General features: G+C 46.2%; 1 protein-coding gene across 2 annotated transcripts; it reads right to left on the bottom strand.

Moving 5' to 3' along the window:
* Window positions 1–33,081: 33,081 nt before the first annotated feature.
* Window positions 33,082–52,092, bottom strand: Tent5c (terminal nucleotidyltransferase 5C). 2 transcript variants are annotated; one of them, XM_026407301.2, is made up of 2 exons: window positions 52,039–52,092; window positions 33,082–34,379 (listed from the first exon to the last, which is right to left on the bottom strand). In XM_026407301.2, the coding sequence occupies exon 2, from the start codon at window positions 34,349–34,351 to the stop codon at window positions 33,176–33,178; it is 1,176 nt and encodes a 391-aa protein (XP_026263086.1). In that variant the 5' UTR covers window positions 34,352–34,379; window positions 52,039–52,092; the 3' UTR covers window positions 33,082–33,175. The 2 variants fall into 2 exon arrangements, with proteins under 2 accessions (XP_026263086.1, XP_026263085.1); XM_026407300.2 differs by lacking the exon at window positions 52,039–52,092 and adding an exon at window positions 51,289–51,368.
* Window positions 52,093–72,089: the final 19,997 nt, after the last annotated feature.

Below are 72,089 nucleotides of genomic sequence, written 5' to 3'. Positions count from 1 at the left end.
AAGATTGGTTTGGACACTCTTTAAAGCCCTTTCTCCTGGCCCAGTATTATAACAAACATCCATCCCCGCTCCTGGGATTTGATGGCAATGAACAGAAAGAATAAAGGAAGAGAAGAAAAAAAAAATCCCTGGGTTTTCAATCTAGGTGTGCTCGTCAAAAACTGGGTGACCTTGGACCAGTCTCTTCACCTCTCTGGGCCTCCTTTATCTTGTTTGTTAAATGAAAGTTTGGTTGAGATGACATCTCAGATCCTTATTGTCCCCAAACTCTGCCTCACATGAATTTGAGAAAGTCCTGCCCCACCTAGCTCAGTACTTTCTCCTCTAGTGTGTCCTTTAGGGGTACTCCCCACTTCTTACTGTCTCTCACTACTTCACCTAGGGAACATGTAGTGCCTGATGACACCAAGCTAACCAAAATCAGACCAATTTTATCTGTGGGGCAAAACACACACACACACACACACACACACACACACACACACACACACACCCTTTTACTGCATCTCAAGAGCTGTAGCCCAAAATATGTTTAAGTTTTCCTTAAGAAGAAGTACTATGTATCCCCTTTACACATTCTGTTTTCCATTCAACAAAAAATTATCTTAAAAAAACAAGTATCCAAAATATAGAAGAGAGCATGTAAGAAGATGTAAAATATAGAACAGTGCTGTTCCTAACAGAGAAACTGGAGGTAAAATAACTTCAAAAAAGGGGAAAGAATTTGGCCAACTGCTGCTCACGGTGGGTGATGTTTGTTATATAGTCATTATAAACAATGGTTATAAATACTATGAACTATTTAAAGATCCATATGCCATAATTAATTTAGGAAATAATATTCCATATGTATAAGCCTATTACAACTAGGTTAACAAAAAGCCATATCATGTAAAACATAAAATATTAATAAAGTCTGGGGATTGTAGCAATGTCGTTTTCCCAGTTTTAATAGTGTTCAATAATGAGGTAACAGGTCCCTATTAGGGGGGAAATGGATGAAGGGTACAAGGGGTTATCTCATTTCTGTTTCTGCAATTTCCTGTCAATTTATAATTACTCTTTTAAAGCATTTTAAAGTCCCTTGAAAACTTAAATGGGCTATATTATGCATTAGAAATATGAGTCAAGGGTAATGCTAGAAAAAACATACAGTAATTTCCCCTTTTCCCCAAAGGATGCTTTCTAAGACCCAAGCGAATGCCTAAAACCATGGATAGTACCAACCGCACATACATACTCTCTTTTTTTCCTACACATGCATATCTACGATAAATTAGGCACAGTAAAATGATTAATGACAATAACTAATAATAAAATAGAATAATTATAATAATATTATATAGTAAAAGCTATTTAAAATTCACGTTTTTTTTTCTTTTTACTATTTTCAAACCATGATTGATAGCAGGTAACTGACATTAAAAAGTAAAACCACAGATAAGTGGGGGAACGTGTACTTTGGGTGGAGGAACTGTGCTCTAGGACCAGAAGCATGTTCTGCGACTAAGTTCAAAACAAAAATAGACTTTCCTTAACAAAGAATAAAACCAAGGCTGATAGCACCAAATAGGATGTGTGAGTAATTTAACTGATTCCCGTAACAAAACTCACCACCCTTTAAAGGAAGACAAGAAAATCCATGCTGCCTACAAAGTCTAGCACACAATCAAAAATTACTAGACATGTAAAGAGACAGAACCCTCATCATCAAGAGGACAAGCGGTAAGCAGTCCCCAAAGGAAACTGTTAAAGAGTGAAGAAGGCATTGGTTGTATATTTTAAAAGGACCAATCAGGTTTCCAGTGCCCTAAGGACCACTCAGATAGGATGCACCCAGCAAGAGACGCCCAATCTCCTAATGACTCTACAGGAAATGATAGGGATCTCAGCTACAGTGTTCAGTGACTTATACTAAAATTACAAAATGCAGAACGGAAAAACCCCCTGGAGAGCTTTCTACCTACCCTTCTCGTTGCATGTGAGAGAAGTAAGACGCACAAAAGGTAAGTGAATTTTTTTTAAGATTCCACTGCCATTTGGAAGGCGCATTGGGATTAGAAGCCTCATAACTTTCCTATATCACATGGCCTCCCTGTGACTACCTTGTGCTAAAAGAGACTCTCTCAGATGATGCTTAAATATGCATTCTTATAGGGGAAATCCCTAGCCAAGGTATCACTTCGTCTTTCTTCTCCCACAAACAATGGAGAGGTTTCCAGTAAGCCATCAGATAGGAACAGAAGAGTGACAAACGTCACCATAAGCCAGACACTTGATGCCCACTCATGGGAGTGGTTCAGATTCAAGGCTTCTGACATTGGATATCTAGAAATGAGTTGCTTTAAATTCACATTCCAGTTTGTTCGGTTGTTACCCAGAAGCAACGATGAAGTCATGACCGTAGCTTTGATCCACAGTAGTGTCCAGTTAGTATCAACAGAAGGAAAAGAAAATATGTTCCATGCCCTCATTTGAACTTGCAAATGAGGTTCTTGGCAACACACAGAGGCAAGTGGAGCATCTCAGTGGTTGGATCACGTCCGCTTCCTGATCCTGGGAACAACCACAAGGTATCATCAGTGGTTCTGCAGGTCATTCCCCTCCCCAAATACATCCACCAGTGCCCTCTACCCACCCCTGGGCATTCCTTGTCCAGTTTTTCTCAGGAAGAACTTTCCAAGCAGTGGACATGTTGGTCAGTGAATGGGGTCTCTCCTGTAGAAGGAAGCTCCTCCTTCCTAGTCCCTAGAGCTTGATTTGAGCCTGGGATGTACATCAAAGGGTTCAGTCCAGCTGGGTTTTGCACCCCTTCTTTGGGGAGTCTACTGCTGGCTGGGACTTGGTGATGGTTCTCAGTGTGGACTGCCAAGGGGATTGGAGAAGCCCAGGTGGGGAATTGGGTGTGATGGAATCCTCCTACTGGTCACAGAGGGAAAGAGGCTACTCTTTACTAAGCATCTCCCACATGCCAGGTAGTTATTTCGAGTTTTATGTACATCATCTCATTTCATCCTAACCACATTCCTACAGTGAGTATCATCGTAGCCGCCGTTTTTACTAACAAGGAAACTGATATCCCAGGGATTAAGTCCCAGAGTCATGCAGCCTGTCACTCATGTCCAGGAGACATGAATCACTTTGACTTCAAAAGTATGAAGTATAAAGGAGAGACATGCACCTGGGGAAGATTCTGGATCCAGAAACTCATAACTGAGTGTACTGATCATAAATATTTGAATATTGGGGTCAAGGCTGAGAAAACAAAAACATACTCATGAGAAATAGAAGCTCACACTTGCATATTTTTAAAAGCTGCATGTTGTGGTAAGATGCAAATTTTTACAGCAGGTGATAAGAAAGAAGAACCAAAGCCTGGGGTGCATGGGGGTGGTTGTACATGTACACGTCATCATCCCCGAAAGCATGTGAAGTAGTGGTTCCTTACACATAGGTATGAATGTGCATGAACAAACTAGGCCAGTTTATCTCAACAGGTAAGCATTTTATTTATGTCATTGTTCAATGCACAGAAAAATAAAAACCAAAAAAATTTTCCTGTTTTTATTTACCAGATCGTCTCTGAAGATCTTTACGTTATTTTGGGACTTGCAATCTTAACTTCCGTGTTTTCAAAACATTTAGTTAGCCAGTTGAGGTGAGCTCTTAAGAACCAATCAGAAAGACACACACATCATGACTCACCCGAGTGAGCAGCAACTAAGTTCTTCCTAATCGGGTTCTCGGAACATCCTTATCTAAGTACTGCATGTGTTGGAGCTGGGAGACCAGACCTGCCCAGTGGGCCCTGGTAGGAGTGACGGAGGCCTGGAGGAACAACCTGGTAGATTTGGAGCCAGAGAACATTCTGCATTCTTGCTCTACTTCTTCTGGAACTTCCAGCACAAAGTGGGACCCAGGGCCACCCGGCTTATTTTTAACAAGGGCATTGCACCCTCCTCCAGTGTGCACAGGCTTTCCAGAACTTACCAGTTCAATTGAAGCTGTAATCATCCCCAGAGTTAACCCAGGAGGCCTGTAGCACAGCCATGGGAGGGGCCACCTGTCACTGAAGCCATGAGTTCTGTGACGAGCTGAGCAAGATTTACTCAGCCACCGGAAAAGCACACTCTGGTCTGTCGCAGAATGTCTCCGACTCCTCAGAGCAGGGGCATCTTCACTGCCCTCTACCTCAGCAGAGAAAGGGCTTCATGTGGGTCCCCAGATCCACCACCCACCGTGCATCCCCGGCCCCCAGCCCACACTCATCCCACGGGAGACGCTTCACAGAGAGCTGCTGAGTGCACGGAGGCAGCTGCCCCCTCCTCCTCACTCTGCCCAACAATAAGGTGTCCTGGGATAACTCAAAAATCAGTTTCTCCTTTTCACCTGCAAAGCCATCCTGGGACATCTGGGATCCTCTCCACACCCACGGGAAGGGACATTCTAGGTGGATTAAACTTCCTTCCACAGATGTTTTCTGGGAACCCATATCGCACACAGGGGTCCCGGGACCAGAGTGACAGGACCAAGCTGCAGAGAGTGCCCTGGCCAGGTGCTCCTTAGTAACTGACCACAGCCTGTCTCCGACAGGGTCAGAGGTGGCCCGAGAACTCTGTCTAGGCAGAGTCCTGGCAGTCCCTGCCAGCCAGAATTGGCACTCAGAACGAAACCGATTTGCCGTCCTGGTGGAGGGTACAGGCACAGGCGGGGCTTCTGTACCGCGTTCAGCAAACAAGGTATGAACAAAAAGCTCCCAAGCTCTGAAAACCATGCCTGGGAATAAAACAAACACCTGCAAAGGCCACGGAGCCCTTCCTCCCTCCCTCGCCCTGCAGGCCGCCTGTCCTGCTGATGTCCTGAGCAGGATGTCCTTCAGCCCAGGAAACTGGGAAACCACACTCAGCCATCCCCACAGAACCACAATCAACAGGGAGGCTCCCGTGCAGCTCTGCCTCCTGCCAGTCCTCCCTGCTCTGCTCAGCAAGCCTGAGCTCCCTGCCATTCTGGAGTGGAGCCCTGCCCGGGCTCCTTCCTCTCATAGTGTCACACTGTGCCTACCCCCAGTGCCTACCCTCGAAGTCTTCGTTCTAGAAATAAGCTTGTTTCAGTGACCCGGTAGAGTGGCCTCTTGGCCTTCCTGAAAGCTGCCGGATAGAGTTTGTTTGGAAACTCCCCTTCATGTTGCTCCAGGAACTCCTTTTAGCCCTTCTTCTCCCCAGTGGAGCTCAGCTTCCCCCAGAGAATGTGTCTGTGCTGGGAACCCAGAGCCTCTGGCAGTGTCTTCAATCTCTGGAGTGTGTATTTCAAGGTTCAGGGGCAATGTGAAGAGCCAACAGCTCTTGGGACCTTTGCCAAGAGCATCTTTCCAGGAGATGCTGCCCACAGGCAGGGAGCCAGGAGCAGGGTGTGAGGAGGACACAGGCCACGCCCTCTCTCCACTTGGCCTGCACTGCCACCGTGGCCCCCTGACGTTATTATCTTTGTGATCCTCCAGAGGCATGCATGAAGCCCTTGGTCATTGCAGGCCTGGGGCCAGGCCAGGGGCATGGCTTCCATTCAGGTAACTAGGACAGTCCTGCTGGGGAAATGGCTGTCCACACCAAGTGCCTAAGTGACAACGCCAGCACTCCCAAGACAATGCAGGTTCTGGGAAGCATGTTAAAAAAATGAAATTGATATTAGTGTTTGAAGCAGGTTTAACTGACTCATGTAGTTGGTGGTTTCTCATGTCGCTTTAAGAAACTCATGTTAAATGTATTGGGCCCAAGCAGCTGGGACTTAACTAGGTAAGATTTTTCAATCTTTTTAAAGGAAAAAAAAAAAGTAAATCATTTTATGTTTTAAAGATTACTTTGTAAGTGTTGAGCTTTAAGCATCACCTTAAAAATAACATTCTGTCCACTACAGTCAGTGACCTGTATTTTTTGGAATATTCTGAGAGGCTCAGCTCAGGAATTTGAAGATTTTTCCAATGGGGATTTTTTTTTTTCATGATTTTGTCCACACCTATGTCAATTCACCAACTGATGCAAAATACCAGCTATACCCTCCCCTTCTCCCAGGATGGAGACTGGGCCATCTGGATCATGGAACGGATCGATAGCCAGATCCCTCTACTGATGAGAAAATTAGACATTTGCATTGTCTAAAAGAATCATATGTCCTTTCCCTGCCTGCCCCCCCCCCACTAAAAAAAAAGGTCAATTTAGCAGTGTTCATATTCTCTGCAAGTGGCATTTAAAAACCTGTCACTTGAGCCTCCTTTCCTAGCACTGATCACTTCCTGCCTTGCCCCTGCCCTCATTTCCACCTGGTGGTGTCCTGCTTTACATTTCTAGCTATCACTCACCACACTGGCAACCCACAGTGTCACTTAGCTTTGCACAGATGGGGACTTGTCTGCCTGTCTCACCAACACTCAGTGCAGTGCCTATCACATAGAAGGTATGCAAAAATGTTCCAGGAATGCATGAACGAATGATCAGGCAATCCTTGAGGACTCTGCTCTCTCCTCTCGATTTTTAGGCATGAGTTCAATGCCCAGGCACATCAGGGCTCTTCTCAGACACATGCTGTCCTCTGCCAGGCACATATTTTCTCCCATAAAGAGCAGAAGCAAATGAAACTGCTCAAATAGGCAGCTCCTGGTATAGGACTGGGCAAACCTCCATCCATTAAAGTTTTTTTGTGCCACGTTCAAGCATTTACCTATTGTCTGTGGCTGACACTACAACACATGACCAGGGAAGAAGTGACTAGTTGCCACAGAGATCATCTGGCCTGCAAAGCCTGAAAGATGAAGTACCTAAAGCTTTTCAAAAAAAAAAAAAATGTGCTGAGGCTGCCTTTAGAATCTCAATGCAATTGGGGGCAGAAGAGGACTCAGGGACGAACAGATGTGGAGACAGAAGGAGCAGGTGGTGAGAGAGGGGCCTGTGATACTGGGCATCAGGGGAGGTGGCACTCCAGCGGGGACAGTGTGGCGGTGGCACTGTTAGGAAGCAATCTGTGATAGACACCTCCACGTGTGCTGAGGACGTTGTGAGTTTGGCAGGAGATAGACAGACCTGGGATGAATTTCATATCCCTGGTTTGCTGGCTGCATGCAGAAGAGCTGATATCTTTGTAGCCCTGAGCTTCAGCTTTGGCTTTAAAAGAAACACTATGTATACCACAAGGTTTCCAATGAAATAAGCCATGGAAAGTGAGTCTCTAAGAGCTTTCCTGTGTGGTATGTGAGAGCCAGAGCTCCCACATCTCCAGGAAACTTCTCATGTGTCCAAGTTCAAGGCCTGTCCTCTACCTCTTGCATATTCTGGGGCAGCTGTGGGCCCATTTCCCCATCTCTGGAAGAAGGATACCCATTCCCAGCCAAGGATTAAGTGGCATATATATAGGAAGAGCACTCAGGATAGCTCCTGGCACCATGAGTTTCCCTTTGCTCTTACTACTCAATCGTCAGGCACAGACCCCAATCATGGCAGGGGCTCGGTCACTGTGATTTCCTCCCATACATCTTCTCTACGTGGTCAGGAGAATCCGTGAGCCCACATGCTTGTCCTGCTACCAACTGGCTGTGATTTGGGGGCAGGGCTCGTGACTTCTCTTAGATTGCTGACATGTTGCTTGTTAAAATGAAGGAGTTGATTTAGATTCAGTGATTCCAAACTCTGTGAGTGATTAAAAAAAGAAGAAGAAGAAAAAAAAACTCTCCAGAGCCTAAGACCTCAGCTTCCGCAGCCCCTTCCCCAAGGATTCTGGCTCCGGGAACTGGAATAAGGTTCAGGTTGGCATTTATCATTTAAAAGCCACCTTGGATGATTCTTGCTCTTCTTATGTCTCTTAGAACTGCACAAATCCTACAGGCGCCAGTCCCAGAACCTATGGCAAGTGTGTGTGTGTGTGTGTGTGTGTGTGTGTGTGTGTGTGTGTGAGAAGAGGCCTGTCTCTGAGCTGATGTAACTGTCAATCAATCAGCCATTCCATTTCAGAAAGATGTGAAACTGTCAGTGGGCCACTGCAAGATCATTTAGAAGCCCAGACAGCCGTTGTGCAGGGTGACCTGCTTGCCTTTCTTTTATGATCCACCTTTCCTTTTCTTCAGAAAGCCCTGTACCTCCTAAAAGAGTGCAGAACAGGCCTGCAGCTGGAGTACCCGCTTGGCCATTCTCAAAGGCTGCACTTTGCTGAATCTCTGGACGACTCTCCATGTTTCCAGGCTTTGTTATTAGAAAGGCATACACAAATGTCCAGAGAGGTACGCAAGCATACAGTCAAGGCCTTGGAGTGTCCATCCCCATCTTCCTGGGCCCAGGAGGCTCGGAGGGTGGAGCTCAAAGGGACAGGGGCTACCCACCAGAGGCAAGATGCCAGTGGAGGTGGAGAGACAAGAAGACTTTAGAATCAGAAGACTTCTGGGAAGCGTGAGTCGGATCCCCAGGCCTTCCGTTACAGACCGCAGGCCTTGGGGCACGTCACTTCACAAGCCCAAGCCTCCGTTTTGTCATCTACAAATATCTACCCAGAGGTTCCACACAGCCCTTCTGAGAATTCAATGAGATCATGGTGAGCCTGTTCTGTAAACAGCAAAACTGCCTCAGTGTCACCTACGTCACCAGTTTCTAGTTCTTTTGAAAGCTGCACCTGCATGCCACCAAGTTTCTAGTGACTAAACCTAGTTCTTCTCAAACCCTTTTCTCAGACTGTGAAGATGCAAATACTGAAACATCTGGAGAGTCTTAAAAGTTATTCATTCTCCCTTCCTGCCTATTTTCAACCTTGTTAGCAAAGACACTGAAATCCCCAGGGCCCAAGTGCACAGCCTTGGGGTTCGTTGGGACCAGAAAGGCCCAGAGCATAAGAGTGAAGAATGCCCAGACAGTCAGGAGTAACAGAGATGGGACGGACACTCCAGGAGCGTTGACCGTGTGCTCATGTACCTCTGTGTTCTCTCTATGTTTGCCTTTGTCACTGCAAACTTGCACTCTGCATACAAACACATTTTCTGGGTTTACATGGGCACCTACAGAACTTATTCTCCAGAAGTCAACACTGATGATAAACTTGTTGATCCCTTGAATTGAAGCCCAAGCACTAAAAAATGCAAAGCTGTGGTTTCCATTCCGCCTGTTCCCAGCTCCTGACTCTTAGGCCACAAGCAAGGGCTGCAGGTCCTGTGGGCATCTGGGGAAGAGCCTGTGAGCCAGCCTCATGGTGGTGAACACTCTAAACTTCTGCATGTTTCCCAGGCTCCTCTCCCTCCCCCTCTGCTTCCCCAGGTTTTCCTGCATGCACCCTTCAGTAAATCCTTAGATTAAATCTGGATGGACATTAGAGGTAAAGGGCCAAAAGATTTTCAGAGCTAAAAGAGATCATAGAGATGCATAGTCTTCCCTCCCTGTGGCAGAGAACCCAGTAAAGCCAAGCTCTGATTCCCGACTGTCAGAATCGGTGAGATAATAAACACATATAGTTTAAAAGTGCTAAATTTGGGTTCAGGGTATGGCTCAGTGGTAGAGCACTTGCCTAACATGCACAAGGCCCTGGATGCAAAATCCCAACAGCACAAATATTAATTAACTAATTAATTAATTAAGGTGCTAAATTCGTGCTAATTTAGTACGTGGCCACAGGAAATGAAGACACCCACTCCTGTTGGGCAAAGGGAGGTGAGTTCTTTTTTTTGGGGGGGGGGAGGTGAGCTCTTTCTGCTGTGAGCTCACCTGTGTGGCAGAGGTGCACCAAACTGAGCTCAAGTCTCCTGTGCCAGTCCTCCTCATGGGTCTCTCCTGAACATCTTCTCCACATTGGCTTTTCTGTCATTCCCTGTACCAATATTATCTCTGCTGAGAATATCCGCTCCCTTTCTTGAGCTGTGACACCTCACTGAAATGACACCACATTCATGAAGCCATCAGAGACTTGACCCCTCCACTGGGATTTCATGGCTCACTGTGATCCCCTCCAACTTGCACCGATTGGTGCCCCCTCTCATCTTGAGCATCATTTTATACCCAGGACCTCTTAAGTCATAAGGATGCAATAAATGCGTGTTGAATGTATGCATCCTTCAGCCTAACGCACCTCCTTCCTCCCGGGAACACCACAGCCAGTCCGGGAGCTGTGTGGAAGACAAATCTCACTAGGACCGTGGGCACTTTAAGAGTTGGTATGATGTCTCTCCCTAAGCAGAGAGAACTATCTTCAAAGGAGAGCTGGACTGGGTGAATAAAAAGCCCTTTTGTTGTGCTCAGAGCCAGAATGGTTTTAGATATGCAAGATAACCTGCCCCAGGACAAAGGAGGGAGGGGGAGGAAGCAGAACAGAGTAGAGATGGAGGTGGTGGGAGCTGGGGACCACAGAAGTGACACAGGCCACCAGAAATCCCCAGCAGAAGGGAGGTCAAGGACCAAGAGGATCTAATGTTCAATTTGAAGTTGTTGGCATTGTTGCTGGGGCTGCCAGATTTAGAGAGAGAGAGAGAGAGAGAGAGAATGAAAATAACTATTCATTGTTTATTTGAAACTCCAATTTAACTGAGTATCCTGGATATTACCTGGAAACCCTGATTGCTGTGACATAAACCGACTCTCCTATAAATTTCCAGTCAAGTCTATAATGAATGTCATCCCTTCTACAAGTTGAGGTGTTTTGTGGAATTATGGAGAGGGCTGAAATGGGGCTGTGGGCTCACAGGGCACAGAACAGGTACCGCACAAGGGGTTCAAAGTGATCCCTATGTGAATAAATTCCACAGAATCAGGAGTTTAAATGCAGGGATATAACCACACATGGGAAAATGTTAGGAAGGGCTTGGAACTTTCCAAAAGCAGAGCGCGAGGGCTGGAAGCAACCTCATCTAGGCAATCTTTTTTTTTATTTATTTTTTTTTTTATTGGTCGTTCATAACATTACATAGTTCTTAATACATCATATTACACGGTTTGATTCAAGTGGATTATGAACTCCCGCTTTTACCCCGCATACAAATTGCTGTATCACATCAGTTACCCTTCCATTGATTGACATATTGCCTTTCTAGTGTCTGACAGACAGCAGAATACATCATCTAGGCAATCTTATCAAGAAGTCCTGGGAGAGCGGGCCAGCAGGTACTTGGGCTCTATTTAGAGTAGAACTCTGAATCCACTCTAGAGGGAAGACCGAAGGCGTTCTCCTCCCACCCTTCCCCCGCCTGGACTAGCGGAGTTTGGGGTGAAGGTCCCCCACAGGCTGAGGGAGGTGCAGAGGGGTGGTGGGGCACTAAGCATGTCTTCCTGGGGGAGAGGCCGGGTTTCTCACCAGACCCATCGGAAAGCCTGAGAGCGTATTGGGGGAGGCTCCTTGGCCCTCGGATATCAGCCAGGTCTCTGTGGGCAGCTCTGGCTGGGCTGCCCTCGCAGGGCACAGCTGGGCCTGGCTGGCTGCCATTGGAACAGGGATTGTTGGCTCCCAGAGCAGCTCCCCTCACCCCCCAACACTGCTGGCTTCGAGGCCTGGCAGTTTCTGTGGGGCCAAGTCCTTCTGGAAGCCAGCCTGTGTGGCCCCCATACTGGCCCCACCGCCTATGGGTGGCATGTGACTAGCCACCCTGGTACAGGGTCCCAGCAAAGTACCGAGGATACCCTCTGGGAAGCCACGAGCCCCCGCCCAGGGCCCTTCAAGGCCCAGTGTGCATGGGGAGAGAGACGGAGTCCCTCTCCACCTTTGTGCTAGGCAGGGTCCACACCTGGGCCAGATAAAGGAGTCTGGGACCAGCTGCCACCATGATAGCGTGGATTCCCGTACGGAGTCACTGGCTGACCGGGCGGAGGTGCCTGTTCTAGACTCTGGGAGTCTCTGGCTGGAGACCTCTGGCCTCTCCTCAGACCTGCTGACTTCTAGGGCTGCTGACGTGAGGGTCCTTCAGTGTGCAGGCGGCCTGTTCCCTGCCAGGGTGAGCTGGGTACAGCCAGGACCTGTCCTCCGACTGCCCAGAGCCAGGCTCAGCAAGCCAAGGCCAGGGAACAGAACAGACAGGCCAGGGCTCGCTTAGGCTGCCCCTTGGCCTGGGAGCCAGGGTGGAGGCTGGACAGCCAGCACCAGCCCTGCCACTTAGCCCTCAGAGCCACAAACTCCCCTCTAGGGAAATTCTCCCACTGTGTGCCTCAGAGGCTAAATTCAAAGTCACGGACAAGATGGATTATGTCACCAAAGGCAACCGTCCCTCCGGGCCTCACTGCGGCACTGCATTTCTGAGAATAGCTAAGACCATTCACTGAGTTGTGACTCCATCCCAGACCTTGTGCTAAACACTTTATGTTCGTATCTGAGCCAACCCCAGTCCAGCAGATCTAGGTTTTACGGAGCGTTTTCCCATTTCCCCCATTTTATTGGCGTGTCAGTTAACACCTGGCGAGGTCAGGTAGCCACCATGTCACCCCGTCAACACAGATGAACCAGGTCTGACTGCCTGCTCAACCCACCAGAGGATCAACAGCAATCCCACGGCTGCATGCTCAGAAGAAGCCACCTCGAGGTTGTCATCCATGCACCCCCGTGTCCTCCCTGCACCCCCACTCCTTCCCTTGCTAGCCTTTCCAGTTCTCTGCTCTTCCCTGTCCTTATCCATCTCCCCAAACTTCCTTTTCCAGGGCTCTGGGCCTCCCACGTAGAATAAGTGCTTCTGACACCGGCTCTCCCGTGAGCACACACAAGGAACCCGACTTGGAGGAACCTCAAGTCAGTTCTCAAACTCCCAGGACCTTCTCTCTGTGGGTGGCGTTCCTGGCCACAGTCCAGTATTTGGTGATCCTAGTGATATCTCTGCAATGCCAAAAATAGATAGCATTTTGCTGTGTGATCTGTATGCCTTGAACAAATTCTTCATCTCCTCTCTGTTTCCTCATCTATAAAACAGTGATAATACTTGTTCCTACCTCACGTGTAAAGCACTTAAGACAATGCCAAACCCATGCGTGTGAGCTTTTCTTTAAAGATTTTTTAACCTTTATTTTATTTTATTTTATGTATTATATGTGGTGCTGAGGATCGAACCCAGTGCCTCGCACATGCTAGGCAAGCACTCTGCCACTGAGCCACAATCCCAGCACCCCACCCCCCATGGGAGGGTTTAGTCATTGTAGCACTAACATTTTATTACTCTCACAACGGCAGAAAAGTATGCAATGGGTTTTAGCAAGAATTCCATCATGGGCTAGGGTTGTGGCTCAGTGGTGGAGTGCTTGCCTAGCATGTGCAATGCCCTGGGTTCAATCCTCAGCACCACATAAAAATAAATAAATAAAATATAGGTACTGTGTCCAACTACAACTAAAAAAATAAATTTAAAAAAAAAGAATTCAGGCTGGAGATGTGGCTCAAGCGGTAGCATGCTTGCCTGGCATGCGTGCGGCCCAGGTTCGATCCTCAGCACCACATACAAATAAAGATGTTGTGTCTGCCGAGAACTAGAAAATAAATATTAAAAAAAAAAATTCTCTCTCTCTCCTCTTTCTCTCTCTCTCTCTCTCTCTCTCTCTCTCTCTCTCTCTCTCTCCTCTCACTCTCTCTTTAAAAAAAAAAAAAAAAAAAGAATTCCATCATGAAAGTAAATGGGGTGCAAAGGGCTGGTCTTTGGTTACTTGAGAAACAAGCCGGCCCAGCAACACCACCCCTGAGAGGCAGCACAGCACCAGAAGGTAGTGGAGATAAGAGGCAATGTGTCCTCCTATGAGCTGGACTTTTTTAAACTGCCCAATTAGATGCACTCTTTAGCAATACTTCTGCTTCCAGGGCTTCAGAGAGATCGAATCGCAAACAGATGAAGCATTTTAATAAGAAAAACAGCATTGACATTATGGTCACTTTTCCGATGGTTATATCCCTTCCTACTCCATATCCTCTGGTTCCACTTTATAAAGACAGAGAGACTGGCCTCTGGCCATCTGGGAAATCAAACCCATCCTCCACTGAAGATTCACTGGGTCCCACCAACGGAAGGCCCCCAGGTGGGGGCGGGTGGCCCAATGACAGAGCGATTCCCAAGAGACCATGCCTCGGCGTCCTGGCTGGAGAGTTTCCAGGCTTCCTTCCGAGAAGGAAGGAGGAAGAGGAGAGGTGGCTGTGTTTCAGAGAGCTGGGTATCTGAGGAGGCCAGGGCCTCTGGAGAGTGCAGGGTGGAGCACCCAGGGAGAAGAGCGCTCCAAAGAGGGGGCCCCCGGAGCTTTGCAGGGGGCCTTCTGCAGAGGACTAACCCAAGCCAATATGTAGGGTGGAGGGAAAACGAAACAAAAATAACAACATCTTAAAAGTTTTGAGAAAACAAATCCGTGTGCTGCACAGAGAAGGAGTTGTTCCCATTCACCCTGGCCAGAACTACAACCCTACCATTCATGGGGCGTCAAGTAGAGAACTCAAAAGGATCTTGCCTCAATAGTGGGGAGAGGAAACACTGTTCTGGTCACATCCAATAAAACATAAAAGTCCCAAAGGATCACACTGTTTGCATGTAACTATATCCTAAACCAAGCTCAAGAATATTGATAGAAATATAAAGCATCTAGCATACAGTGAGGTCAGATTTACACAAGGTGGAATTGAATCAAAAAATCATCGGGTATATAGAGAAAGGGCGGGGAGACACATCTCACAATAAGGAGAAAACAGATCAACTTCAACAGATCTAGAACTGACTCAGAGGATAGAACTAGTAAAAAAGGATGTTAAAAGTGTTGTAGCCAAGCACGGTGGCATGACACCTGTCATGCCAGCGGCTTGGGAGGCTGAGATAGGAGGATGGCGAGTTCAAAGCCAGCCTCAGCAAAAGCAAGGCACTAAGCAACTCAGTGAGACCCTGACTGTAATAAAATACAAAACAGGGCTGGTGATGTAGCTCAGTGGTCAAGTGCCCCTGAGTTCAAAGTCCAGTACCCCTCCCCAAAATGTTGTTATACTGTTAGAATGGCTAAAATCCCAAACACTGCCAATACCTAATGGCGGTGAGATGTAGAGCCGGTGCTCTCGTTTACGGCAGGTGGGAATGCAAGAGGGCACAGCCACATTAGGAGACAGTGTGCAGTTTCTTATGCTTCTAAACATATTCTTACCACACGATCTAGCAATCTCACCCCTGGATTTACCCAAATGTGTAAAAGGCTTGTGACCACACACAGACTTCCATATGGATGTTTACGGTAGTTTTGTTCATGATCATTAAAACTTGGAAGCAACGAAGGTGACCTTCAGTAGGTGAGCGGACCAACTGTGATAATCCAGGCAGTGGAATATTATTCAGCGCTAAAAAGAAAGGAGCTGTCAAGTCACAGAAAGGCCTGGAGGAATCTTCAATGCACATTAGTAAGAGGAAGAAGCCAGTTTGAAAAGGCCATAGACTGCCTTTACCTTCATCCCAAGAAAATAACAGAAAAGAATAAAAAAGGGGAAATAGCCATCATAACAGTAAGAATGGAAGAAGAAAGGTCAGCTGGTGAGAGTGAGCCACACTTTGGGAAGTGGAAGAGCAGTGAAGTAAGGGGTGACTGACTTAGCAGACAGGAGAAGACTGAAATCGAAGCCAGGAAGGGGAACTAGAAGCAAGAAGAACCTGGGGACCTCCGACAAGTCTAGGACTCAGAAGTACCAGGCATCTCTGAAAGTCAGAATGTCGGGGAGAGGGGAAACCAGAGGATTTGGAAAAAGTCCTCCTAAAGAGCAGCTACCCCCGAGCCCCTTCCCAAGCCTGCACTGTCTGCCCACTGCTTGTGCCCACCCAAGTGGCAGACGGGAGTTTTGTGCTCTGCAGAGCTGAGCTGGAAATGGTCTGGATCCAAAGATACCGACAGCAGCCAAGGGGAAGGTTGGCATTTTTCATTCTAAAAGTGAGATTAAATGAAAGTCCCTCCCTACACTTTACTGTGAGGCAGTCACAGGCCTCCAGCTCTGCATGTGGCTGAAAGATTGGAAACACTGATGGGCCAAGAGAAAATACCTACCTACGTCCACACCTGGGGGTCTTCTCAGGAGGCACAGCCGAGGACAGAGAAGGCTGGACCACGGTGAGCCTCAGGTACTGACCGAAGCGTGTGATTAATGTTTAAGGGACTCCTTCCAGGGTAAACTCAGACAAAGATCCCCTGCCTTCTGAAGAAAGCGTTTAAAAGGACAAAAGCGGTAAAATACAGAAACAGAGAAGAGACGTTTGAAAAAGAGAGAAGACAGGAGCGTAAGAAAATGCCAGCAAGACTTGACAAATCATATTTTTAGAGCGACGGTGGATGGTATTGCCATCTGTGAAATAGGAATGGGAAACTAAAACAGAGAGTATTAGAAAGAATTTTTGAAAATTAAAAAAATGGGTCCCCAAAGTGAAAAATTGACCTGAAAGTTTAGCAGGTATTACGTTCATAAAATTATTTTAAAAAAAGACATTGAAATGAAAGAGAGAGAGAGAGAGAGAGAGAGAGAGATCTTCAAGGATGAGTCAAAGTCCAACATCTGAACAATCAAAATTCAGAAAGAAAAAAAGGAGGAAAACATTTTTAAAGAAATAATAAAACAAAAAATCCCATAACTGAAGGATCTGATTTTCAGATTAAAACCAGACGTGGAGTGCCTGACCCAGTGAACACAGACAGACAAATGGACCCTGTGTGAGCAGACACAGACTTACACACACACACACACACACACACACACACACACACACACACTCACAGACCACGGCACATTATAATGGCATCAAGAACACTGAAAGTAAAAAGAAGACCTCTAAGTCCTTTTCTAAGTGTAGGAGATGGGAAGAGAGGTGACACAGAAAGGGCAGAGTCAGTGTGGCTTTCCAGCAATTCTGGAAGCTAAAAGCAATGGAGAAATCCCTGGACAATCCAAAGGAAATAACTTCCAGCCTAGAATTCTTTGCCCAGCCAGATTCAAGCCGATGGGAGGGTGGAATCCAGATATTTCAGGCATGCATGGAGGTTGACAGGGCGCGTACTCTAGCCTCCTCCGAATCTAGGCTGATTGAAGGGTGGGGAGGTGGATGATATTCACCTGGGAGCTAACCTGACAAGATCACCTGCCTACGGCTGCTACCCAGGAGACAGGACATAAACTGTACCCAACCAAGTATTGCCCCCTCAGGGGAATTTGGTTGCCATAATTTGGAGATGCTACAACCAGGTAATCCCCAAGGGCCAGGATGATAAATGTTCTATAATTCGTGGGATAGTTTCTCAACAAGAAGGCATCATCCCCATAATCCCCAAAGCCCATCCTTGAGAGATAAGCCCGATGGGCTTATGAAGCTTGTAGTAGGGCTGAGAAGGCACAGGGTGCTTTGGGAGTAGGGTGGGTGAGGTGCGGAAGAAATGAAAGAATATTCCAGGTAATAAAACACATTGACTGATAAGTAAACCGATAAATCCCATGCATCCACAAATTTGAAGAACAAATTATCTTCAGTGATGCACACATTTTTAAAGGGCTCTATAATTGCTCTGTGCCCAAGTTCAGGTCCACTTGCTCTTGCTCCCAGAACGTTGCCTGCACCACTACTGTGGCCTCCTCCCCTCAGGTCTCCCTGCTTCTAGGCTCACCTCTGTCCCTTCTTCCAACACATGACCCAGCAAATGTTCCAAAACCTAACCCTGAGTGTGTCACCCCAATGCTCAAAAGCTTTCAATGGACTCCCATCACCTCCCCGTTCTCTGGAGTTGCACAAATCAGACTCATCCTGCCAGGTGAAGCTCCAAGGCCCTGCTTTTGAGGATTTTCCCAGTCATCCCCTTCCAGTGAGACCCTAATAGCATAGTCCTCCACTACTGTACTCGCCCACAGCACGACCCTAATCTATTTTTGCATTGTACTTCCCAGCACTCCATGGGCTCTTCTCATCCCTCTCTGACTCTCCAGTGCCCACCACATGGGAAGCACCCCCCATGTCATTCTGAATAGCATTAGCCCATATCTCCCTCAGGAGCAGGCTGACCTCAGATTCACTCCTGTCACCGACATGAGCAGAGGTCCCACATCCTTTCAAGCATCCTCTGGTATAACTGAGTCCTTCACAGTTTTTCTGGGTCACAAAGACCACTGTGGCATTAGGCTGGGCAGGGTGCTGTGGGAAAGGTCCCTACCAATGAGCTAATCCAACACCTACAATCTTCAGATAAGGAAACTGAGGCCTAACGGAAGCCAGCACCTTGTCTGAAAGACCACACAGGCCAGAATAGGACGCTGTCTCAGCTCACTTTCTGTTGCTATAAGATAATACCCGAGACTGGTAATTTATAATCAATAGGCGTTCATTTGGCTGATGGTTCTGGAGAATGGAAAATCCAAGAGTATGGCACTGGCATCTGGTGAGAGCTTTGTGCTGCATCATCCTGTGGTAGAAGGCAGAAGAATGAGAGGGTGTGAGGGCAAGAGCACAAGAGGAAGCTGAACTGACTTTCACAACAAATCCACTCTCGCCATAGCAAACCCACCCTGAGATGATGTCATTGGTCCATTCATGAGGGCAGCCCTTTTGACCTAATCTACTCTTATCATACCCTACCTCCCCATACTGTGGCACTGAGCATTAAGTTTCCAGCACATGAACCTCAGGGGATGCATTCTGACCACAGCAGACATGGTCTGGTGTCTAGGTCAGGGCCCACCAGCTCACATAATGCCAGAGGGGACCCCTCAGAAAGTGAGGGCTTCACCACCTGCTATGACTTCCATCTGGTTTGAGTGTGTCTCCCAGAGATCCATGTGTTGGAAGCTTGGTTCCCAGTGTGGCAGTATTAAGAGGTAGTGGGATATTATTCTGGGATGTAGATCAGTGGTAGAGCACTTGCCTCACATGCATGAAGCCTTGGATTCAATCTCAGCACTGCAAAGTGGGTGGAGATAGCAGGACTCTTAATGGGTGGAGCCTACTGGGAGTAGGCTAGGTCATTGGGGCATTGCTGGTGGAAGAGATTGACACAGCTCTCGTGAGACCCAGTTGGGCTCTGATTTTCTGTCTTGCAATGCGCTCCATTGAGATGCTGTCAATCATGGCACCAGAGCTGAACCAATGCTTCCAGCACCCTACCCTGTGAGCTAAATAAGTCTACAACTGTGAGCTAAATAAGTCTCTTTTATCTAAATACAGCCTCCAGGTAGTTCATTACAATAACAACAACAACAACAATAACAACAACAAAAACATGCAAAGATACCACCCTACCTTCTCACCACCCTGCAAGCTGAGGTGGGGTGTGGGCTGTAAGGAGTAGGGGGTAGGCTTGAGGAAGGTGGTTTGAGGATGCTGGTGGAGGATCCTGAGCCCTGTCCCACAGGCAGGGAGGAGCTCTTGAAGGTTTCTGGGAGCAGGATGACTTGACTGGAACAGGGCTTCAGACTGAGGAGAAATATGAACCACAGGTCACTAGGGACACACGAGGAAAGGCCACTCCTGGCACCATAGGTGATCTGTCCTTGGCTCAAGAATGTCATGGCTAGCAGTGTTCAGAGAAGAGGCAGAGTGTCTCTTACCAGAACAGTGAGGTGTTTACAGGAAGTCTCTCAGCAAATGGAAAAACTGAAAGGGAAGGTTCTGGATAAAGAGCACCAGGGGATCTGCCCCTGATTCTGCAATCTGAACCAGGAGGGTTGAGAGATCCAGGAGGTGGTCTTGGGTCCCACCAGTGCAGGCTACCTGCGATCCAGCCCCTAGGAGCTAATAACACACCGCCCACACCCAGCAGAGATAGAGCCCCCAAGGACCCGGTTACAAGAGCATCAGGAGCCAGTACTCTCCACCGTACTCTGTGATTCCTGTTCCCTCTAGATCTCCAGCTTTTATTCTTGACGGTGTAATCACATACCTTGTTAAAGCATCCAGCTTGGCTCAGCTGGTTCTGGGAAGCCAAGGCTGCTTGGAAGTGCTCACGCTGGGGCCGTCTGCAAGGAAGACCAGCTTCCTGGGGGCCGTGAAGTCACAGGGCCACTCAAAGGAGGGCTCCAGAGGGTTCTAGAAGGAAGAGCTGCTTGGTCACATCCCCTTCCTGCTGTAAATTCACCTTCCAGAGTGATATCTTCCAGACTGGGGATTTCATTCAGGGAAGTGAAAAATCTCTTGCCGCTACCCCCACCCCCAACCTAGCAGACGTCAATGGTTGGACCCAGTTTTGTTCCACAAACTGTGAATTCTGTTAATTTTATTACCATTTAGCCACAATGATTTTTTTTTTCAAAATCTGAAATAAAAATGTAATATGATGATGATTGTCAAATAAAAACATAAAACCCAAACTCTCTTTCCATGCCTTATGTGTAGATAAGGTTTTTTTGTGGGGGAGGTGGGGGCAAATTTTGACAATTTTTGTCTTTTCATGCCCTTATGTAATAGTATAAAAATTTCTGACAAATTTATCATTTGTCTTTCTCATTGACTCTGTATGGGTTATCTTTTAAAAATTCAAAATAAGTCAAAGTGTTGACATCTGGCTTATTAGGGTGAGATTTCTGGTTGCCTTTTTTCCTTGTTAAGATCTATGAAGAGCTAAGCACAGTGGCACACACCTGTGACCCCAGAAACTCAGGAAGCTGAGGCAGGAGGATCACAAACTCAAGGCCATCTTCAACCATCTCAGTGAGACCCTCAGCCATTAAGTGTGACTCGGTCTCAAAACAAAAAAATAAAAGGGCAGGAGATGCGGCTCAGTGTTAAAATGCCCCCTGGATTCAATCTCCAGTACAAAAAGAAGGAGGAGGAAAGAAAATTTGTGACATGTTCCAGTGGTTTTTGTCACCTGAATGTTTTGTTTTCTAAGACTGGGCACCTTGTTTCTAAGCTCTGTGTTCTGGCTGTCCCTGATTCTGTTATGCCCCCTTCTTAGTCCTTATGGACATAGAGTCCAACCTCCAGAGCTTGTGAGAATCATCAGCACATCATTCCCTGGCGCTAGAGCAGACCTACTGAATCAGAATCTGGAGGTGGTACCATGGGAATGTGAATTTCTACTAGCACCCCAAGTCGTTTTAATCACTTTCTGAGTACCAAAAGGAAGACTGCTACTGTGCTGAAGAATCACCTTGTTTGAACACACACAATCACATCGTAGGTATCATTAACTAAGTATCTACTTAGACTAAGGTCTTTACTAACTTCATCTCCTTTAATCCTTACACCAACCACAGCAAGGAAGCATTATAGGCAAGGGAACCGAAAAGTCACATGCCAAAGGTCACCGAGTTAGAAAATGGCGATGCAAAGTCCATCCAACTCACCTTGCGCTTCTCACTTCTCTTACTGCCTGTTCCTTTTTAAACGAATAAAAGAATCCCAGGAGGAAGCAGGCACTTGGGCTCACTTTGTCTCCTTCCCCAGAGAGCAGGCATATCCCTTCCAGAGACGCCTGGCATTTTCTAGACACCTGTCTTCATGGCTCGTACCTTTTTTACTTTATCCTGGAGAGGGGAGGCACTCTCCTATGGTCCACCTTCATCTTGTCTGCTGTGAACCCCGAGGACCTATAGAGTCACGCGGATTTTTGTTACAGCCCATCTTACTCCCTTTTAGGGATGAGTCTGAATTGATAGCCTTCATGTTTGGAACCTCCAGCCCTCTGGCCGTCCTGTCTCCAATGCTTTGACAAACCCAGTGGTTGCTGCAGAAGCCCAGGCTGAGCTCCCGGGGCGGCGGGGAGGCCTGAATGGGTCAGGGCAGACAGTGCAGAAGGTGCAGCCTAAGGGCCAGTTGGCTGCAGCTTTCAAATAGTCCCAGGGAGCTCTGAGAGAGGTGTAAAGGTGGCTGGAGCCTGAGGACCAGTACCCAGATGCCAGAACCAAGGGTTTGCCTCAGCCTTGGGGGGAGCACCCTGGAGGCCTATGCGTTGGAAGAATATATTTGACTCAGCCATGAGAGGGGCAAATTGAACGTTCCAAGCAATTGTCTGGGGGTTTTGTTTGTTTTTGTTTATTTATTTATTTGTTTGTTTGTTTATTTATTTATTATTTATTTGAGCATCCCTACAGAGCAGAGCCTGCCTGCCTAGCACTTGTAATATTTGGAGATTCTATAAGAAACGGAGGAAGACAAACCATACTTGCTGACAGCTCAGAAGAGACTGTGACCCTGACGGGGAGAGAGACTTCCCAGCTCGGTGAGAAGTCAGACCAACAGGCACTGATGCCTACTGCGATGTGCCACCCTAAATCAGTCAGGGTCACTCCAGGTGAACTGGGTGGGCAGGAAATAATCACACTGAGACAGAAAATACCTTTTTCTTAGGGTTCTTCAGCGCGGCTCCTCTGCTCCAGCTCCCACAAGGGAGACAAGGGAGGCAGATAAAAAAGAGAGGAGCACGGCCTGAGACCCTTTTTACGGAGGGGAAGACACTCAAGAAAGTTCCACCCTATGAGGCCAGAGGTCAGGTTTCAGGGGGTTGAGTCTAGCTTCGGATGTTGTGCGGTCAGCAGATGGATTGACATCTTGGAAGGCCACACCCACCTCTGGTGGCTGATTGGGATCAAAACACAGAGCTAGCAAAAAGGACACACCCGTGCACGGCCCAGACAGAGAAGCAACGTCAGTCCAGTCCACTCACGTACTCGTGCTCATAGTTCACACACACAGCCCATGGCTGGCCCGCGTCACATGGCCACATAGATGGAAACTCAGAGTCACAGGGACAGCAGAGCCTGATGGCAGGTGCAACCGGCAACCACGTCCCACCTGGAGGAGGTCCCAAAGGGGTGATAGGACTGGCAGTCTGTGCTCCACCTTGTTGAGGGACATGTTGGGGGAGGTGCAAAATGCCGGAGGAGTGTTTCGGGCCAAGTCTTTCCTTGGCCTATTTGCATCTAGCCTGCGAGAATAGATTTTTAAATGATTGGGGAAATTTTATAAAATCATATTTCCTGATACATAAAAGTTACTGAAATGTGAATTTTAGCATCCATAGATAAAGTTTTATTGGAACATAGGTGTGTCCACTTTTTTGCATACTATCCATGACCACTTTTATGATACAACTGGTGATGGCTGTGATAGAAACCACACAGCCCCCAAAGCCTAAAATATCTGCTATTTGGCCATATATATATATAAAAGATTGCTGACCCTTGCCTAGAAAAATCCTCATATGTCCCCAGTAGGTTACTTTTCTAATTGGTTTCCATGGTGATGGGGTCAGAGAGACTTGCTGGTTCCATGTGACCAAGCAGCATCTCTCCTCTGCCCTTTGCCACAGCTGAATCCACTGAAGTCACTACGTGTCCCCAGGGTGGGAGAGGCCCTTGTCCCACAAGAAAACACAATCATGTGGGGGGAATGTGAGTCTGTCCTCATCTTGGGGAACAGGTCCTGGTTGGGGACATCGGGGACTGGCTCTGGGGCTCTGAGGGTAGAGGAATATCTGAAACAGCAGCTTTGGAGAGAGGACACACCCCTGCCATGCAAAGTCCTCTTTGTTTATCGTCACCATTATTAGAAATGTGCACATCCCAGCAAAACCAGCAGGTCACACATTTACAAAAGCGCCTGCCACACTGGAGCAGGAGGGTTCTGGGCCTTTTCAACGTGTAGCTTCTAATTCCTGGTACAGAGAAGTGGTTCAGTGAAAGCACAAAATGACTTCATTGTGTCGCGAGTTCACCGCGGTCCTCCAGAACAGTATCTCTCATTCTCTGCTTACAACCAGCCCAGGGGTGGGGAAAGTAGGCCCGAAGTTCTCAGGAACTGCGTGAGTTGGAAATACCTTGGGAGAGAGGCTAATTGGCTGTGGAGTGAGAATTATGATGATATTGCAACCCACGGGCCAATGGGCAATGGGGCAGTCTGCCAAGACAGCACTGGCCAGCACCCCAGCTCCCAAGCCAGCAGCTGGGCCCGGTTCATGCCATCTTGGCTCTGGGTGTGAAAGAGGCCAGGCAGCTGTGTGGGCTGTAGCATGTTGCTCAACCTCTCTGAGCGGTGGCTCCTCATTGATAGACTCTCCTTTTACTCCCCTATGCATTGCACTTAACAGTGCAATGCATAGGGGAGTAAAAGGAGAGTCTATCAACCTTCCATAGAGGGGCTGTCCTGACCATCATAGAGGATGCTCTTAAGTGATCTTCATCAGTCTCGATAAATTTTAAATAAATTTTAGCTAGTGTTTTTACTTCCTGGTAGATCCAGGAACTTCATGACACATGTAACTTGGGGCTTTTGAAAACCACTTAGGAATCAAACTCCTCAAGAACAAGGTCAACTCCTAGAAGGCAGACAATATCAAGTCACAACAGATATGTTTGTGACCATCGGACACGGGTCCTGGTTTTCTATATAAAAACACTTTGTTTTTCCAGTTCTTTGTAACTCCAAAGTCAGTTTTAGCAGAGTCTGCCTAGGACCAAAGAGGTCCTCCGATGAGCTTGGAGCAGCCCGTGGGATCACAGGTCGGGAGGGACCTGCTGGGTTTGGACCTCAGTTTCCAAAGGCCCTGCTGGTCCCACTGTCCCACAGTCCCACTGCCTCCCTCAGAAGGGATCTTGTGCACTTTCCTGGGCACCAGCCGTCACTCAGCGAAGACGCTGCAAGCATGCCCCAGGGCAGCAGCGAGTCCCATGCAGAACAGGACCAGGATGGGGGCTGTGCCCGATTCAGCAGCCTCCAAAATTCAAAAGGCAAAGGCAAAGAATCGTCTTCCTTTCAGGGATCTCTACAATAGGGCGGATATTAATAAGCCTGCTGAAAAGGGTGCTGTCAGGGCTGCAGAGAGAAGGGTCTCTCCTCCTGTCCACGCTCAGCTCATGTGACGTTCGAAGAAACTGGCCTGCCTGTTGGGGGCAGGGGAGGAAAGGCCCAGGGACAACAGGTACACGGAAGAAGCACTGCAGAACGCCTGGCCTGGGGACCTGAAATCCCAGGGGTGGCTCCTGGCAGCTATTCGTAGCCCCAAGGCTGCTCTGCCCAGCCTGGGCTGACCTGGGCCAATGTAAAGATTCTTTTCACCAAAGTCTTTACCTCACTGGAGTGTTTATTTAAGGATAAGATAACCCAACTTTCACTATTTTTAGTGCATGAAAATCCACAGGTGCTTGACCCCAGCGACTGCTTGGGGGTTTTGCTATTAGTTTTCGAAGTCCCCCTCCCTTCTCGGTTTCATTGTTCCAGAGCCTTGCAGGTGAGCTGGTTTCCTGACTTTTGCAAAAGCACTCCCCCATCTCCTCCCCAACCCACAGGTAGTTTAAATAACCCTATATTCTATAGCTTCCTGGTTCAAGTAGGGGGAGGAGGTTGTTTCAATGGTAACTTAAAACTTCATGTCAAACACAACAGGCACCCCGTTTTAACTTAGTTGACTTACAGTTTGGGGTTTTTTGTTTTTAATGAATCAATTTAATCATTTGCTATGGCTTTCTCTTCATTTTTGGCTCCTGTTGGAAGGTAAGACATTTCTCCCTTGTGCCTCTTCTGCATGTGCAGGATATAAAATATAGCATGGAGACACACAGCAAGCTGTGCGGGGACTCAGAGCCCGAGCCCTGGAGTCAAGCTCCAGAGCTGGGGGCTGGCCTCTGACGTTTTGGTTTCTTCATCTCGCAATTGTGGGGAAATTTAAAACTAAGACTGAGCATAGGACATGGCACTTGGTGACTACTCTCCCCCCATCCCAGCCCACCCCCCCCCCAAAAAAAAACATGTGAGCACCCGCAGCAGGTCCCTATGATTCACAAAGGGAAGGTTGTCTGAGAAAAGTTGCTGGCCTGTCCAAGGAATTCCTTCCCTGCCTAAGTGGAATCGGATCTATTACCAGGCAACTCAACACCTCTCAGGCCCTCAAGAGGGGCCTGGCATAACAATAAACATTTGCATGCAATGTAGGGTTTACAGACGGCCTTCAGGGTTGTAAGAGTGCCCAGGCTTTGTGCACAGGTGGGACCTCTTACGAGATGTGCAACCTTGGACGACTCAGAAGCGTTCTGAGCTTCTGGCTCCTTATCTGTCCTGTGGGAATATGGATACCTATCGAAGGTTTCTGAGGTCCACTAGCCAATGTGATTGTAATGGTGTGCTCAGTGAACCCTAAAGCGCTACTCACATACAACAAATTCCCTCTCTCATGGCTTCAGTTTCCAACAGAGCTTTTAAACAAAGATTCACCCATTATCCATGTTAAAGGGATGAATTAAAATTGTCTAGAAATAATCATGCCAAAGTCGATAGGGTGCTGCTGATCTCCATCTCTTTCTTCAACACACACTAAGATCAGATACCTCTTCCCCAGGTGAGCATCTTAAAAAACTCAGATAACCCTGGCTTCTCATGCCTTTCCCCTAAAGTCCCTATTGAGAAACTTCCTATACTAAAAGACAGCGTAGGAACTGATCTGCTTTGGGGAAAATGCCCATGAACTGAGATACGTGTGATCTGGTTTAGGCTAGAACAGGTGGGCTGGGTTGCTGTGAGCTGGGTCAGGGATGGCAGGAAACCAAGCCTCCAACACGGCCCATCCTCCCTGGATTTTTGGCAGCACTTAGAGAAATCTGTTGAAGGATGCCAGTCAAGAGGCCAAGAGGCATGCGGCTCCTCTGCCAGGGCAGCACATTTTTCTAGATAGCATTGACCCTAGAAGAGCAACACAGCTTGTAGCACAGGAGGAAACATGGAGCCAGGACTTAAGACACCAGCACTATGGGCCCATCTCTGCTGTTGTCACTTGGGGCAAGAAGTCACTTGATTTCACCAATCCCTGCTCAGCTTTTAGGGAGGGAAGGAGGTGGACACTTCATCACGGGGCCATCGGGCTCCCTTTTTACATCTCATTCTGGGCACGACCCTCAACTTGTCTCTGGCTCTGTCATAGGTGCATTCAGAGCTGAAGTCACTTACCAGGTGAGTCAGCAGAGCGTTGCCCTAGTACTGGTACCTAGTACTGCTTCAGTCTGAGGTTGTCTGGGAAACTCCTATGTTACCATCCCACCTAAGGGGTGCCTTGGGCAGTGAAAGAGGAAAAAAAAAATCCTGCGCATTCAGAAATGCACTTCTGAGATCCTAGTTATTTGGTGGAAATGGGCAGTGCTCAGGAATTCACACGTGCAGGTGACCAACGAAAAGGTCCACTAAACACCAGAAAGACAAGTGTGTGGTGGGGATCGAGTGGTAGAGAGTCAGGAAATACAGCGGAGGGTGAAACCTGCAGCTGTTAAGTAATGAGGAGGAGGCCCACATCTTGTGATCAATAGCCTTACAATGTCCTGGACACAACTACTCATTCCAGGGAACTATGCACCATCACTTCCCACGCAAGCTGTTCTGCGTGTAAATATTGGTCTGGACAATACCTGGCTTGGAAAAGTTTTCTGGTGCCAGAAGCAGGCATTGCAACACATCCAGGTAAATATCCAGGATTCAGCCTCCTGGTTGTGAGTGACCTAAGACCAAGTCCTCCAGGGGCAAAAACACCAAGTTCAGGTGGTGAACTAAAGCACCCAATCTCAGCCAGTCGTGTGGGAGACAGGCAGAGGAGAATGAGACGTACAGGTATTCACAGCGTAGGTCAGGAACCGATGCAACCCGATGAAGGACACTAACAGAAACTGCAAGAAGGGGGGAAGGGAGAAGGGCCCAGGCCAAACCAGAGAAGATAATGGTGACACTTGGCTGAGCTTTTAGAAACCTGCTGTGTGGTGGGATGCACAGGAAGAACTGTGTGCTCTGACAGCAGGAGGCGGCCAGCTCCGTAGAGCAGATTTAAAAAGATAGGAAGGTAGACAGGCGGTGGCAGAGGCCTGCACACATCGTGTGGCGGAGTCTGACATGGGCTCCTGCAGTGAGGTCTCCGGCAAGTTTTAATATGTGGGGGGTTGGGGGGACACCTGTTTTAGAAAGATCCCTTGGAAGAGTCCAGAAAAATAGACAAGTGACCAGATTCATCAAGGCCAAGCAGGAGATAAAGGTAACCAAGAGGGTGGATCAAGGACCATTTTAGAAGGTGTACTCAAGACCAATGATGGATAACAGGCAAACATCGATGGGAAAATGGCTCTTCAATGGATCCCCGTTTCTGTGATCATGGAGGGAGGAAAGAGACAGTCGGGAGCAGTTCTAGTCTAGCCAATGCAAGTAGACGGCTAGAACAGAGGTAGTCATTTTCAGAGTTCCTGGAGAGGGGCAAGCCAGAGGTCAAGGCTTCCCAGGACAAAGGGTTACCGAGGAAACACACCGAAAAAGTGATCTGGAAGGACCCCACCCTTCCGGGACTTCGGAGCATGTTCATCCTTGAGGGTGAAGGGTATAACAGCGAAAGACACTTTTCTTGGTGAACCCCACAGGAGTTAGGAAATTCAGCACAGGAGGCCACAAAAGGCACAGGGCAGGTGGGTCTCTGACAGGTGGGTCTCGGACAGATAGGTGCTGGAGATGGGGTCAAAGGCATCCAGGTGGTGGTTCACCACCAAGGTCTGCAGGATCTCCTCATATGCTTCAAACATTTACCAGCTGCTCAAATATCACTTGTTCACATTTATGTGAAGAAGCTCATGATAGTAGCTGCCTCTGGCTGGGGCTATTTGGTTCTCTTGTTGAAATGGGCTTGGAGCCAAGAGCCCAAGATCAAACCAGATCCCAGGGAAGGCAGATTTCAAGCCCACTAGCTAATAGGTTGAGGTCCACAACAAAGCTCAGTTTAAGTTAAAGGGGTCCTTGGAAAAGGGATTTATGGCCTCCAATGTAACCACACATGCCTCCTCCCTCTGAGAGCAGCATCCATAACGGTGATAACTGCCCGTTTCTTTGTGTGCCCTGAAACCTAAAATAAGTTTACCATTGAGGAGAAACAAAGCAGTAAGCATCACTGACAAGGTTGTTGGTTTTTTTTAAATATATCTTTATTTCTCAAACTCAAAGCTTTATTTCATCAAGTTCTAACACATTTGCATTGACAAGTGATCTCAATCTGCATCAAGAAGGTGAGAGATCATGACCAAAGAGGAAAACGACACAGCCTAGGCACAGCTAAGAAAAACTTCAAGGCTGTGCAAATATATAACAAAAGGGCTCAACTTAGTCAGCTGGACATCTTACTTTTAATCCATTAATTTTGATATATTTTTATGCTGCTTTAGGAAAATTAAATTCTCATCCACAAAATAAATAAAAAAGAAAAAGAAAACAACAGATCAGATAGCTAGAGTTGGAGTTTTTTAAAATGGCCACAGATTCAGGTTATTTAACTACTTCCTCTTTAGTAGATGGTCATCTTACCTTCTTATGTGTGTGCGCGCGCGCGCGTGCACACACACACACACACACACACACACAAAGAATTTGTACCAACTCTCAATAATAGCCCAGGCAAAACTCCAAGCATTTTCTTTAGCTTACACTTAAACTATATATATATATATATATTTTTTTTTAAAAGTGATAGGTAAACAAGATGTAGGCACCTGAACTCACAAAAAGGGCCCTTTCTTTCCTTAGAGATCTCCACAAATAATCCCCAAAAGTTGCCAGGTATTTTTCAAATTCCTCTCTTCAACACCCCTCTTTTGGTCCTCTGAATTCAATTGATTGAAATAAGAATATGTTCCAAAGTCAGCTGTGAAGTTCTATTCTTTGCCAGGTTAAGGATCTGAATCTAACCTTGGAAAATGGAAATTCCTTCAACTCACAGAATCCATCCAAAGAGTTTTCCCTAGTGCAGAGCCCCAGTCTGATGCCAGCAAGTAATGGCCGTGGTGAGCATCAGGGTCTCTTCTCAGATTAGATCACTATACTTTAAGCCACACTCCAGAAGAGGATGTTGGAGCTAAGAACACAGTAGCATTCTAAAACCAGGCACCAGGACCAGAAAGTTCACTAGTGAGAAGTTATTCCTAAAGTTAGGAAGTTGCTTGCGAGTGGTACCATTTCCCGAAGCTAAGCAGTGCTGGTTGAAAGCCTGACCTACCGTGAAGGTCAGGGGCTAGGAGCAGAGGTGAGGCTGAAGGACAAGCAGGGCCAGGCCTTTAGCAATCTGATTATGAACATGTCTCCACAAAACACAGGTTCACACCTAGCTTGCTGCGACTCCAATCCCCAATGTGAATCAAACTGCGGGGGGGCTGGGGACTGAGTGCCAAACCAGCGTGTACCATGTATCAGGAACCCAGCATCATCTTTCCTCCCCAACTCGCCCACCTGCCAGCCCCCAGGTGTGGCCATGCCACATCCCACATGCAGCCACCAGGCACTCTGATTTGAAGCTGGTAGTAGTGATAAAAGAGTTTTGTTTCAGCATTGAAATTACCGAGTGGGAAATAGTGTCTCGTTGCCAAGGTAAAGTTCAAGAGTGAGACTGAAACTCGAGACCAGGGAGCTAGTGAGTGCCCTTCAGCTGTCCCCAGGGGAAAAGGTACATTTTCACCCTGCTCCACTTTACTTCAAGGAGGAGCTGAGAGAACGGGCATCAGAAAGCAGTTCAGGGTTCTGAGGCAAATGAAAGACTGCCTGGATTTAGATTAGAGCTTGCTCTTGAACTCTAGTGCCCCCTGCCACTGCTAAGTTTCATGTGACTCAACACACACACACACACACACACACACACACACACACAGGAACCACTGGACTCAGTACTAAGTTCAGGGTATCCGGTGCTTGTGCGAGCAGTATGAAAAGCAGATGGAATTTCCAGACATCTGAAAGTCAAGGTTACCTGGCTGGCAAAAGGCTCAGAGAGCAGAGGGAGACACCGGCTAGTCCAGGGGTTGTGCTTTAAAAGTACAGCTGGGATCCATGAAGCGTTTTACCCTGATGGTTCTACAACATGTCTCTGTTCTCAAACTACAAAAATACAACTGGACTGACTAAAAAAAAGAGTCAGGTGAAAAGACCAGCAAGACCCGGCCATACAATGTCAATGAAGGGCTGGGCGGGGGTGATTTCTCTCGACTCCTGTGCCTGTCTTTGTCCTCAAGGAAGGACTGTTACAGATTGGAAAATATGTAGACAAGCAGAAAAAAAACTCCAAGGACAAACTGGAAATTTAATTAATGGATGCAGATCCTGTCTTCCTCCGGGGCCTCGCTGGTTCCCGACCCTCCTAAGCCGAAGCAATACTGATTTCTCTTAGCCAAGTGCTTATGTTGGTGGTGGCTTCATCACACTCCAAAAGCTTTGGTTAAACAAGTGTGTCATGTTTTGTGCAAATAGGTTGTCATCTGACCACAATGGCAGCGTTTTAAGGTCACGAATGAGCGGGTAGTTTTCAAAGTCAGGATCACTGCCCACCTCTTAACACTGAAGCACCCCAGGTCCTCGGTCCCCCTCCTAGAGCTCGACTCGAAGCCAGTGAATTCAAATGTGACTAAGGTTCCCAGGAAAACAGAAGCTGGTTCCACTAAGAAGTGGCTTCTTTTCACCTGATGTAGCACAACATGGGTCCCAGCTAAGCCTGGGGTTTCAGTCCTGTCAATCTTGTCTTCCTTAAGAGAACCAAAAGCTCACATTCCAGAAGAAACCTGAAGACACCTCTTTAGAAAAAGGTCAACCACTCGTTTTTCTACTAAGCATTTCTGCATTAAGATAACTTCATGGCTTAAAGCAAGGAGAAAGCCATCATTTAGGGCATTGCATTGCTACAGCCACAGGAGAAAATAGAATTCAGGAGCAAAGGGTTGATTCAATCACTTGAGAAATCAAGCTGGTAGGCAATACTGAGTTGTCTTTTGCTCTTGATACCATAAAGTGAGGCTTTCTAAAAAAATCCCCCCCACACACACACACACACAAAAAAAAATTTTAAAGCATACAATCTAAAGCTACTCTGGAAAGCAATATGTAGGCTAGATCTCTCCCATTGACTAAGCTTGCTTTAGACTAGAGTTTAACACTGTTGTCCTTCTAAAGTGCAGAATATAAACAAGTATGGTCAAATCTACCAGAATAAGGAAGATAATTCTTCACTCACCCAATGCTTCCTCAAATACACTGGAATGATTTCAAACTGCCTTGAAAGCACACAAGGCCAGACTTAATGCTAAACCCCCACCTTCATGTGGCACAGGGACAGGTTAGAATCTAAGCACTTCCACAGGTCACTCAATTCTACTGAAATTCCTGAATTCACTAGCTGTCAAAGAATACCTGGAGAAGAAAATCACTTTTTTGTTTTTCAAAAGTAAAGAAAAACAAACAAACAACAACAACAACAACAAAATAGCCAAAGTACTCCAGAAAAACATGGGTTTCCAATTAAAACATGGGAAAACCCTTACATCAGTTACAACAACGCGTCCAGAAACAGCACTGACCGTCCTTAGGAGGAGCAACACAAAAGTCATCCACGAGAGAGCTGAGGACGAAAAGTGTCATTCAATAAGAATTCCTTAAAGAAAAGAAAAGAAAAAGAAAAAGGACATTCACATTTCCTATTTACAATCCACCACCCCCCTCACCACCACCACAATTCTACTTTAACATTATGTTCCACATTTTATTTTGTTTTCAAGTTACATTTCAAGAAAAGGTCATCTTTTTTTTTTCTCAGCAATATTTCATAATTCCTCAAGATAGCACAGCATCTAAACCATAAACCACTTCCAACCAGATCTCAAGTCTCCAGCTATTGGCTTTGGTTTATTGATGAAAGAAAATTCTCAGCTCTGCTGACAGGAACTAGACATATGCAATTTAGTCCTGTGAACAAAAATTGAGTCACAAGAGCACCCTCACGTTGATCGTTTTCTGCCTGACTAAAACTGACACAAGAGGAGAGACTATCCGCACAACAGAGGTTCGTGTCACTGCTGAGAATCCCGAGTGAGGGCCAACAGAGCCTCCTCCAGGCTCAGCTGAGAAGCAGCAGCTTGACACTTCTCATCTGCTGCCCAAGCACTCCCAATCCCAAGGATTGCACAGAGCTCAAAACCCCATGTGCTGACCCTTTGGGATGTGACATGTTAGTGTCTATCTTGGAAAGATGTGGCTAGGTCACACTTCCTATAGCATTTTCCAAAGTGGCACTGTTATATGGGTCTCTTTTTTTTTTTTTTTTTTTTTTTAGGGTTGGCTCATGATCTACTGCGGACCCATTCCAATGGGTACACAAAGGAAAAAAAAAAAAAAAAAAAAGCAGAATCAGAGCTGAGTTCCCCTTTAAAAAGCCAAACACCTACATCTAGGAGGAGGCTCCCCTACCTGAGAGCCCTGGCCCTACGGGGTTCCCACGGCGGGAACCCTCAGGTCTCAAGGTTAGTTACAGGGCAGCCAGGTAGGGTAAGGCTGGCTGTAGGTGACTGGAGGATGGGCGATGTAGTAGTTGTTGAAGTTGCCATCGCTGACGTAAGGAGCTGGCTGGTAGTAACAGGTGACGTTGGTGGCGTTGGGGATGATGTTCTGTTCTGCCAGCACGCGCAAGGCCAGGAGAGAGATGAGGTTCAGGGTCTGCCTGCGTTCGTGGCCCATGAGGCACACGGTGCTCTCGTTCACCACCCTGCGAAGGATCATGAGGTAGTCGTACTTGCTTCTCTCTTCTTCGGCGAAGTGGTTTTGAAGGTAGGTCTCCAACTTCCTTTGCTGTTCGAGGATGTCCGGGAAGTCAATGAAAAACCTGGAGCACATGTAACGCTCCAGAGTTTTGATCTCCTCCTGGTCCGTGGGCCTGAAGTCCCGCACGAGAAGGTTGCTGTACTTCAGAAGTCCCCCGCCTCGGATTTCTTCTGGGTTCTTGGTGGCGATCAGTCTGTTCTGCAGATGGTCGAAGGCTTCCTCAAAGTCCCCGTACACGCTCTCCCCGATCACGGTGGGGTGGAAGTGCTCAGAGATGGGGTTACTGGAGCAATCGTAGAAGAAAAGCAAAGAATCCAGGATGATTTGGAAAGAGTCCACACTGAACTCAAACTGACGCCGGATGGAGTCGACAAACTTGAGCTCCACGTTCCTCCCGTTCTTGTTGGAGAGGGAAATCAGGCTCCAGCGGTCTGTGTCCGTGCAGACCTTCACCAGCTTCTGCACATAGGCCTCCTTGAGGGTGACGGGGCTGATCTTGAGCTTGTTCACGCCCTCGGGCAGGAAGTTCAGGAGGGAACACAGGACCACGTCTCTGACCAGCTGAAATTCTGCCTCGGTGGGGAGAGCCACGTGGAAGATCAGGTCCAGGTCTTTGCAACCCAAGCCGTTGTCCTTGACCAAGACGTGTCCAGCGGCAGAGCCGTTCAGCCGGACGTCCTGCACTTTGATGCCTGCCTCCTCCAGCCGGCTGCGGACGGTCTGGACGATGTCCTTGAGGGTTATCTCCAAGGTCGGAAAGTTGCCTCGTCCGTGGATGGGCACGACCTCAGTCAGGACCTCGTGCAGCCGGCTGACCTGATCCCAGTTCAGCACGCTGAAGGACACGCACTCCCTGGTACTGCTGCTGTCCTCGGCCATCGTGGGGGGGATGTTCTGGCCGGGGAAGCTGAAAGCGAGGGGTGAGAAACAGTTAGGATTCACCTTAACACGGCAGAGCATCTCAAAGCGCTCACAGATACCGATTCACATTCTCCTCTGACACTGCGATGGATCGCACCCGACTCTGTGGCTGTGAGCCACTGGGATGAAATGAATTTAAAAATATGTCAAGAATGGTACCTACACGGAATGAGGACAAATGCACAGACTCCATCCTATACCAATCTGCACGATGCCATCACCTTGTCTGGTGTGGGTTTCTAGTTTTGCTGCTGCTGTTTTGCTAGTTTTGTCTGTGTGGGGGTGGGAGGTGCTAGGTTTGTGTGAAGAAAAGCTCAGACAAACTGAGTAAACCCAAGTAAACAAAACACAACAGTCTTCAATAAGGAGCCTGTAAGACAAAAAAAAAAAAAAAAAAAAAAAAAAAAAGTGCATGTTTGGCTAATTTTCCCTGGTTTCTGTGAAAGTTATCTCTCTTGCTTTGGGTTCCTAACCACATCTTGAACTGGTTGATATATAAACTGTACAGAACACCCACACAGAACACACAAACAAACAAACACACACACACACACACACACACACGCCCACATGCATAGAGTCTTCACCCCATGAAAAGACAACAGTCTCAACTCTGGATTACAACCTCACCAAAAAGTGGGAGTCTGACCATTCTCTGCTACAACAAAGCACACTTCCTTAGCAAGATTCCCATGTTCCTTTCACTTAAGGGAGCAGCCTGTCCTATAACAAATTCTTCCGTCATCCAGGACAGATCTGAGGAGTCCTTTCAAGGGCAAAATTTCTGGTCAGTCAGAGGTCAACTACGTACTGGAAACCATATCCTTCCCCTAAGGATGCTCAGCATGGGACATGGCAAACACCCTCTGGGCAGTGGGATCATTCAACTGTATTTTGAAAAAGAGCACCTTGAAACTCTGCGAAAAGAACAAAGTATTATCACTGAGTAATGTGAGGAAAACATCGCTTCTCACACGGCACTTGCCAGAACCACAAAGTTTCCAAAGTAATTTTCAACTGTGTCGCACTTTGCAAAGAAAGGAGACACCCATGACAGGTCCCTGGAAATCCTAATGTATACAATCCTGATATACAGAAACAAACACGCATGGGTTAAAAAGCCAGAGAGCCTGTGGACTCCTGTGAGGAGGTGGTTAGCTAGATGAGGAAAAAAGCTGAAACAGAGGGTGTCCCAGGGCTATCCTCAGATTTCCCAAGAATAGCTTTCCCACCCTGCTCTTTCTGACTCCCCCCCACACACACACACACAAAATCCACCCCAGGGCAGTTTCACTATCTGGAAGCTGCTGCTTTTGAATGTGCATCGGCGGGCATCCTCCTGGTTCCAACATGGATTTCTGGCCTTGCCCAGGTGCCAGGGATTCCCCAGGGTTGTCACTCAGTGTCCATGCACTGCCAGGCACACAGAGGAGAGCCCCCAGGAACTCCCCCTATCATGAAGTAAATGTAACATGAAGGCAGAAGAGAGAATGTCCCTTGACCGGGGTGAACAGGAAGGCCACAAGAGAGTTCATTTCCAGGGACGGGACACAAGCCAACAAGGAAGGCAAATGAGCTTCCAGCTGGGGCCGAGGACGGAAAGCAGCTCGCCGCAGCTAGAAATGGCAAGTGTCCAGTGGCCCCACGAGCCACTCTTCAGGCCAGATCATGGTGGCCCTTTAGGATCTGAGTTAAGGGATAAGGAATCCACTGAGCTGATAATGGGGAGCTTGACCACAAGAGCAGAGCAGGCTCCAGGCAGACCCTAGAGGGTTCTTGCTTGAGACAGAAGAACAAGTTTGATGCCAAGAAGATACAAGTTTACCTCCAGCTTCTTTGAACAGCTTTATAAAGCTCCAGGCTATTCAGATCCTCCTACCAAGGCGCTACTAAGTTAGAGGTACCAAGCAAAGTCTGTGATAGAATACTTAACGGCTAGTACGGCTGGAACTTGGTTTCAAGCTAGATTTGGGATAGTTGTGTTCTCTTTTCTCCGTGTTCTCTGTATACTCAGTTGTGGCCCTTTTATGATAGCATGCAACACGCCTGTGCCTCAAATGAGTCAAATGCTTACACGAAGGCAGGGTTCAGGCCTTGGTTTGAGACACAGCTAGACTCTCCATGATTTGGTGACATGTGTTGGCACTACAGAAATACTGCCTGCTTTACACTGTTATCTTGTTGGGTGTTGGACGTTCACATGTATCCTACAGGTATGAGAGGTGTACTGCAGGTATCATATGGCTGAGAAACTACAATACTATCACTTAACAATTGAAGAAAACCTTTAGGAAGAACCTTGGTAATTTTGCAGAGAATTTTAGGAATGACTTTTGACTCATATCTTTTTTAAAAGATATTGTTAAAAAAAAAATAAAGAGGTCATGTAGGGCTAAAGTCAGAACTTGTTCTAGAACATGTTCTCAAACTGAGAGGAGAGCATCTGAGACCAGAGAGGATCTAAAACCTAAAACTCTCTTTAGGGGTAAAAGGAACATGTGTAATTTTCATATATTTAAAAATCTGTGACGTTTTAGTAAATTCAAAGTCAGGATCTGTTTTGAGACTGAGATTTTGCAAGGTTCAAATGAGAAGAGGGACAATAATAGCCAGGAAAAAGTTAGGAAACATGTATACTACTGGCCTGTAAGAGGCATCCTAAGGCCAGAATGACCACACCGCATGTTATCAGCACAAAAAGAGAAGTTGTTAGGACAGAACTTTAAAAATCTAGACATAAAATCAAATACAGGAGGAGGTTGAAAATAACATGAAGGAGGTATTTCAAAACAGGGAAGGAAAAACAAATCCCCAGATATCTGAATGGGTCATCTAAAGTTAAACGAGAAAAAATAAAGGTGACTCCCTCTCTCAAGCCAAACGAGGATACAGATGGTTAAATCAAAGACTTAGGTATAAAAGGATGAAGTTCTGAGAGTACTGGGGAAATAAAAACACATAGACCTACATATGCATTCACAGAGTTGGCAGTCCTTTCTAAATTGGCAAATAAAATCTAAAAGCCACAAAAACTGATAGATTTGACAATATAAAAAATAAGTGTCCTGACGGTAAAAAACACCATAAAGAAGCTAGATAACATGTCTAGGAAAATATTTTTAAAGTTAGGCAAAATATTCATTTCCTCAGAAACTCCTACATGTGAGAAATACTGGAATCCAACAGATGAGGGACAAAGAACATGAACAGTGACTCAAACACATAGTATCTTCAACCTTACTTAAGGTATGGGTAAACTAAAACCCTAATTATCATTTTCATCTATCATATTGGCAAAGATCATTAAGTCTGACATGTGGGAAAGCAGACACCTCCAGCCTACTGCCCAGAGGTTCTCTGGAAAGAATGCGAAACTTCAGTGGACATACTCTTTGATGAAGCAATTCTACATCAACTAAGACTACTTTGAACTCTATCCTCTGAGTATGCTTGCAAGTATGCACAGAGATATTCACTGGAGAATTATTTAGAAAGCTGCAAGTTATTCATCAATAAAAGATGGTTAAATGATTTGATGCACACGCACCACTGTAAACAAACATGTGCATTGTTCAAAAGAATAGTAGCTGCTCTATCTCCACGAACGTGAAACACTCAAGGCTCATGAATAGAAAAGCAAGTACAAGTATGTGCACAAGTTTGTGCTTATACAAGCACATAAAATCTCTGCAAAGATATAAACTCAGTCTACATGAAATGCCACCAATAGTTTGGGAGATAGAGGAAAAAAAATTATTTTGTACCCTTTGAATTTGGAGCCTATATGATGAAAAATTAAAATATCAGAAGGGAAATTCCAAAAATTTCCCTTCTAGCCATTTCTACCTTATTTCATTTATTCAGTCCCCAGCCTATCCCCACTATTCCCATATCCATGGACCAAAAGTCACACTTGGAAGCTCTCCTGCCAGCCCAGAAATGTTGATCTCCACAGGTGTGGCAAGAATAGGGACTATTTTTCCTCTGGAAGGTCTTTCAGTCAAGTTTAAAAAAAAATACTTTAAAAAAGTATCCATTGTTTATTTTTTCAAAAAACCAAAACTCAACATAATGAGTAAGCCCTCTCGTCTAACCCTTCTACATTATCCAATGATGCCTTCCACTTTCACAGAACTGCTATTCTTACTTCAAACATATTATAACTCCCCTTGTGATATTGTTATGTGGATGACTGGCTACATTTGCAAGAACTTTAATAAATACAATAAATACTTTCCAGGAATCCAAGGTGCCGGTAGTTGGCATCTTCCATGCCAACTTCTCCCATACATGGTGAATAATGGAGTTAACTTTTTTTTGGGGGGGAAAAAAAGGAGTCCATACAAAAGCACAGTGTGGCATATGGACAATGGCCAAGTCATGGTCTAGTTTTTAATTCTCTCAATTTATTGTAATTTAGGCATAGAGAAGCTGAACCAATTGAAGAAATGAGTTTAGACCAGGTTCATATTAAAATCTTAATTCCTTAGAAAAACCCTAAAATAAGCACTTTGTATCTATTAAAGAGAAATTCTTCATTTCCACTCAACCCAATGATTTCAAATACCACAAGTACATTTTCAAATTACTTAGACAAACACTGGTCTTACAAAAATAAAATCCAAGTTATAAGGCCCTTAGTGCTTATATAATACACGCTGGAGCTTCGTTGAACAGTTTTAGTTTTAATTATCCACTTTAAATCAACATTGATATAATCCCCACATAAAAGAATCACATGAAACACACATTCCCAACTCCTGAAAGGCCCTGGTTAAAGGCCAATCCCAGTTAGCAGAACTGAACAAAATAGTGGCTAGAAAAACAAATTAATTTAAAGTCTAATAAATTCAGACCAGTATTTCAGATGAAGATCCGCTGTGGTTTTGCACAGAAGTTGGCAAAGGTGGAAACCACACTTGTCATTGATTTTGCAAATCCAGGTACTTCAGAGAAGCTAGAACAACCAGCTGCCTACTCCGTTCATGCTAGTTAATCTTCTGCAAGGTTTTGACTCCTGATGAACAACTATCTTAGGAACCCTTGGGTTCCCTGTTATCTGGCTGTAGCAGAAATGCAGAATACACACACATCAGAAGAAAACAGGTTTGCAGAAAGAGCAGCAAAAGTGGACAGGAAGAGAAAAACTAGGCCAGAAGGTTAAACTAAGCTCCCCGAGCACAAGGCGGACGTCAAACTTAATATTTCCTACTGCTTGGGACAGAGCTGTGCAAGGCAGGTTGATCTAAAAGCCTATGTTTTGTGCCTCAGTAGGGGAGAAAAGCTATTTCTATTCTGCAACATAGCTTATGTAGATCCTTGGACCGCCAATTAACTCCAGAAACAAGGGTGACAGAGACTACAAAGTCGCAAGGGGACTCAGGTGGGCATGAGTGACAGGCAGATGCACCAGTTGGAGATAAGACTACTGCTGACATTGATTCCTCTCTTCTGTGCCTGGCATTAGACATGGAAATCATACAAAGGGTCTGGGCACATGTGGAGACACACCTACGCAGTTAAAGATGGAATATTTAAGTCTGTCATATTTAACGTGAAAGCTATAGAAGTGATTGTCCAAAGTTCAGGGAAACTGAGGCTTAAGTGGAGGCTCTAAGGTACTGAAGCCCTCCATGTAGCCCAGAGGCAACTGCGCAGCACCCTCTGCTTCTGCCCCTACTGCAGGTTTAAAAAGAAACACACACACACATTTCAACATTCCTTTGGTAACAAAATTTCCTTTCACTATTCTGGATATGACCTCAAAAATGTGGATCTTCCTAGATCAGGGCAGGAGCCATCCATGGGCAGTGGACTAAGCCTGGACACAGACTCCAGTGTAAGGAACATCTGTGTGTAGAACAAGGACACCTGCCAGCCCTGACTCCTGGCCCAGAGGGACTCAGGTGCCTGTGGGTCTTCCCCCACCTCTTCGACACAGATTCCTCTCCCCATGTGCAACAGAAGATGCTTTGGGCAACAAAAGATTATTTCGTTGCATATAAAAAGCTAGAGAATTTAAGCAGAAGAAAGAATGGTTGGCAATGGACTTCATCATAACCTTGCTTGACTTTCCTTAGTGACTTTCCTTAGAGAATGGGTGGTACATCTCCAGGCCTATTTCTATTTCTACTTCTTCTTCTTTTTTTTTTTTTTTTTTTTTTGGACTAGGGATTGAACTCAGGGGCCCTCAACCACTGAGCCACAACCCCAGCCCTTTTTTGTATTTTATTCAGACAGGGTCTCACTGAGTTGCTTAGGGGCCTCACTAAGTTGCTAAGGCTGGCTTTGAACTAACTCCTGATCCTCCTGCCTCTGTCTCCTGAGCCACCAGGATTATAGGTGTGCCCAGGCCTATTTCTTATTCACTTATAAAATGAAGCATGTAGAGGGGTGTAGGAAAGCAAACTACTGAATGAGCCACTTCACATGGATTCTCATTTAATCCCCAAAAGGAGTGAGTATGAGGAAGCTACAACTGTTCCTTTTGAACAAATTGATAAGGTTCAGAAGAGACAGAGTGTATTGACTCCAGGTCCTCGGCTCCAGACCACTCTTGAAAATGGTGACTCCCTCTACCAAGCCCTGGTGCCATGGTGGGTGGGAGGTGGGGAGAGGCTAGTGAGAACATCACAAACCCTCATGTGCACTGGAGGACCAGTTCTTGCCACTACTAAAGCAGTCTTTTGTAGAACAAAGATCTTATTGGACCCGAATCAAAACAAGAAAAAGCAAACTTCTGTGAACTAGGACTGTGGTACTTCACCATTCCTACCTCCACTGCCCACGTGGAAGACAGCCAAGCTTGAGTCAGCCGCCCTCCGTTCCTTGCTTTTGTGCAGATTCTAGTGAAGCAAGGAACACCCTGGTGGTTTAGAGGTGGCCCTCAGAGAGACCCCAGGGGAGATAACTTGTGGGCAGTGGTGTCTGAGACATCCCACTTCTCAATAGGGCTACGTATTGGTTGTTTCATAATATAAACATCTTCTAGTTCTGCCCACATCCTTTCTCACAGGGTAAATTTTACCACTTCCCCAGAAGCTCCCCATCAGGTACTGGCAAAGGCAGGGCCCTCCAGAGGTGCTTTGCATAGCGGAAGCCATGCCAGGGGACACCCAAGTGAGATTTAATGTCCGGCCACTAAGCTGTATTTGATAGCATTCCAGGTACACAGTGAGACAGTGCTGTCAGGACTCGATCTAGATCAGTCCATTTTGTTTCTACAGAAGTTCAGTAAAGGAAAAGTCATTATCCCTTCCTTGACAGATGAGGAAACTGGGAACAAAGAAGATAGGCAAATTGTGAACTGCCCAGGACGCACGGCTGGTAAATGGCAGAGATAGGATTTGAGGCTGCTAGAAGGTCGTCAGCTTTGGCAGGTATATATTCAGAGAGGAGGGAGGATTTTCAGAAGAGCTGGTTGCTCAGGCATTCGTAGAAGGAGATGGAAATAAACAGAAGTAAAATAGGAAGATGATTTAATAAGATGGTAGGGCAGAAGTTTGCTAGATAGGCTAAGCTGTCCTGAGTGGAGTGGGGCGGGAGCAGGTGCTACAGGCAGGGAAGCACTTGGAAGTGAAGTATCTAACAGCCCTCAGAACAGAAACTGGCAGTCTCACAGATCTGGGGTTATATCTAGCCTGCTTGGAGCCATCAGAATTGAAATTAAGGACAGACCTGCTACTTGTTAATGGTAATGTTTGTTTTAAAGGAACAATGGCTGCAAGATGAAGGCCTCCCAACTTTTAAGGGAACTCCACAATGCTGGCTGGGTTGCAGGGCGGGAATGATTTTTGAGAAAGCAAGCCCACAAGAGAGAGAAGCCCAAAGTGGAAGGAGTCAGTTGGTCAGCTTGCCTGAGAAGCACTGAGAGGAAAAAAAAAAATTCCTGGCACAATAGAGAGGTTTTTAGGAATGGAATGATTCTGATTCTGATACCTAAGGTACATGCTTTGTTCACAGAATAAAGGAATGGCTCCTGGGATTCGCTCTGGTGGCTGGAAGATCAGGAGTGTTGATCTGATGATAAAGCAACAGAACAGGACACTCCCTGCAGACCAGAGGGTAACTCTGTTAGATCAAAGAGCCTGGTAACTCAAGGGGAGCTACAGAGAAGAGGGAGGTAAATTTGCAGGGACTCACAGGACTCTAAGGATGGCCCAGGAAGGATTGCTGGGACAACACTGAAGTCAGAAACAGCCCTGGACAGACAAACTTGAAAATGCCAAACCTGGGAAGGGACACCTGTCACTTTCCCCACCTGCTTACAGTTTGACAGGCTGATTCTTTCTCAGGAGAGAAAGGTCATACACTTGGATGACCACCGACATCAGGACACACTACTTCACATATACAACGGCAGGTAAATTGGCAAAAAGGAGAAAAACTCGGGTGAATATGTATGCAGTGTTCAGAAGAGAAATCTTCCCTATTCCTCGAATTCTTTGGAGGTGAAGAGCAGAAATGATCAAGGACCAGGGCAGGCAGAGGACACCTTTTGTCCACCTGCAGCCAGCCCCTTGGTCAGGCCTGGCCCCACTATTAGAGAGGTGGGGGTCACATGCCAGAGATTCCTCCACAGCCCCCAAACACCCTAAAAAGTTACAGATAGCTGGGTGCAGTGGCGCATGCCTATAATCCCAGTAACTGAGGATGCCAAGGCAGGAGGATCACAGATTCAAGGCCAGCTTAAAGCAATTTAATGAGACTCTGCCTCAAAATAAAAAGGGATGTGGATGTAGCTCGGGGGTAAAATGCCCCTGGGTTCAATCCCCAGTACAAAATAATAATAATAATAATAATAATAATAATAATAATAATAATAATAAAGTTATAGGTAACAGAGGCACTCACGTGTGTTTTATGTGCATGGAATAAGTCTCTGGATGACAGATGGTCCAAAGCAATAGAACCACATAAAACGTTGTTTTATTTTTGAAAAAGACAATAGAATATATTCTATGTTAATTTTTCCTCCAGAGGTTATTTTTACGATTGTCCCATTCAAATACCCACAACCCACTCTCCCTCAGCTCATGCCCATGCCACAAAGCTGTGCCCAGAGAAAACATTTCTAAGCTGGTGACATACAGAGCCTCCCAGATGGTCTCTTCTCCCTCTCAGCTCCATCCCATTCAGCTGGAGGCCTCAGTCTATTTTCTCAGGGTTATCAGCAGACTCCCAGTCACTTCACCCTGATGTTTACTAGAGTCAGAAAGAATTGGTTAGATTCCCACGGCAGAGTCCTGGACTGAAACCAAGGCAGGGTGTGCTGCCTCGCTAGCTCTGCCCTGGACCTTCCGAGTCTGGGGAACCTTCACAGAGTCTCACTTCCCACTGATGCCCACACCTACTCTGCATGGTTATCAGTGACGGGGCTGTCCATAGACACCACCCAAAGACGACTCCAAACAGAAACTGTCTTCACCACTTTCAAAATAGGATGCCTAAGCAAGTGTGGGCGGAGAGATAACGCTGGAAGAACTAATGCTGGGGCTGCAAAATAGCACAAAGCAGAATCAAAACACTGGCCCAGATAGTCCAACGGGGATGTTTCAGAAGTGCAAATACTGAAAGGGACATCTTAAAGCTGTTGCAAATGTAAATAGCAACAAGGTCAGAACACAGGCATCTTATTTTTTTCCCTCCCATATACAAATTGAACAGGAAATAACCTTTGCTGCTATCTGGTACTCCCCAACATTTATTTTCTTTCTTTTTTTTTTTTTTTTTTTTGGACCAGGGATTGAACTAAAGAGCACTTAAGCACTGAGCAACATCCAAAGTGCCATATGTATATATATATATGTGTGTGTGTGTGTGTGTGTGTGTGTGTGTGTGTGTGTGTGTGTATGAGAGAGAGAGAGAGAGAGACTGACTCACTAAGTTGCTGAGTCTGGCTTTGAACCTGCGAGCCTCCTGCCTCAGCCTCTTGAGTCTCTAGAATCCCAGGCATGCACCACCATGCCTGGCACTACCCAACATTTCTCAATCAGAGATGTTACTGGTCTGAATTCATTTGAAGAGCTCCTCAGATCTGGCCTTTTTATTTCAGAGATGGACTAGACTGAGAAAAATAGGAGGTTCCTAGAGACTGTTTACTGCACCGATGACCAAGTCATAATCCACAGGGTGTGAGAGCTAACAGCCTTCAGGGTTTATCAGAGGTTGCTTCCACAGGCTTTTTTTTTTTTTTTTACCATCTAACTCTCCAGCTTAGAACTTTGAATGGTTGTCAGTTGTTCAACACAAAGACTTCAGTCAGCTAAAAGTTCTGTCCAGTCACTAAGCAGCCTCCCTGGGCTTTATCAGGAAAGGGACAAGCAATGCTTAGATCCTCAAATGTAGCACTTATCACAGTCAGACACACATAGAAATGCATTCACAAATATCTAAGCGTGAGCTGGCCTTGGTTTCATTGCAGATGCTAATTACACAAACAGTCCGTTCAGTTTTGTTGCATGAGGGGTTTGAGAGTAGCAGATATTTGATTTCTATGTACTGCCCATGGCAGCAGCCTGAGTGAAATATTGACCCTCTGACATTAAAATAGTGCTAGGTAATAGAAATTAGGGTGGGATTAAAGTGAAGGAGCAAGAACACATATGAGGTACCTATCTGTACCCATGACACATAAGGTGGTCAAATAACTTCATCTTTGGTATCCCTATATCTGTGGAGGCGTACAACCCATGAATATAGTTCCCTGGGGTGACTGTCATTCAAAAGGCCTTATTCAAGTAATTAATTAACAATGTTGTCACTAGATAGCTCATAAATACCTTTGACCTAAAAGTTACTCCCTCTTGAATATTCATTCAAATTTTAATTGTCAGTAGACTCTTGGTAAAATTGAGTTGTTGATAAATTGAGCCCTGATCCTTTACCATTCTCAAAAGATTTTATGTGCTGTTCTGTGAAAGTCTCTTTCCTAATGGTTATTCTCTAAGAAATCTAAGAAAACAAGGAGGGCTCTGGACTAGGACTCAAACATCCTGTGCTTTGGTATCCAGTATGACTCCTGGGGTGAATGATTATTGGAACATCAACTGAATCTCCTCTCATTCTTTTAATCACCTGAATATCTACTGTGTCCTGAGTCCTAGGAGCTTATGCTACCTCAGAAAGCAAGAAACTCAGCACCACATAAAAACAAAATAGAGATATTGTGTCCACCTAAAACTAAAAAATAAATAAGAAACAAAGATCCCTGCTTTATAGAGCTAATATTCTAGTTCCCACTCTTCTTCCAGTAGCTTAGGTTAACTATTGCTTCCCAAACATGTAAACCCAGAATGTAAGGAATGTAAGAGTGAAACTTTTTTTGGGGGGGAGGGGGTACCAGGAATTGAAGCCAGGGACACTTAACCACTGAACCACATCCCCAGCCCCCACCCCCACCCCACCCCACCCCTTTTTTTTTTTTAAATTTTGAGACAGGCTCTTGCTAAGTTGCTGAGGCTGCCTTTGAATCTGCAATCCTCCTTCCTAGCCTCCCAAGCAGCTGGGATTACAGGTGGCACCACCGTGCCCATCAAGAGTGAAACATTTTTGCAAATGGTCCAGACCAACACTATCCAATACAGTAGCCATGAGCCACGTGTGGATCTTGAGCACTTAAAATGGGGCAAGTCCAAACAGAAGTGTGCTTGCAAGTGCAAAACACACACTGGATTTCAAGAACTCAGTATGAAGAAAGGAAATGTTAAATATGTCCCTTATATTTTATATAAATTACATATTAAAATAATTCTATTTGACATGGTGGGATAAACCTTAAATTAATTTTACTTATATTTACTCTTGTATATGACTACTAAAGAGTTAATTGTGCCTTCCGCATTTCTATCAGGCAGCCCTGGTCCAGTCTATTGTCTTTACTGTAATCAAGAAACTGAAGCCTGAAAAAGTAAAGACTCCATCAGGACCAGAATCCAGGTCTCCCCGCAATGAAGCAGCTTGAGAGGCAGAGAGGAGGTGAATATAAAGAGGATGAAGGACCCAAACATGGGACCCATCTGCACAGCTGGTGTCTAGCTGAGCAACATTTGGTAAGCACCTAGAGCCATAGCAGGAGCCTAATTAGTGTCTGCTTCACCTCTTCTTCTGCTCAATCTTCCTATTGCAGCCCCATGTGGTTATTCCATGTAAAAGACAGAACTACCCAAGACCACACAGGATTAGATCACAGCAGTAGTCCTGGTGCCCATCCTGAAATGTGACAAGCCGAGCAGGGCTCAGCAAACTATGTTTGGAGTGCAGGATGGGCAGCCAGGCAGGCAAAGGGTGACTTCTTCCATCTTGAAAAGGCTAAGCTGGTTGAGAGAAGCTTAGGGCAACATGAAGCAAGGTTCACATTGGCAAGGTGATGGCAAGGGTGATTCAAGATCTAGCTCTTAAAGGGAGGTTTTCTCCAGATCTCTTGCAGAGGGTAAAGATGGAGACAGATATAGGACTTTGGGTACTCATTCAATTAAAGGTTAAATTTTAAAAACTAGAAAGTACTGTGCAAGGAAAAACTACGAAGTACTGAAGAGGAGAGGTGTGGGACAGGAGGACTCTAAGACAGGACAAAGATCAGTCAGAAACCTGTGCAAGGAGCCCAAAGCTGGATTAAAATAAAGTATGGTGAGAAAGCAGTTGTATTCACTTGGTCAAGTATCTGAGTACTTACTCCACAAAAAAAAGACAGGTCCGCTGAGAAGACTTGTGCAAAGGAGGCCAAGAATAGTCAGAAAGGGACAGATCCTTGGGAGGGAGTCTGGGATGTCAGAGCTAACAGCAGGTCCTAGGAGCTCTTACGCTGGCATTCCAGGTACAGGCGAACGCGGAATTGGCCAGAGGCGACACACTGTTGCTTTCACTGAGCTGCTGTCTACAGGCCCCTAAACCAGGTCAGTGATGACAGCGGGAAACAAAAAATAAAAGAATCAGCAGAACCAGCAACTGAGCGGACATGGAGAGAGAAAGGCTGATCGAGCCCTGTGGGGCTGGTGTTGGGAGGGTGGGAAGTGTGGAAAGTGCTTAAGGGCACCAAACTGGAGTGGCTTAGGAGTTGCAGCTGCACCCTGAGGCCCCCATTTAAAAGAAGACCCTGAGATTTGCCCTGCATTTGAGGTCAGGAGCTTTTAATCCAGAAAGCAGCATTCAGCGCCTTGGCCACCAGGAGGGAACCCACTCTCCATTTTTGCAAGGAATGCCAGCTGACCTTCACCAGAATGTGTATCCACACAAAAGGAGTGCATCCTGGGTGTAAGGCCACCTTCTCAACAAGCAAAAGGGACTCTGCTACTGAGCACAGAGCCCACATGCCAGGGGCTGAGAAACTGAGAAAACTGAGTTCTTAAAAACAGTGTTTTAAGAGGCCAACCCAATTCCCCTGAATCCAGAGCAATTCCCCAGGCTTTTTTATACACAGTTCCCTTGGTCTCCTAAGTACCTGGCATGAGGCGCTACCCAGGAAGCACTTAACTACTTACTGACTCAATCACTGTTATCCAAGAAATGAGCACTCTACGCAGTTTAGTGACCAAGACTCTTAAACGCTCTGGAACTAAAAAACATCCTACTGGGAGAGTTGCTTAACATCAGCAATTATTTCTTCATATTGGTTTTTTCCTGTTGTTCCAAGAAGTTCTGCAAACAGTTCTAGAACGAGCCACAGGGGCCAGCTGAACAAATTCTATTAATTCGAAACAATTCATAAAGTTTACTAACATAGGTTATATAAAGATGCTTCTTTTATAAACCATTTACATTCTAAATATAGGCTTCTTTATAATGTATGTAGTAAAAAAAAAAAAAAAAAAAAAAAGTTGGAGAAACCTTAGGTCCTGGAAATGTTATTAAGAATCAGCTCTACTGATATGTCCAAGTAACTTTAAACACACTCTCACATCTTTGAAGGAGCTGGCTTCACCATAATAGGATTTGTGCTAATTTAATGTACCACGGTTAAAACGCCAAGATGTTAGAAGGCATTTTTCTATATTGCCATTTACCTTAGTGGCAATGAGAAAAAGGAGCACAACTTATCGATTCAGAGTAATGTCTTAGCCCAAGTAGTACCTCAGACTCTGCCTTGCTCCCTCTTAACCCCCAAACATCCACACCTGCTCACAAAATAACAGATACCATCCAGAGGCAGATAGGAGACCAAGAAACCCCAACAAAAGTTTAACTTAACTCAGGCACCTAGTTTGGGGCTTCCTGGTAATGCAAAATTATTTAACACATCTATTCAGAGCTCTCAAGTTGGCCTTTAGTGGCTCAATCCACAAATACAACATATCAAAGAGGAAAGATGAAGACAAGGTACTACTCACTGGAGCAGGAGAAAAAAAAAAAAAAGTTTTCCAATTTTGTATCAAATGTGTCCGGTTAATGGTACTGTGAGAACAAGGGCACCACAGTCCACTTTTAAGTTATCTTTATTGCTGAGCTGTTCCTTGGACTTTCAGAAGTAGGAGGAATTCTCTGTTCTCTGATGGGCAGTGCAAGATGTACATAATCTGCCCTGGCCTTGAACAATGGGGGATGTGGGCTAAGTGTGTGCACTACTGGGAGATAGGGGTAGGTGGGGGAGGCCGCTTAAGTCTGAAGACATTAAGTAGGGAGAGCCCCTGGTGCTGGACTAAGTCATACTAATTCTGACCAATAGGCCCAGAGCCAAATCCTTTCCTTCAGAGTTACAGGAATTTAATCTCTGGATACAAGGCAGGTATTGTAGGAGAAACAGCATGAAGAGTGTGGCTGTTAGTTCTATGTAACACACTAAAGTAACTTAAAAAGTTATGAACTTTTGTTTGGTAACAATATAGGAGTATCCTAGCAGGAAAAAAACAAAAATTTAAACTTTGATGTTTTATGGGACACTCCTTGCAGCTACCTGAACAATTATATACAATATACCAAACCTTCTTTCTAAAAACTTATTGAGAATATATGTACTCTAAAGCTATGGGCTACTTTAAGAGACAAGGTTTCATTTATCTGAATTAAGAGCTGACTCCAGAGATACTAAGTTTACCATTTTCCTAAGCAAGAATGTCAAAGAATAGAACCCATGCTGGTCCAGCTCCCACAGCTTTCCAGAAAGCCAAGTCAGCATTGCTAAGCCCCACCCACTTCAACTGCAGGGTCTAAAGGGACAGATCTCAATCCCTCAATAATACCTCTGGGGATTTAAGGCACAGTACAATTCTTGGTAAGCTCTCCTACTACCCTATCCGCAGCCTGGCTTGCTTCCTGGCTTGCTGCCTTGCCGAGTTATTCAGGTTGAAAGGTTGGTGTGGCCAACAATGGCCACCCTCATCCCACTGCAAGGCAGCTGGGGCAGACGGTGGGTCTTTTTTAGAAGGATTTAATAATCCTAACTTTATTTCCTAGGATGATTCAGTCTCCTAATCCTTCTACCAAATATTTGTCACAATGCAAAGGATTGCATACACTGTCTTGATAAAAGTTTACTGTAAGAGCACTTTACCTACTTCATCGTACGAATGTGATACCTCCATCTTAAAAAAATAATAATAATTACTATAAAAGGGGCTGGGGTTGTGGCTCAGTGGTAGCGCGCTTGCCTAGCATGCGTGAAGCACTGGGCTCGATTATCAGCACCACATTCAAATAAATAAAATAAAGGTCTATCAATAACTAATTTTAAAAAATTAAAAAGGAAGCAGGTTCCCCTTAAGACAAGGAATTAGGGCCCTGCAGAAGACTTCCTCTGCACAAAAAAATAAAAATAAAAGTAAAAATTTAAAAAAAAAAAAGCACAACCAGCGGGCTGAAATGGTCCACCTCTAACAGTTGCAATGTCTTGCTTTCTCAAGGGAAACTCGCCAAGCATCGCCCCTGGAGTCCTCCCTCTCTTGGACAAGGGCACCCTTCGGTTTCCTCGCCCGCCGGCGTGTTCCGTTTAGGTACACAGGCTACCAACCTGTGCTCTTCAAATTCCTCGTCCTCCTCCTACTCCCCTCCCACTCGGCTCCTCCTGCCTGGCGACTTGTGCGAAAGGGTTTCGTGAATGCGACACCTCCAGGGACAGCCGCGCCTCGGTGCCACCGTCGGCACCGCTATCCGAGTCAACTGACTCGCCATGGCTTTTAGCCTAGGCGGTAAGCAAGTTTCATTCCCAAAAGGGGAGGAACCAGGTTTCACAGACACCGTATTCTCGAGAACTTTCGGAGAGACGCGCGGTGCCCAAGTCACTCGCTCGGATCCCTTGGCTGCTTTCGCGGTGTCCACATTCAAGTGGGATGAGTCCAAGAACATTTAAGGAAGGATCTCTGACCTTTCCTTGAAACTCAGGCCTTGGAACCGAGCCTAGGAAGCACCCCTCCCCTGCCCGGCCAGATGCAAGTCCCAGACCGCTGCGTCTCCAACTGCGCCTCTTAAAACCGCCGGATTCGAATTCACTCTCGGCCGACGGCTCCGAGGAGGCGTACGAGTCCGCGGGAACACAGAGGCAAGCCCGAGGGAGCGCTAGCACGCCAAGGGTGGTAGGGGGCGTTGTCTGATCTTGGCCAGGAAGGAGCTGAAGGCGCCCATCATTTGCTCCTTAGCCGCTCCGCCTGCGCCGGGCCAGCGCGCAGCCCGCGGGACTCCTGGAGCAGGAACTTGCTAAAGTTTGCCAAGCCCCGGGGCGCAGTCTCGGAAAAGTTTTAGCGCTCTCTCGGAGCTTTTCTGGCTCTTGGGAGCGCGGTGCGTAAAGGACGGGGCATTCTTCGAGGGAGCAGGAGGGTACAGGAGCTGGGCACCTGTCCGCACCTCCCCTCCTGTCCTGGAGCTTCCCAGCAAGCACCACAAAAATTGGAGCACCGTTGGGTGGGAAAAGACCCTCGAAGCCCGCCGCTGCATCCTAGCACCTTTGGAGGAGGAAACCGTGTACTCACCTGGGAGGTGGAAGAGAAGGCAACAGAGGCTGGTCCTTGGCTTGGGCAGCCCCCCGTAGGAGCGGCGCGGTCACTAGAGCCCCCAGGCAGTGGCACCGAGTGAGCCGTCCAGCCGCCGCCCCCTCCGTTCTTATTCTGCCTGACCACGCCCCCGCCCGCCGCCCCCGCCCCTGCCCCCGCCCCAAGGCCGGCCCTCCCGAGGGAGCCAGTGGCGGGGCGAGGCGGAGCCTGCCCCTCGGGATCCTTCCGCTGGGGCGCTGACGGCAGGGCAGGGCGGACGGAGCCCTCTGATTGGCTGCTCGGCTGAATGGTTGCCGAGAGACGAGTAAATCTTCGGCGGCGGGAAGGGGCGGGGTGGGAAGGGAGGTAGCACCGCGCAGGCGCAATAGAGAGGGGCAGCGTTAACCGGGTTTGAACTTGGTGGTTACCGGACACTTCTCTTTCTGTTGTCCTCTTAATTCTTTTCTGCTGCTATGCCTTTCGTGTAAACCTTCACCTTCCCGCCATGGCTTTTTCTGCGCCTTCGCAGACCTGGGAATTTTCGCACAGCTGCTCCTTGGCTGCAAAAGTAAGGAACGAGCCAGACGCTCAGCCTACCTCCGACGTGTCTGTGAAGTTCGGAAAAAAAACTGCAGAGTTTCTGGGCGCCGGGGAGCTTCATGATTCCCCAAGCAAATTGGCTGGAGGTGAAAAAGTGGTCTTGGGGAAGGCGCGCAGTTGGTGGTTCTTTGGCATCAGGGAGCCACTCACCTGTGTGCAGTTAATGGGGCTTACGAGCCTCAGGGAACCCATCACCAATCCTGGCCACCACCATAGCTTTTGCCCTGCTCAGAATGCCACAGGGCTTAGTCGTGTATGTTATATAACATGCAGGCGGGGCCTGGACATCGTCCATTCATTCCGTAGCAAGGGGTTGACCGCCCAGATTCCGAATTCAGACTAACTTGAGTGGAGATCTTCATTCACCATTTCAACTATCTGTGAGGTCTTGGGCAAGTCATTAACTCTTTATATACTGCCATTTCCTATCTGTAGAATGGAACCAAGAATGAGACAGCTTTGTAGGGTTATATAAGTATTAAGTAAAAAAAAAAAAATACTTGGAAAGGTATTAGTTGGTTAAGTACTTGATATAAAGTGTATATAAGGGCTATTTATGCCCAATAGTAGCCAATGTTGTTGATTACAACTTTTATTTATCTTCTACCAGTGATGTGAGATGGCTGGTTGTTCCAGTATTGGTCCTGTCCAATTTTTAATCTAAAAAGAGGATGCATATTTCATTGTGATCTAAATTTTTCATTTCCCTGATTATTGAGCAACTTTTTAGATGCTTCTTGGCCATTTTGATATGCTTTTAGTGAAGTGTCTGTTCAAAGCTTTTGTGCATTTGTGGAGAGTTGTCTGTCTTAATGACCCCATACCCTGGATGGTTCTTTGTCTAATATATCTATTAAAAATACCTTCTCGAATCTGTGACCTCCTTTTTATTATTTTAATATTGTCTTTTGATGAACCGAAATCCTTAATTTTAAGTAAGTCCAATTTATTGCTCACCTTTTATAACTTGCATTTTGAGTCCTGTTTAAGAAATCCCTGCCTATCCTAAGGTCATAAAGATAATCTGTTTTCTCGTAAAAACTTGTTTTAACTTTTGTTGCCTGTAAAGCTTTGTGCAAGTAACAACCATCCTTTCATAAACTTCCAATCACAAGAAAAAATAATGAAAATAATTACATTGTCTTTTAGACTGCTTCTACTTTTTCATTGCCTCCTGGATGCCATTTGCACAGGTAGCCTCAAGGAAGGGCAGAAATTCTTAATCTAAAATTTGATCTTGCATGTTTTAGTTCCACTTTGGCTTAGATGAAATTTTGTTCAACTCCCTGAAAAAAAAAATTAGATAACTCTGGTGAGGAAGAAGGGAGAACCAAGAAGCAGCAAAGAAATTTCTCATATTCATACATGTGTATTTTTCACTTGCTTCTTTTTTATTCCTGGGGTATTACTTGGCTTTTTAATAATTTTTTTCACCTTTTTTTAAAAAAATATACTGACTTCTCTCTACCTTATAAAACTATGGCATCCTGCAGCTAGAAGAAATCTAGGAAGTTGCCAGGTCCTGCTCATTGGGCATGGAACCAGATATTAAAACTATACTTCCAAGATTGTTGGTGCTTCCTTGCCAGATTCCAATCCTTTGCTATAGCTTATCCAATCAAAATGGTTTAAAGACTTTTGTTGTTGTTGTATTCTTAGTAATTTATTGATTGATGCTTGGGAAAGCTGAAGGAGAGGTACCAGAGGATCAAAATTCATTGATCAAAATTGATCAATTGATCATTGATCAAAATTCATTAAAATGCAAGTTTGCCTTCTTTGTAGCAATGACTCTGAAAAATATTCATGTCTCAATATTTTATTTGAAATCTTATAGTGAAGCAAAGAATTTCTGCTGTTCTTTTGTCAGGCATGAAACACCTTTTGTGAAGTGCTTAGTTTTCCCTTAATTCATCAGTTTCTCAAGTCTTGAATGGTGGATCACCATTATAAATATTTATTCAAAAGCCCTCTGCTAAACATAGTTTTTATATCGATTTCAAGTACAATTTTTATCTGCATATACACAGAGTAGAAGTACACAGCTCATAAAAGCACAGCTCAGTGAATTTTCACAAACTGAACAAACCTGTGTTACTGGCATACAGATCAAGAAACAAAGTAACATCAAAGCATTTGTGGACCTATTTTAAAACCTCCACAGTGGCTTTTCTACATCCTAGTGAGTCTCTGGGGGAGTCAAAATATGACTTGGATTTCCAGTGACCACCTAGAACTCACCAATAAATCCATTTCCTCTCTGGCTTCTTCAAGCCAATATTTTTCTTGGGTGTTAGGGGGAAAAATAAAAAAACTAGTTTTGTAGTAAGAAGGTGTTAAGTTTTATTTGGAGCAAAGTCCATGATTAATAGAACCTGGGACTGGTCAGATTGGATAGAATGGGGGTGGGGAATGGGTTGCATCTTGTGCTTGGCTGGAGTGGCTGGCTCAAGCATAGTATGTCAAGAAGACACTATACAGGGCATAGTCATGGATGGGAACCAGAAAGAGGGAAGGTGGTAGCACTTCCAGGGAAGAGAGGATGCCAAAGATAAGCAGTGCTGACTTATCCCTCCCACCTGGATTTCTGGATTCCTTTCCCTGGTTTTGTATCCCTGGAGAAAGGATATAGGATTGAATCCAACAGCTTGTATCTTTGTCCCAGCCAAAATGTAATCTTGGACAAATTGCTTAACCTCTGTGAGTCTCAGCTTTCAAAAATGGAGATGGTAACTCAGCCTACCTGCTTCATGGAGTTATGCGCCAATCAAATGAGGCAGTGAATACACGTAAGAGCAGTGGCCTCATCCACAACATCCTTCTCTCTGCCAGTCTGGTACCCTTTTCTCATGTTACTATCAGGACAGCTTGGCAAACAAGTCCAGGGAGAGCAGAGGAGGGTCAATGCCCAATCCCTTGCTGTGGCTGCCTTCACTTCTAGGGCTCCAGATGTTTTATCTGAGGATTAAGGTTTTTCAAATCTCCCTTCTGGGAAAAGGGAAGCCACCAGTGTATATAGTTAATTGATCATTTCACTTGCTGGGACCAAGCCCTGGATCCACTCAAAAGCTGCCACATATTTAGGTCCAGGATGTGTTTCTCACCAACCCCTCCCAGTGCCTGAAACTCAACACTGGAGTCTGTTCCTGTTGGGGCAGACCCCTGCTGTTCCCATGTAGCTTGTCAGAAGAAGGTGGAGGCCCCATGGCCAGGAATGGCTAACACTTTACAGGTGTAGTTCTCAGTTTATACATTGGGCTTCCAATCCAGCCTGGATTTTTTGGTTGCAAACAATCAAAAACGACTCTTGCTGATTTACACAAAATAGAATTTATTTAAAAGGCATTGGGAAGCCCACAGAGTTCGCAGGATTGCTGGACAACATAGCCAATTGATTCTGCTATGAGGAACATGGCCTAAAAATCATATTGTATACTGGTACAGGAAAATACCTTGATGTCACCAAAGACATTGGCCAGCACGAGTTGCAGCTGCTGCCTCTGGAGACTGAATGCAACTATCCCCATCACCATTGCCACCACCATTCTATATTCAGTCTGTTTGTCTCCATGTTTCTGATTCAACATTTGGGGTGGTGGGGCACATCATATCAGCAGGGCCCAGATGGAGCACCCAAGCCCCGGCAGCAAAGAAGCCTGGGAAGGATTATCGGCTCACTTCCATTTGCACCTTGGAAATTGGGCTCTGCCTCTTAAGACAGAGGATTCTCCAAACAGAGGAAGGCGGTTCCAAGGCCAGATAGCCAGAACAGGCGCCGTTTCCCCTCCAGTCTCATACTTCGATCTCTTGTGAACACTGTGTGAGCAAATCAGCATCCTTTAATCCACCTAGCCCTGGGACCCAGACACAGGCAAGTGTCTGAAGCTACAAATCCGAGGGCCAGGAAAAATGGATGGAGGCCCTCCAGCTGGCCCCACCTTGCCATACTCTCTGCTCTTAGCCAGGCAACATTTTTCCTCTTCAAAATTCTTAGAATAGGCACTTGGTATTTGTCTGATGGAAAAAGAAAAAGAAAAAGGAAAGCAAAGAAATTGTTGAAAGGAAGGAAAGGAGAAAAAAAAGGTGTCTTGGATAACCACCCTTCCCTCAAGTCCCTAGCTGTGTGTAGTATCAGTCACTTTATTGCTTTGGGCCTCAGTTTCCCCATCGGTTAAAAAAAAAAAGAAAAAACGGACCTGGCCTGGCTCATTTCCAGTGCTTCCAGCTCCAACACCGAGTGTCAAGGAACTAAAGGGTGCAAGGCTGTGCCGCCCAGGGCACATCATGGGGTTGGCTGCACATAATGACAGTGTCCCAGAGCTGGCGCTTGTGTAACAGGCAGATTTACCGAGAGGGGACGACTGTTTGCTCAGCAGCCGAGAAGACTATAATTAGACTGTCACAACATCAGCAAAAGTACAGGATCGATGTAATCAGAGAAGAAATGGAAAAGAACACGGCATCAGTCAGAGCCTCCAGTGGGTCCCCGTGGTTTCCGGAGCACTAATCGCCCAGGCGGGGTTCAGTGTCCTGCTTGTGGGTTTCCTCCTGAGTGATGACAAGGTTGGCTGAGGCCTTCCCCGCTGTCCCTCTGGGCCACCTGGTTCACCTCCTCCTCTTCCCCTTCTCCCCTTCCTCGGCTCACTGAATCTTAGGGACGAGAGGCAGGACTTGGAGCCAAAATTTGTGGCTGAGACACCTCTGATCCTCACGGTGTGTATTTGTGTGTGTGTGTGTGTGTGTGTGTGTGTGTGTGTGCGGTGAGGAAAGTCCATCTTCTTTTATCTTTTTATTTCAAGCTTCTTTATTTGTATTTGTTGGTACTAGGGATTGAACTCTGGGGTTACCACTGAGGTACATCCCCAGCCCCCCCCCCTTTTTTTTCCTTTTAATTTTGAGACCAGGTCTCACTAAGTTGCCCAGACTGACCTTGTAGTTGCAATCCTCCTGCCTCACCCTCCTGAGTCACTGGGATTACAGATGTGCAACACCAAGCCAGTGAGACAGTTTCTTTAAAATGCAGATTCCTAGACCCAATCTCAGCCCCACTGAATCAGAAGCTCTGGGTGTAGAGCCTTGGGATTTGCATTTACCACATGCTCAGCTGAATTGATTTTAGCAGGCTGGGCGGCTCTCCCTCCTTGTGGTGGCCTGGCCTTCTTGGGCTTCTCTGTGCCTGGTGTGGTGGTTATTGCAGAGTCTGCCCAGCAGCAAGATTCAGGCAGCCAAGGTTAAAGGACTTTCTAAAGCCCAGGAATCATAATGGGCTCCTTATTTTCTTTTTAATCATGTGAAGAATTCCAAGCTGCAGACTTATTTATCTCATTAATCCTGGTGACATCTGAGCTCTGGAGGAATGACCAATGTCTTCAGTTTCTTTCCATCAAAGTAGATCAGGGCCCAGATCTGTCCCCAAAGGATCTGGACCCGAAGGCCTCTATTCTCCTCTGAGTCTGAGCCTGATACTCATGCAAACAATTGGATATTTTTAAAAATCTGTGAACTTTTACTTACTCCTTAAACAATTATTTTTACATAAATAGTACATTGCATTATAGAAAAATCAGAAAATGCAGAGATGCCAAAGGAAAGAAGAAATGATGACCCATCTCACAGCAATTATTGTGATATTTTGGTGTTTGTACTTCCACACTTTGTGCACATATGAATGTTCTATTCCTACATTAGCAGGGTCCTTGAGGAAGTGGATGGCACTCTGGATCAGTGTTACTGAGAAGAGCTTATTAAAGGGCAAAGTTAAGGGAAACAGGGCAGGTAGCCCCATAGTATTGGCAGCAAATTGGGAGCTGTTTCCACACTATGTTTGAAGGTATGAGAGGAGTTACCAGAACCTGAGGGTCATTGTAGCTGGGAGAGGGCCATCTGACAGGAGATTTGATCTTGGGATAGAGAATTTAGCTCCACCATTAACCTCCAGCAGGGAGGGAGCCATATAAAACACCTGATTTTCTGCCTGTGCTTCCCATTGGCCAGTCTCAACCAGAAGTCAGGTTGGTGCAGCCTTCCTAGACCCAGCAAGAAGTTAGAGGCTTGGAAGGGCTGGGCATGCAGCTCAGTGGTAGAGTGCTTCTTACCTAGCATGTACAAGGCCCTGGGTGTAATCCCCAGTTCTGTAAAGGAAAAAGTGCTTAGATGTTGAAGAGATTGATGGCCTGCGTGGGCAAGTGGAGGCTGCCCCACATGATCACTGTGTGCGTTTATGAGTGTGACAAATCATTTTTGAATTTCCAAATCTAGAAAAGGCAATGCTCTCTCTTCAACTGGTTCTCCCTTTGACCCCACCAAATGAGTGCAGTGAACTCTTGCTTGGTGATGTTGCCCTCAACACTTTGAGTTAGGAAGCCTGACTACGGACTTGGATTTTCTATTTGAAGCAGAATCAGTTATTCGGTAAATGTGGGCTCCTCCTTGGTGTAAGATTTGGTGCCAGGTAGCAAGAGGGAATCAGAGAAGACTGACAGCCACTGACCTCTAGGAGCTTATAGCCCCATAGACGACTAAAGGAGCACAACACAGAGATCCACAAACCAGGCAGAAGGAGTAAGCCCTATGAGGAAGTTCTATGGTCTGTATATGTGCCCCCCAAATCCATAGGTTGGAAATAATCTCTATGCAACTATCATGAGAAACGGGATCTTTAAGAGGTGATAGGATCCTCCAGGGTACTGCCCTCATGAACAGATTAAGGCCCTTATCTCAAGAGCAGATCAGTTACCAAAAATGCCCCCCCTTTAGTGTGCACACACACACACACACACACAAACATGTGATGCCTTCCACTAGGTTGTGATACAGCAAGAAAGCCCTCACCCAATGTAGTCCCTTGATCTTGGACTTCCTAACTTCCAGAAATATGGTCTAAATAAACTTCTATTGTTTATAATTGACTGAGTTCTTAGTGTTTCGTTATTACAACAGAAACAACTAAGAAAGGAAGGCATGAGACTCTATGCTAATAATTGTTTATCAATAAAATCTAATATTAGTCGATATTTATACATTAGCGCTGTTCTAAGTTGTTTCAAGGTACTTCTATTACTTCATCTCCCAACAGACCCAGGAGCTAGGTCTGTTTTGTCGCTGAAGAGGCTGAGACGAGGAAAGGGGAAACTAGTTGTTCAGGTGCACACAGCTAGTTGGTGTAAAACTGGAATCTGAACCCAAGGCCGTCTTGATTCAAAAGCCCTTTTTCTCAAAAATCTGTGTGCTCCTACACTGGGCCCAGGATCAAAACTATGCCCACAATAACACTCGGTCATCATGCGCCTTTTGAATTCTCGTTCTCTCACAAGTCTATGATGGAGTTTTCCAGGGCTGTGCGACAGGTGCTGTCATCAGTCTGAGGCCAGTGGAACATGGGTCGGGTGCTCTTCTGTTTCAAAACTTTCTCAGTTTGAATCTCCCAGCATGGGAAATGACAGTAGATATGACTTACATTTAAAAAAAAAACAAAAAAAAACCCTCTTTGTGGCCTCAATAATTTTTAAGAATATAAAAAGATCCCAAGATCTAAAAGTCTGAAAACTGCTGCATTCTCTCTTTTCCTGTGGGGATTGAGAGTGGAGAGATACCATTCGATTATGTAACCAAATTTATCACCATTAGTTTCCTTACATAAATCATAGGAGAATAAAGAGCAGATGAAGTGCTAGAAAATCATAGCACCCTAAGGGGCCCACAAGGGTCAGCTGGCCCATTTTCTTGGCTTTGACAAAGACGGCTCCAGGTGGGCTGTGGGCTTCCTTGCCTCTGGCTGCCTCGATGGCCCGCTTGTCTTGTCTCAGAGCCCTGGCCGCACCTGTATCAGGTTAGGTTTAGAAATCCTCCTGGGGAATTGAGAACATTTAGCTTGCCCTTTCAAAGACTGAACCAGCAACACTTGTGCATCTTCTGGAATTTTAAGCCTTTGTATTTCTCAGGTTGACCAGCATGCCCTAGTTTTTTCAGTCTAAGAAATGGGGAGTAGATTATAGTAATTGCTCTTTAACTAATGGATATTAAAAAGTCTAGCAAATGAACTTCAGTTAATTATGGGTAAAGGCTATTCTCTAACACTAGGTGGTATAAAATAGTTGGTGCTCCTTACTTAAAAATGAAAATAGAAAAATGCACATACTTGACATTCTAGGCTAGTGCACAACATCCTTTTCTCTAACTGGGGAGTCACCATGTTGCCTGAGTAGAATCCATAGCCCAGCCCCACAGGCAAGGCCTCACTGGCCTAAGTCCATCAGTGTAATTGATGGCTTAAGTCCATCCCCTTGCGCTATGACCATTCAAGATGAGCAGGCATCTCCTACTTATACTCAGTGTTTGGAGGAAGAGAAGCCAAGAATGCTCATCTTAGTCTCTACGGGGCGATGTGTAGAAGTAGTCTGGCTGTTGTCTTAATGTCTGAGCGAAAACAGCGCATGATGGAGTCTACACACCAGCAAGGGCAGAGCCAAAGACTCAAGAACAACCATACCAGAAGGCCACACTGCCACCAAACCTTTTTTCCAGGAACCTACAACTCCCTGTAAATGTTTAAGCTACTTTAACATTTTTTTTAATGATACTTAGTAACCAGAACATCTGATGTGATTAAATAATTACTGTTGCAATTCAAATACTGTAACATAAAGGAAAAAGTAGGGTTGTCATGTCAATCAAACAGAAAGTGGGAAATCTGACAATTTAAGGCCAATCCTGATTGTCTTAATTCACATTCAAGTTGACCTTCCAAATAAAGTTTTCCTTGGCTCAGAGTCCCCCTATCCCACCTTCCATGCAGGATTTTCTATACTGGTTTGATTTTTCTTTCCAAATAAACCTATGCAGGGGACAACAGAAATTTTAGCCACCACAGCTGATGTTTCTCTGTTAGAGTCTGTAAACAAGTCAAGATGGCGCCTGGCATTTTGCAGAGGGAGTGGTTTGTGAAGTAACGCCAGCGAGCCATTAAGTGTGGAGATTCCTTGTTGGTTGGCTGCTGTATCTAGTTTATGTTAATTAAGATAAGCTGTGTGGAATGTATATATACCCCTCCTGTCCTACAATAAATGGCTCCCACTTCTGCTGTATCAATCTACACAAGTTGCTCGTCACCCCCCCCCACCCCGGTTATTTTTCTGCAGCCGGACTCCGGCATTTCTCAAGTGCAGAGGAGTGGAGACCTGAAAGGACAGCCCCACGGGTGTCATAATGATCACTTAAGCCACCTTGTGTTCTAGTTCTCTGCAGCAGAACACATGCAACAAGTCTAGGGCCTGGCCTCGATGCCCACAGGGATGGAAAACACAGGTTCCCATATCAGACTAGCTGGGTTCAAATCCCCACTCTGCCTGTCCCTCTGGGTGAGTTATTCTACCTTGGTAAGCCTCTCGACTTCCTTATCTCAAGATAATAAAATGGTGATAATGAGGAGACCTCTCCCATCAGCAGGTTGGGAAGATTAAGTAGGCTAATTTGTGTACTGTTAGGTGGCAAGCAGGAAGTTTTAGAAAAAAGTCAGCCAGTGTTATCCAAGAGGTTTCCCTCCTGGCGACTGTCCTAAAAAAAGAAGAGAATGTTCCAGAAGATCTTCAGGACCCTTTCTGGCCTGCTAGGCTGCTCTTGATAGAGTGGAACTGAAGCAGGCGACTCTTGGGAGACCCTCTCACTGAGGACAAAGGGACCCTGACCAGCCAGTGCTCATTCATCCACAGTGGGAGGCTGCTCTGCCTTCAGAAATATTACAAGAACTGGCTGCCGGGTGGTCTCCAGAGGCCCAAGGGAAGACATTGAGGTCGATTTTGGCTTTGTTTTTTTTCAGCATAGAGATGGTAGCAGAGAAACATAGGGCAAGTCCACACCGATCATCTCAGACACTGTACCTAAAGAGCAGGGCTGAGCTTGCAAAGAATATGGCTTTGAGTGTCAAAGATAATGTGTCCTTCTGCTGGGCTCAGGTTCCTCATCCACTAAATAGGAAACGCCTTCCCTGTCCCAGGTGACTGTGAGGATTCCACCAAATAACCCATGTGATGTAGGAAAGCGTCTGTCACATCACAGTGCCTCATGAATATCTGTTTCCTCATGAATGTCGGTTTTCTTTCCTTTTTTGGAACCCGAAGCCACCAGCCACCACTGCAAAGAGGAACAGAACTCGAAAGAGCTCTACCTTGGTTTGCAACAAAATAAGCCCTTACAGCTGGCTTTGGGAAATTACTTTTTTTTTTTTAAGTTGATGGGGTGATAAGGAGAGAGAAGTCTCAATGGGACAAAGGAAAACCGGCCTCTCAATGCCTAGGACCTAATTTGGGAACTAAAATGAATCAAATGAATTATGTCAGTCCTAGGGACCCAGTTTTCTCATTGCCCTCGAAGCAGCATATTAATGATTTCCTTCTTTCTTTCTTTTTCTTTTTGGTGTTGGAATTGAACCCAGGGATTTTTTACATGGTCCTTCCTACTTTTTTTGAGACAGGTCTTGCTAAGTTGCTTAGGGCCTCCCTCACTAAGTTGCTGAGGCTGGACTTGAACTTGCAATTCTCCTGCCTCAACCTCCTGAATCACTTGTATTACAGGCATGCGCCACAGTGGCCAACCATATTAATGATTTATGATAATCAATGAGACTTGACTACTCTCTTTTCTAGATTTGCCTCCCACCATTAATGTCCAGCTCCTTTGCTATCTAAAATTCAAACTCCTACAGGAGAATCCCATGGGGCAGTTGGCACCTGCAACTTTATTCGGACATGCACTTTCTTACTGGCAGTTTCCAGGTTAGCTGTCCCTGGGCCAAATGTTTTCAGCTGAGGACACAGAAGTGGGATCAAAGAGCTCCGAGAGGTTACAGGTCTCCAAGGAGCACCCAAGGGAAACTTCCCTCTGCAGAAGGGAAGCCAAGAACCTGAGGCCTCACAGTTGGACTGGGCCATCAGCTACAGGGACAGCAGGCAAAAGTGACACATCTTTATCCATAAGCAGCAGGATTATGCAGCTATCACTAGACTTGAGCTTCTTTCCAAGGGTGTCTTCCTCCCTCCTTTCTCATTGTTTTATTTTGACCCAAACCATCCCAGGCCAAAGATCTTCTCCAATCTAGCTGGTGACATTCCCCAAACAAAAGGAATTATTATGCTCTTGTAGCCTGTGAGCTGTCATAGCCTGTCTCCCAAAGGGTTTGTTTTTGTCTGCAAGAGTCTAAAATAATCACAGGCCTGGTGCTTGTAGATTGTACCGAGAAGGTTTTGTAACCACTTTGGCCCTAACTGTGCCCAATTAGCTAAAGCAGAGGGTGAGCTACCTCCTGTGGCCTGGCCTCCGGGGTGCAGGTTTCCTGGGACCATGTTTAGAAACCTGGTTCTGAATCATCTGGCTCATAACCATGTAAACCTGGGCCAGGTCTTGCCGATTGGGGAATATGAGTTGGGGCTGCAACAGCTTGGAAAACTCAAAGTCACAGCAGGAGGGGAATGACCCACTCTAAGTGGGCGACAGACACTCTGGTCATTGCACTGTATCTGAACAGCAGTCCTACACCGAGGAGGCTGGCCCCTGGAAGGAGAGGAATGTCTACAGTGTCAGATCACTTCTGGTGTGAGACCTCAGTTCTGGTGTGTGTCCCCTGGAGAGAAGGGGACAGGGAAGGAGTCCTTTCTCTGTGGTGCTGGGCTTTGCTCTTGCGAGGCCAGCACTCTACCAACTGAGCTACACCCCCAGCCCTCTCTGGGTCTTGATCTGAAAGGCCAAGAGATGGTTCCCCATCTGCAGGCATTCAATTGTTTCCTTACTTTAGGACATTGTTCTTCAAACTTGGAGACCATTGGAAGACCTGGGGCATTTGTTAAAAAAGGTACATTCCCATGTCCTGACCCCAGAGGCTCCTACTCTGCAGTTCTGGTTTGGGACTCAAAAGATGTGTTTGTTTGTTTGTTTGCTTTTTCAGGGTTGGGGATCAAACTCAGAGCCTCACCCAGGTTAGACCAGCACTCCACTGGTGAGCTACATCCCCAGCCCTGGAAATATCTTATTTTGAAGAGCATCCCTGGTGGTTCTGACCACACATTAAGAACCTAGCCTAAGAGAAAGGTTTTGGTATCATGAGGGTCTGGGTGGGTACACAGCCCAGCTCTTCCACTTGCTGTCTGTGTGAACTATGGCAAACTCTTTAATCTTTCTGTGCCTCAGTTTGCTGTTCTGGAAAATGCGAATAAGAATGTCAGCCTCACTGGGCCATTAGGAAGAATAAATAATATGAGGTTCTGCTCTTAATGCATGCTGATAACTAGTTTTATTGTGATTATTATGACTCTGAAAAGGAGTGGGGCATTGGTGATAGTCTGCCCTGGTCAAAAGCCAGGTTTGTAGGAATGAATGTTATCCCGTGAAGAAGTTCCAGCTTAGGCTGCTCCGTTTAGAATGTTCATTGATGGAGAAGCCAACCTTTGCACACCCCTCAGGCAACTGGACACACCTACAGTGTTCCACAAGCCTGTTGGCACAGTCCACCTGTCTGAATCCTAAGCAGAACAGCCCTTAGTGGGGAGCATGCCCCCGACATTGACATCACAGTTTACAGGTGCCTCACACGGCTGCCATGAGCACTCTCAGTCTTCGACTTCTGGTTTCTCAAGAGGTTCTCCAAGAACCAGCATCCAGCCGTTGGAGAAATGGGATGGTCTGTGTGGTCCAATGTGTGGCTCACTGGGAGACGGTACTAATCCATTTCTTGGCTCATTTTATATAGGTTAATGTTTGAAGATGACAAATAGAAACCGAGCATCTGGAAACTCTCTAACTCCATTAAATAAAATTTAATCTTTGAAGATTAGAAAGTTACTTCAAAATCTTTCAGAGCTCTGTTGTCCTTAAGGATAATAACTATGATCATACTTGAGAGTCCATAAATAGGCATTTCTAACTATTAGAACTCAGCTTCAGCTTCTACCTCATGGAGCCTAAACTCTGGAAAACATCCAAGAATTATATCTATGCCACAAAACAAACAAAAACATCTGGGGGTTCTGGGTAGACAGAGGTTCAGAAATGAGGGTTCCCGTCTTGGCTTTCTTTAATTTGCTATGTGACCTTGAGCAAGTTGCTTCACACCATAGGGGTTTACCCCTTGTTCTGTGACCTTTCTGGCCTATAATCTATTTATGGCCCGGAAGAGAGTGCGCCTTCTGTGCTCCAAGGAATGATACTTGCTCCCGGTTCTAGCTTTAACAAGCTCCTTAGAACCCACCCTGCTGCCAATGATCCAATATAAAATACATTTTTATTTGTTTTTGCACTGAACAAATTCTTCAGGGCAGCCATCCAAGCAGAGCAGGGTTGGTGGTAATGGAGAAAGCCCAAGATGAGGACGTACTTTCCAGAACGGAGAACATTAGCCAACTTTTCCTGACGCCAAAACAGTGAGAGGAAGAGTGGACAGCTCCTCTGTGCACCCGCTTGTTTGGTTATAAACCACCAAGTAGCAGTCTGACCTATGTCTTTTGCCACTGTGCTGACAAAGTCCTGATTTATCTGGCATCAGACAGAGGGGACAGCTCTGGGGAGGCAGGCGAGAAGTCCTGTATCCCTGCCACTGCCGTATCCCTGCCCTGGGTACGTGCTCACGTCCAGGAGAGCAGGACTGACTTCTGAGCAGTCACCATTTCCAAGATGGCATGTGGCAATGTCAGTCAGAGGGTGGGGGCCTGGCTCCCAAAAGTGGCATGTCCCTTTATCTGGCCTGCCTCAGTGTGTCCACTGTCACACTGATGTGTGTGGGGATTATAGGGCCTTTCCAGCAAAGCTGGCTTGAAGCTATTGTTGAATTTGCTTCATTTCAACACTCACCCTTGTGCCTATTTCTTCCTGGCTGAATCTGGAGAAATAGCAGCTGGAAATGAGGGAGGCTGCCTAGTCATATGTAGAATAGTAACTGATAATTTTTAAGGGCTGTTTTCTGGAGGTAGGATCTATAATTTCAGATGGAAAAACTGAAGAACGAGAGATTACACAGCTTAGTAGAGCCACAGGGCTAGTAAGCCAAGGAATTAGGATTCAAACCCAGGCAGTATGGCTCCAGAGCTGGCTGCTATGGAACAGCAATATCTTTGTGAGGGCAGGAGTGTCCTCCGGGCAGCCCCTGGGCAGCTGGGGCTCATCCCTTTCTGCCTCTGTCCTTGGAGCTTAATGCTGAGGCTTGGAGGGAAGCAGATCTCTCCTCTGAGAAGTTTCCACTGTTTACACAGCCTAACCTGTTTTGTGGCTTTTAATCCTGAAGGACTTAGGAGTAATGGTCTCTACTAGGTACCCAGGAGGTGCCCAGAGCTTCCTCCAGTCTAGTACCAGCTTTAGAAATGCTCCTCGGGTTTGACTGCTGAAATAATCACTTCTTGAGCCCTCCTCATACTTTCTAAAGCAAGAATCTTCATCAACCAGAGAAATGCTTTGAGAAACCCCAACATAGGGAAGAGTGCGCAGAGTAGAAAGATCTGGGATTATGTGCCATTTAGCCACCACATAACCTCTGTTGACAAAGAAACAAACAAAAAAAAGGTCAGTTCAGGGGCTGGGGATGTGGCTCAAGCGGTAGCGCACTCGCCTGGCATGCGTGCGGCCTGGGTTCGATCCTCAGCACTACATACCAACAAAGATGTTGTGTCCACTGAGAACTAAAAAAAAATAAATAAATATTTTAAAAAATTCTCTCTCTCTCTCACTCTCCCTCTCTCTTAAAAAAAAAAATTTAAAAAAAAAAGGTCAGTTCAATTTAACAAAGCTTACTTGAGTAAGAAAAAGTTTCTAGAACCAGGCACCATTCCAGACAAAGAGGGTTCACTATCCTGCTGTGCCCCACTACATGTACAGGTTGTATTTACAGCTAGAGAAAAAGAAGTGACACATAAAAACCACCTGATTGGCTAAAGTCAGAATTTGCTTTATATGGACAGGGCTGCTCACTTAGAAGGCTGTGATTGGCTGAGATTTAGTGCTTGGTTCCAAGGATATATTCTTAGGTGAGGTTACAGTTTGTTTACACACCGAGCTACTTTGGACCAAACTAATTTGTCCAAACTACTTTGGACCAAACTGTCACTCAACTACAGAGGCCCGTTTAGGTCAAGTTTACTTCAATTTAACAAGAGAGGGAATCTTGGCTCCCTCTCTAAAAGGATCAGAATAACTGCCTCATCATTATCACTTCATCTGTGTGTGGCATGTGATGATCCTATATGTAAGGATTTTTTTTTTTTTTGGTAAATTTAAATAACCAGTTAACATTTACAGGACTTTCAAACTAAGACCTTGACAAACATTATCTCTGTGTTTTGGATGTTCAGAGAGTCTAGCGAAGTTCAGGAATAGCTCAAGATTCCACTTCTTAGAAGTAGCAGGGTCTGGGCTTGCTCTTGGCTTGGTCTGAGTCAGAACTAGGAACTCCCTTTCCAAACGCTGGCGTCATACAAGTACAATGTAATGATGATCTGGTACCCACAGTGAGGTGAGCCCACATTCTAGAAACCATCGGGAAGCAGATATGCTCAGCAGAGGCATGAAAAAAATGCTTCCCTTACAGAACAACCAGAAAAACATCTCCTGCCATAAAAGCTACCACCTGGGTCATTCAACATGCTGTTTGTCCTCACCTGTCTTAGCCTGAAGACAGGAAGCACTGGGGTGCCTAGACTCTTCAGCCAAACCTGAGGCCCTACCATGGGCAGTGGCTTCAACGGCTGCCTCCCATCATGTTTCATCAGAAGCATTACCAAGGAGCAGAAAGACAATGACTCAGAACAGGGCCCCTGGCAGCAATGTGCCACACGAATTCTGTGACTTCTGTTCCCAACTCCTGATAGAAGAGTCCAGTTCAGTAGCTATAGGCTTAATCCACCAAACCCTTTAGCCATTCCCACTTGAAAAGCAGCCTTCAGCTGCCTTAGTCCCCACCGAGGGGCTTAGCAACCCTGCTAAGAGCCCAGATGTAAGCTAGGAGTATTTTCCAGACCGAGTTCATAGTCTTGAGGACCCTTATTCTGTAATTGAGCTCTTATGCCTAAACCTGCAAGCATGAATTCTTCCACATTTCTGGCTTGTATTACATTATTATTTCATTAATAATATTAATTCCAAAAGAGTTGCTTATTTTTAACTGACTGCATGTTAAGCCTTCCACCTGCGTTATCTTAGGGACCCATCACAACAAGGGCCATTGTTATTTCCATGACATAAGGAAACAGGGTGCGGAGGTGATGAACCAATTCAGCAAGCTGGTGACAGAGCTGTTGGATGGTAAGGCTGGCCAAGCTGATCTGGCCATAATCTCTTCTCTTGGTCTGAAAATCTGCCCCTGTTCCAGGTTCGACCGAGATCTCAGGGTCTTGCCATTCTCCTGCCCCTCTAGAGGAGGCCAGGATGCGACACCCATGGAGAGACCCTGTATTAGTTTGGGTTCTCCAGAGAAATAGAACCAACAGGAGATATATATATATATATATCTCCTGGACTGTGCAGGCTCTTACAAGCCACACAGAAGGCTTGATATGACTCTGGAGCCAAGAAGCCCTAGGAAGGAGCTCCTGATCTACTGGAACTAGGAAAATTAGTGGTTTGATCCAGCCAGAGTCAGAGGCTTGAGAAGCAGGGGTGTTGCTAGTGTAAGTTCCAGAGTCCAGAGGCCCAGGAACCAAGAGCACCGATGTCTCAGGACAGAAGAAGATCCCTCAGCTCAAGAAGAGAAAGGATTTCTCTTCCCTCTGCCTTCATGTTCTACTCAGGCTCTCAAAGGGTTGGATGATGCCTGCCCCCATTACTGATTAAAATGTGAACCTTTCCTGGAAACACCTTCGCAACACACCCAGAAACACTCTTACTAGCTACCTGGGTGTCCCTTAGCCTGGTCAAGCTGATACATAAAATTAACCATCATGGACTCTGATACCCTAAATCTCCATTCCTGACTTTATTCCTTCTCCGGTCTGCCAAAAAGTCCTACTAGTTCCTCTGAGGCCTCTGCTCCTGTCCATTGTCACCAGCCCCACCCTGGTCCACATGACTCATTAGCCAAGCGTAGAGTATTTCCAAAGCCTCCCAACCTGTCTTCCAGCTTCCAGCTTCTTCAGTCTGCCCTGTTGGTGGGTGCTAAACTCTCCTGAACCATCCATGCCCCTTCCTTAGCAAGACTTTCCAAACCTTCACTGCAGGGGTCAAAGTCAGGCTTCAGACAGGGCTTTCAAGTCCTCATAGCCTGATCCAAACTCCCTCTGGCCTGATCTTCTACCACTGCCTTCTAACTCCCTCAATCTGACCATGCCCACCTCTTCCCTGATATATACCCAGTGATTTCTCACTTTGTATTCAACTGTTGTCCATTACTGGAATAAAATACCTCATTATAAAAATACTTAGGAACAAAGGTTTATTCAACGTACAGTTTGGAAGGCTAGAAGTCCCATCAGTATTGCTCGACTCTGCAAAGGGCCATCCTGGCTGCATGACCACATGGCAGATGGAACCACAATGGCCGTCATGCATGACAGAGGAAAAGATCACTATACAAGACAGGGAGCCAGGGAGAGGAAGGAAGTCACCTCTCAGTACCACCACACTGGGGACCAACACATGAACCTTTGGAGGACAAATCACCTTCAAACCATGGCATACCTCCATTCATATCTGTGTTTCCATTTCTCACTCAGACACTCAAAAATATTACTTGAGCCCCAAAATGTGCTAATATTCTTTCAAGCACTGTGGAAGTGAAAGAGCCCAGTTCCTGTTATACAGAGCTCATAGATTAGCTAAGAGACAATGTTTGGTGTCTTTGAGGAACTAAAAGCCAGGGTGATCTAGTAGCATGGGATGGGGGAAATGTGGTTTGAGAGAAAGTTTAAGAAGTCAGTAAGGCCTGGACTGTGCAGGCTCTTACAAGCCACCCAGAAGGCTCGATACGACTCTGGATACAAGTGTAAACCTCGGGTGGGTTTTAAACAAAGGCATGACATAAGCCAATTTCATAAGTACTGCTGTTATTCTTGAACCATTCCAGAGTTCCTGTGTGATTCGTTCACCAGACACAGAGCTCCTGGTCCCATTCCTCCCTGCATCTGCAGAGGCTGAAGCGCAGGGAGAGGACACCATTAATGGTATGCCCCCCATTCTGCAATGGCTCTTCCCAAGCGTCAGCCCCACCGAGGTGAGACAAGGTGGAAATCAGTGCAGGATAAACCCCAGGCAAGGACCACTATTTGGCCTGAAATATAAACTTGGAAGGGAGGGGTGACTTGAAAAGGAACTGGAGTTGTTGAAACAGCACTTGAGTGAGAGGTAGTTGGAACTGGGGGGACTCTACTCAGAGGTGACAGGGCACCTGTGAGGAGCCATTGGAGGCCTAGAGAGTGTGTCGAGCAACAGATGGAGAAAGGAGGGTGGAGCTGAGAGGACCCAGGAGAGATGGCAGTCAGCAGAAGCTACAAAGCTCTGGCTCTTGTCCACAAGCAGGGATGAGGCGGAGGGAAGAAAAGACAGAGCCTGGGACCAAGAGAAACTGAGTCACATAGAGGATGAGGACAGTAGGGGAGCAGGAGAGAAAGGGTGCTGGTTTCTGAGGGGCCACAAATTTCCATGGGCTGGACAGTGAGGAACCAAGAGGCCAATCCCCACCGCCCTGCTGAGGTGGCTGAGCTTCATCCCTTCTGCACACATTCAGTCAGCAGCCCCCAAGGCTGTCCCACGATATGCCTCTGGTACTGGCATCTTGAAGCCAGTGAGCACAGTGACAAAGCACACACTGCTGTGAGCTGGGGAGGGAGGTGCCGCTGGGTTCCAGAAGCAGCTTCTCCAAGGCCTTCTGCGACACTTACCGCGAGCAAGCACACTGGACCACGATTTGCTCAGAAAATCCTAGTGCAGTGGGAACCCGCGTGCAGGGGGTGGTGAATTACAGGAGCGCAGCCACAGACAACCACAGGAAAATTCTTTTCCGGGCCAGAAGCAGACACGAGGGGGAGAGTGGCTATGAAGGGCTCCCAGGATGGGAGGGATGATCAAAGCTGCCAAGTGCAGTAGATGGTATGGAAAGAAAATGCAGAAGTGAGTGATGGAATAAATGCTCGGAATCCCTGAGTGGGGCGGCTGGCAGGGAGAAAGGGAACCGTACAGCCAGATGTTTGCTTTGCCTCCTGCATAGAAGTCACTCCAAGTGGAAACCTTCCCGGCCCAGTAAGTCAGAATCTGTGAGCAGCTTCCTCTTTTAAAGAGCAAGAGGGTGGTGTTTGCCAGGCCTGCCATGGCCACTTGTGGAGACTGCTGGACCGGAGGGCAGCAGAGTCGTCAGCCCCTCCTTCGTGGGTCCCCTGTGAGGAAAACCACTTGCTCCCCAAGTTTATAGGCCTGGCTCTGGGAAGAAGACCCACGGGAAGGGAACCGCAGCCAACCGGAGGTCGGGAAGTGTTTCCCTTGGACTGTGGAAGGGGCTGATGCTGGCCTGCTTCCTCCTTGTTCATAACAGGATGGCACAAGTGAACGCAAACAAAACCAAGGCCAATGCAAAGGACTTCTTGGCGTTTCTCAATGAGCTGATCCAGAAATGAAGGCCAGGAGCAAGAGGAGAACTCCTGGGGCAGAGGTATGGGGTGAGGAGACCCCAGGGGACAGCTAGCCATCATCTCCAGGGAACTGCTAAGTATTCAAGCATTGCAAGGACTTATGGAAATGATGGACAGGCAATGTGGAGGGTTTCCTGTGGTGTGCACGTGTGTGCTTTAGCTATTCCAATCCTCCCCTTGACCTCAGCTGTCAAAACTCGACTCCTCTTCTCTCCAGCGGATCATGGGACACCTCCTTGGAGACACTTGTTTGTACTGTCTGGATGTGTCAGTTTGGCTGTGGTAACGAGAACCCCCAAATCCCAGAGACTGTCAACAGTGAACATATGGTTGCTCTGTCCCATGGTTTCTCTTGCCAAGACCCAGGCAGCATGCAGGAGCTTCCCCACCTGGATCAGGCCATTCTGATGGCAGAAGGAAAAGCGAGAATGATAGCGTTAAAGCTTCTGCTGAGACCTGATGTATGTCACTTCCTTTCATAATCTGTGGACTGACGCTTGTCATGTGGTCAAGTCTAATGACAGTGAGCTGAGGATGCATGTTACTCTCAAAAGGAAGGAGGGCATGAGTAACGGCAAACTCTACCTCCCTCCCAACGGGTCTTTCTAGAGTGTA

This window comes from Urocitellus parryii, chromosome 11 (genome assembly GCF_045843805.1).
Source record: "Urocitellus parryii isolate mUroPar1 chromosome 11, mUroPar1.hap1, whole genome shotgun sequence".
Lineage (NCBI taxonomy): Eukaryota > Metazoa > Chordata > Mammalia > Rodentia > Sciuridae > Urocitellus > Urocitellus parryii.
The sequence above is the reverse complement of the archived record's forward strand: the minus strand, read 5'-3'. Positions and strand labels throughout refer to the sequence as shown.

Coding starts and splice junctions, on each gene's coding strand:
- Tent5c (XM_026407301.2), bottom strand. CDS start 34,351: ATGGCCGAGGACAGCAGCAGTACCAGGGAGTGCGTGTCCTTCAGCGTG.